This window comes from Lithobates pipiens, unplaced genomic scaffold (assembly GCF_037356315.1).
Source record: "Lithobates pipiens isolate NorthernLeopardFrog02 unplaced genomic scaffold, aLitPip1_a1.2 Scaffold_27, whole genome shotgun sequence".
In the NCBI taxonomy this organism is placed as follows: Eukaryota; Metazoa; Chordata; class Amphibia; order Anura; family Ranidae; genus Lithobates; species Lithobates pipiens.
In genome coordinates this window covers 94,113,236-94,185,324 of record NW_027507788.1, presented here as the reverse complement: position 1 = coordinate 94,185,324, position 72,089 = coordinate 94,113,236, and positions in this window count along the sequence as shown.

The window sequence follows — 72,089 nt, the reverse complement described above, 5'->3', positions numbered from 1 at the left end:
ACCTGATAGTAACAGCTAATGACTAAACTGACTGTCCCTACAGCAGACATACCGTCTTGTCCCTTTCTCTAAACTGACAAAAGACTGAGTGTCTTGTTGGCTGCTGCAATAATCAGTAGCACAGCAAACCTATATCCTGAACTACACCTAACACCTATACCAGTCCTGAAAAGAACTTTTGTGTACCAAATAGCTAGCGATTTGGGTCACTGCAATCTCTCCCTGCTCCACACAGCAACGTCTCCCTATAGTGACAGAAGAAAGAATGTAAAATGCCCGCCGGATCGGGTCTATTTATAAGTTAGGGGGAATGTCCAAGTGTCCATGCACAACATGATCCGCAGCTACCTCCTCCCAGCTACGTACAAGTCCACGGGTTTCTTGGGACTGAATTGTGCCATTGTGCAGCCGACCATCTACCTTGCCAAAATGCACCATAGCCAACACCATCTGCAGCATCAGTATACAATTGTAGAGCAGAAGCTGCACAAAAAGGGGGACTGGCATAGCGAACGACCATTAAAAGAAATTAAAAATCTCTTCCAAATCAGTAAATCATCATAAATATCCGAAGTTATCCGTATAAAATGCAAAGGTGAATCCACTACTGCAATTACCCTATAAAGACGCCTGGAAAAAACACGTCCAACAGGAATAACTCTAGTCGCGAAAGCCAACAAACCCAACAAAGATTGAATAGTTCTCAATTGAATTTTCTTTTTAGACAGAATAAAATCCAACAAAAAACGCAGCTTCACAATCTTCGACAGGAAGGCGAAATTCCATTCGAAAAGAATCAATTTGTATACCTAAAAATTCGAAACAAGTGCAAGGAAAAGCGGATTTCTCTTCCGCTAAAGGTATACCAATAAATGCACAAATCAATCTAAATTCATTGAAAATATGCAAACAATCCAAACTATCCTTCGAATCAATAAATAAGAAATCATCTAAATAATGTAAACAATTATTGGAACCCGTCCTATAACACACAACCCACTCCAAAAAAGAAGAAAAAATCTCAAAGTAATAACACGATATAGAACAGCCCATAGGCAAACATTTATCAAAATAAAACCGATTCTCAAAAACAAAACCTAAAGAATTAAACGCTGAAGGCCTCACTGGTAAAAAAGACGAAAAGCAGATTTTAATGTTAGCTTTCGCTAACAGAGCCGAATCACCAACATATCTAAACCTATCAATAGCATCATCAAATGAAGAATATGAAACCGAACATAACGTAGGATCGATTTCATCAAAGAAAAACCATCAGGGTAGGACAAATGATGAATCAATCTAAAAGAACCAACTTCTTTTTTAGGAATGACCCCCAAAGGAGAAACTCTGAAATTTTCAAATGGCGGACTATTTAATGGGCCAGCAACTCTGCCATCATCAATTTCTTTTTGAATCTTCTTTCGAACCACATCAGCATGTAATGAAACTGAACTCAAATTCTTAAAAATAACACACCCTGAACCATAAAAAGTAGGCAAAAGAAAACCTAAACCAAACCCATTAATTAAAATGTCCGCTTTATTGGGTTCGGGATACAGCAGGAGCCAAGGTAATATTTTTACCAAATTCATCAGAGTTGTTGCTTTTAAGAAATGGATCTTTTGCAACAGCAGAATTCGTGTGCACTTGCCTTTTAAAACAACGAGTAGCTGGGTGTAACCCAGTACAATGAGCGCATTTGTGTTTATACGTAAATTTTGAAGCCATTTGCAATGGCCTTCATTGAAATTAAAGCATAATCCCTTACGAAAAGGCCCACCAATTGGTACAAAAGGTTTAGCAATAGCCTTTTGAGGTAATAAGTTTAACCATAGCCCTACATCTTTCATACCCCATTTCAAAGACTTATGAACCGAAAGCTTCTGTCTAAAGGCCTCATCATAAGAGAGCCAAGCTAAACCTGGAAAATTTTTATAAGCCTCCAAAACTATTTCAACATGATGAAACATAATGCCACATAGCTCAGGATGATGTTCGCCCATTACACTGGCATAAATACAAAAAGATTGTAACCAATTATTAAAATTGCGTGTGCCAAAACGTCTCCGGTAATCATCTGATTTTTCACTATCTTTTTTATCAAACCTATTTTCTTTAAATGACGGTAACAAAGAAAGCAATTCAATATAATCCCCTCTCCAAATTTTTTCTTTAACAGAAACAGATAAATGAAAACCTAAAGGAGACAGTTCACATTTAAGTACTTCTTTAAAATAAGGCTCAGGAACCGTAGAAACAGTAGCACAAGAGGGAATTACAGATAAACCAGAGGAATTCAAATTAACATCACGTAAAACAGAAGAATTAGTAGCAGTATGTACACCATCTTTCAAAATAGACACCAGATCAGTGTCATCTGCATTGTTTTGTGAAATATTTTTAGGCAACATGTTATGCAAAAGTTGCGACATATTTAAAACAAAGTTTTGCGGCAGAGAGGCATCAAATGACTCAACTCTATTTAAATGAGAAACATCTGGAGTTTTAGGTACAGAAAGATTCTGAACAGCATCAGAAATTGAGCAATCTGCAGTCACCGTCGGATCCATGTTAGTCACCATGGCAACGCTGTCAAGCCCCATTGAAGCATCTTCAACACCAGCAATCAAAGCAGTTACTGTATCAGCACTTAGTAAAGCATTTGAGCCTATGTTCCCATCAGTAGCAGCATAACCAGCAACATTCATAGGTTTTGTCTTCCTTTTTTTCTTTAAACTAGCACTGACAGTACCTTTTTCTCTTTTTGTATTGTAGCATCCGACGATTCAAATCTTCGCGGTCTTCTCCTCGTTCTTTTTCGGGCAGCCCGATGGTCCACTGCGCCTGTGCCGTCCTCGGAGAATAGGCCGAACAGCTGCGGACGTCTCCGAAAGGAACTTGCGTCACCGGGTCAAGAGGAGGGACCGACCGGGAGGAAGAGGAAGCCGGCGGAACATCCTGGGGTACCCAAGAAAAGGCACAGACGAAAGCACCGTGCTCCACCGGAGGGGCATCTGCAGAAGGAAAACCACTAGAACCGGCCCCTGGATATGCCGACAGGCATGAACGAAACCACCGCTCTCCATCCACGGCACCGGGCCGTTCGATCACCTGGCGCAGTAAGGACTCCATAACGAAACAGCAGGGATGCGTTCTGATCTTCTGTGTCTGTTATACTGCAGCTACTGATGCACTTTTTTCTCTTTTATAGGGCCTCCGCTTGTGGCGAAAACCGTTACTAAGCCCCTGGAGCAATCAAAGTTAAGTACTCTAAACAACAATTAACTGTAAATTAATTATTTAATTAAATCCCTTCTACCAGCGCCCCATACATAGTGGGCGGGGACAATTCTTGCCCCTCCCACTATTATTATTTACACAATGCGTGATTTCTTTGTATTCTTGGATTTTTTTTGTCACTGTATATGAGCTTTCCATGTTTACATTTCCTGGCATACATCATTGAGTCGTTACCTTTGGGTCTGTGGTTCCACCTTTGATTATTGCCCTTAGGTGCTGCCCTACTTTCCATCTGATCCCCTCTGTGATCTAGCCCTATATCTGTGTATCTCCTCTTATGCATCCCCATTTCGGCATGCCTAACTGTTTTAGGAGGTCATACGGACACCCCGGGCGATTCTTGTGGTACTATTCCACTTAGACGCCAGTTTTAGGTGGCACTAGCGCTATATATACCCCGGGAATTGTTAAATCGCAATGGTTATGAATTGGTGTCTGCACATCCCTTTTTCCAGTAATTCATCTTCCCAAGCATTCAGCGATAGGTTATCGCTGTTTAGCTTAAGGTTTCACCTTAGGGACTATGGCAGCATGGGTAATGTAGTTCCGTTCTTTCCTCTTTCCTCCCGGGAATGCGCGATGTTGCCTGATGTGTCCACACCGAGCCAGTGACGTCAAACGCCGGCTCGGTGGACGGAGGTATAAAAGTTTGGCTCCACTCAGCTGATTTTAGATATGGAGGGATTGTGTGTATACTTGGTGGCAGAGCGGATCTTGGTAAGCTTCCTGCATCTCTTATTGCTCACTTAAATCTCCATAGGATATACTATTACTATACTTATATTGGGTTATATTCCCATATCTCCCTTAGGTGAATGTTGAATGTGCCTCCGGTTCACTGGTGGAGACACAGATTCCCTGAGCAGTACATCTATACAGGGCAGGACTTAAGGTGGTGGGGGCACCTGGGCTTGAGTCACTTTTGGGCACTACCTTCTATACATTACCGTATTTATCTGCGTATAACACGTGTCGGCGTATAACACGCACCCCAAGTTTAGGAGCGAATTTTAAGGAAAAAAAAAAACTTACATTTAAATGCCCATCAATGCAGCCTTATTAGTGTCCACCTGCAGCCTTACCCATCCATCTGCAGCCTTGTCCAGTGTCATGTGCAGCCTTGTCATTGCAGTCTTGAAGTTTAAAAATGGCCTACCAAGATACAGAGTCCTGTGTATCTCAGCGGCTCTCGGGTCCTCTCGGCGGTGTAACGATATATTCGGCGACTCATCGCAGTTTGCTACCTAAGTGACGTTCCGTCACCACCATCTTGCTACACCCCACACTCTTCCACAGTAAGGATACACGTTGAAGGGGTAAAGCGGACATCTTGTTACACCCACCAGAGTTTTGCATTTTACACGTATTTATAACAGTAAAGTCAGTTTATATAGTGAAATAATACTGACTACTTAGATCTTGAATTTTAAAAGCAGCGGCAACCCTGCTCATCTCACAGGTTTGCTAATCTGACTGAAGTTTGCTGCTTTTAAAATTCAACATCTAAGTAGTCAGACAGAGTATGATTTCACTATATTCTAACGTTAATGTTATAAATATGTCTAAAATGCAAAACTCTGCTGGGTATAACAACATGTCCGCTTTACCCCTTCTTAGTGTATCCTTACTGTGGACGAGTGTGGGGTGTAGCAAGATGGCGGCGAGGGAACGTCACTTCCGTAGCAAACTGCGTTGGGTCACAGAATATGTCCTTACAGCGGCTCTCGGGTCGCAGTCCCGAGCGGAACTGAGAGTAGCCGAGTGTACTCAGCTTGGCTCACAGTCACACCCAGTCCCCATGTTATGTCCATCATAGGGTGGGACTGGGCGTAACTGTGAGCGGAGTGGAGCCGAGTACACTCGGCTATGTATCTCGGCGGGGCCCGTGGGGCCCCCTATTGGATGGGGCCCAGTTGATGGCTTGTGTCAACAGCATAATGAATGATCCTGTAATATCAGCAAAAGACTGCAAGACACTTCTGAGTATGCTTACGGCAGAAATGCCTGCAGTACCCTGGGTGAAGTTCCATGCGAGAGCTTTACAGATATCAGGTGTCTTACTACACCAACAAATACTGCGGAAAGTTGACATTGTTACTATCTCCAACAATTTAATAATTTAAAATTATATTGAAGTTTTTTGCTCATCTTGCATTATCTTTGTTAATAGATCTCTTTATATAAATTTTGTTGAGCTATAAATATAAATGACAGTTTTTGCAGGAAGGCATAGGAGGGTCTCAAAGAGAAATGGGAGATTAAGGCTTCATTTACATGGGATGTTTTTACAACCTCTCCTAAATGATTTAACTTGACAGATAGTAACACCACGTTTAAAACGTCCATTTTGCCTTGTTTACATGGTGCGTTTACAGGCATTTTTTAATTTTTGGATATTTAAAAATGCTTATAAATGCAAAATGCTGCTAAACAAAAATGCAGCTAAACATGAGTTACCGCGTTTAGCCATGTTTGGCGCTTGAAATGCCTCTAAACTCAGCTTCTAATCCATTTTTTGCATTCTAAAAAAAGCTTAACTCACAGCCTAGAAACGACTGTAAAACGACCCTGTGTAAATGTACTGATAAGATAACATAGGAGAATTCCGGAGTAGTTGAAGAAAATGCTCAACTGCTCCTAAATGTCCGTTTAGCAGGAGCAGTGTACATGAGGCCTTAAGAGGCATAACTGGATAAATCATTTGTAAGGTTGCAAAGTTTATTGGAAAAAGTGCGTATTTTATCGTACAAGAGATACTTTGAAAAATACAAAATCGACAACAAGGTAATACCATGGAGCTTAAGCATTTAAATCTTGGCCAATTTAAGGAAAATCGATGATACCATGAAGCATACATGGGAACAAAATCTGCAAAATCTGCTCCTTGGAGAGGATTTCAATTCTGTATAAACAATATGAAAGTGAAATTTCCACACTGGATGATCAAATCCAGAAATGATACAATGAGCACATTTCTATTACCACCTCTTCCGTTTTCATTAAGAAAGAACAGGAAATTCAAGAAAAACACACTGTGGATATTATTAACACCAAAGAAAATAAATTCACACAGAATAAATTGTCACATGAAAGTGGTTATGCCTATAAATGAAATCAAAACATGTAGGCCGGACACACTACTCAAATGTTATTTAATAGAGATGATGTTTCTAACATTTCCTCTACCTCTTCTATTTCCTCCAGCCAGTCCACAGATTATCACGACCTATCAAGTGATAGACTCCCTAAAAAGCAGAAGGGGGAAATCAGACACCACTTGAGCGTCGACCACCAATCCGGCCTAAATATACACCTCAAAACGGTTACCTACATCTTTTCACCCTTTACCTAAATTCTCATTAGGCATCCACGCTTCTGCCTCCAATTTGGTAGCCGGCTCTACTTTATTTTTCACTTCTTGCTTCTTTAGCCACAACTAACAAGGTAAGGGATTCTAATACCATTGCCTTCTAATAGTACACACCAGATTGATACCAAAATGGTTCCCATTTTTTCTTAATAAAAAACCCGGACCAACCCAAAAGGCACAAAAAAATAAATAAAAATAAATCACTAAACTCTTTACAAACCAACTCACAGATACCGTATATACTCAAGTATAGGTCGATCCGAATATAAGCCGAGGCCCCTAATTTACCACAAAAAAACTGGGAAAACGTATTGACTCGTGTATAAGCCGAGGGTGAGACATGCAGCAGCTACTGTTACAGCTTAAAAGAGTGGAAAAGAGGGTCAACAATGCCCATCTGCAGCTGCATACCTCCCTGTGTCCATCCCTGTGTCCATCCCTGTGTCCCTCCCTGTGTCCCTCCCTGTGTCCCTCCCTGTGTCCATCCCTATGTCCATCCCTGTGTCCATCGCAGCCTACCTGTGCCAATCTGCAGCCTCTGTGTGCCATTTTGCACCGATCTGCATGTATAAAAAACATACGGCGGCCATGCCAGGTTTCAAAAGCCGCACCTCTCCTCCTCGTCTGTGACAGACGGCGGCCATTCCACTGTTCAAACGCCGCGCCTCTCTGTCTGTGATAGGCGGAACACTCAATTTCCCAGCAGTCAGTGTTCCGCCTATCACGGACATCCTCTCATCCTCGTCTGTAGTATGATGATGAGCGGATGTCCGTGATAGGCGGAACACTGACTGCTGGGAAATTGAGTGTTCCGCCTATCACAGACAGAGAGGCGCTGGGAAATTGAGTGTTCCGCCTATCACAGACAGGGAGGCGCGGCTTTTGAATAGTGGAATGGCCACCGTCTGTCTGCACGACACGCAGATCAGGTAGGCAGACGGCGGTGACTCGAGTATAAGCCGAGGGGGGCACTTTCAGCCTAAAAAAAGGGGCTGAAAATCTCGGCTTATACTTGAGTATATACGGTAATCAAATCCACAGACAAGGGTGGCAACCTTGTCGTTATTAATACAGAGCAACATTAAAAAATGTGTGAGCGGAGGTGCATGCGTGAAGGCATGTGAGCAGGACATGACAGCTTAGAGCTCCACACCTACCGGGACCCAACAGCCTCTTATCAGTCTGTTATCTCTTCATCATTACCGGTCAGCTCAGCCCCTTGCCACAATCCCCCTGGAACGGTTTGCGGGATATACAGCAGCAAGAAAGGCAGGCAAAAGTCAAAAACAATCCAGGAAGCCCTGGCCAGAGCCGCGTCTAGAATGGCAGTCCCGTCATCTTCCTGCACTGCTCTGCCACACACGCTGACACGATCACTGATCCTGCCAGCTACACAACCCAGTGACTAATTCGTAATGGCCCCCATAGCTCTGCAGAACACCCCTCATGGCTCTGACCTGTTCAGCCAATTTGAGCGGGTACTTCTGCAGGGCTTTCTGAATACCTCGGATACCATAACAAGCAAGCTCAGATGGGAGATCCGCGGGGTGGGCCACTGCACCTCTATCCTTGAGGAGAAGGTAGATGAACTACATGTTATATCCACCAACCATGAAGAAGAAATGAAGACCCTTTAGGGAAGAAAACCCTTCTCTCCAAGCCCGCCTGGAGGACTTTGAAAATAGGGCCAGAAGATATAACCTCTGCATCAGGGGAATTACCTATGGTGATAGAGGACCTTCATTCCCCCATTACTACACTCTTTCAGGAATTAGCCCCATTGATCCCCATAGAGCGTTTAGAGATGGACAGAGTTCATAGATCACTGCCACCCCCGCAAAGACAATGGCCCCCCTAGAGACATTATAAAACTGCACTACTCCTGCACCAAGGAACAACTTATGGAAACAGCACACAACAAGGACCCCCTGATATTCCAGGGTCATCGCTACCAAGTCCTCTCCCAGTAGACTCTTGCCAAAAGAAAAGTAATGAAACCTCACCTGAAAATCCCCCAGCAACACCACATCTCGTACCGCTTTGCTATCCTCTTCACATACAAGGCCTCCCCCTATACATGCAAATCTTTTTTTTTTTTATTCTCTCTTCTCCCTCCTTAAGAGGGGTGACCCTACCGCCTGACAACCAGCTGCCATACCTCCTGTCCTCACTCACACTCTCCAATGGCAACACAATGTTTAACTCAATGTTCAGGGCATTAATTCCTCCATAAAAGTGTACTAAAGCCTTCTGCTCCTTCTCCAAATTTCCAGCTCATGTGGTTTGCTTACAGGAGACGTACTTCTCCATCCTCATCCAAATCTTTTGGTTGCCAATACCCCCAGGTCTACACAGCCTCTGCTGTCACTAAACATGGAGTCTTGATCACTTTCCACTCCTCCACACCATTTACTCTTCTGACGGAGATCAGAGACCCAGAAGGCCGTTACCTCATACTCACCGGCCTTCTGCTGGACAGTGAAGTCACCATTGTATCTTATTACGCCCCTAACACCAACCTGTTGGCCTTCCTCTCCCACTTGTTTACAGTTATAGAATCCCACAAACAGGGTACTCTCATCATTGGGGGTGACTAACCAAGTATTATACCCCTTATTGGATAAATCTCCAGCCCCGACTACTGCTCATCACCCCGACTACCTACAACTCCTGAACCAACACTCACTTCTTGGCACATGGCACAAACAGCACCTAGCATGACAGCAATACACCCACTATTCCCACCCTCAAAATGTTTTCCCACATAGACCACCTCCTTGTGAGCATAGGAACCTCCCTGCTCATCCTTGACTCACAGATCATACTTTGTCAGACCACAATGTGGTCATGACTACATTCTCCTCCCAAAACCTAACCATCGCACATGGTTTATAAATGATAGCTTACTGGTCAACCCTACCCACTGGCAAGAGATAGAAACATCTACTGTTCGACTACCTTACGAACACATCCACAGAAATAAACTCCTTGATGCTGTGGGAAGCCCACAAACCATACATCAGCGGGGTTTGTATCAGCCAGGCATCACACCACCATTGGTTGGAACGTTAGGTACAAAGGTGCCTGGAAGATGCCTTCTACAAGGCTTCAGAGGCATTTCAGACCTCACCTTCTCCGACAAACATATCTATGAAAAAACACGACTAGAACTTGATCTCTTCTTGACAACATACCCTTTACATGAAAGCAAATAAGCCAGACACGTTTCTTGCCCTAGCTCTTCACAAGGCTGATTTACCCCCCGCCCCCCGAAACCTATCCATCTCAAATTGACAAAAGATACTTATTCTTGTAACCCACTGAAAATCTTGCATGAATTTCATAGAAAACTTGCTGAACTATACCGAGACCCTAATGAGTTTGACCAAACTTGCTTTGATACACTTCTATCCTCTATTCACTTCCCATCTCTCTCCTCCTCCCACCAAGAAATCCTAGACAAAACTGTCACCACTGCTGAGATCCACTCTGCAATAAAAACATTAAACCTTGTAAACTCCCTGGCCCTGATGGCTTCTCAACCACTTACTACAAATGATTTGCAGACCTGTTATAACCCTCATGGTTGAAGCATTTAACTCCCTCCTCAAAGGCCATTCCTTCCGCCTGGAATCCTTAACAGCCATGATCCCTAAACCAAATACAGATGACATAGCATGGTCCAATTGCAGACCAATTTCCATTGTCAATCTAGATTAGGGATGAGCCGAACACCCCCCTGTTCGGTTCGCACCAGAACCTGCGAACAGACCTAAACTTCGTGTGAACTTTAGAACCCTATTAAAGTCTATGGGACTCGAACGTTCACAATCTAAAGTGCTCATTTTAAAGGGTAATATGCAAGTTACTGTCCTAAAAAGTGTTTGGGGACCCGGGTCCTACCCCAGGGGACATGGATCAATGCAAAAAAAAGTTTTAAAAACGGCCGTTTTTTCAGGAGCAGTGATTTTAATAATGATTAAAGTGAAACAATAAAAGTGTAATATTCCTTTAAATTTCGTAGCTGCGGGGTATCTATAGTATGCCTGTGAAGGGGCGCATGTTTCTGGTGCTTAGAACTGTCGCTGCACAAAGTGTCATTTGTGCAGGAAAAAAAGTCTTTTAAAATCACTTGCGGCTAAATTGTCGGGTCTCCGTAATACAGAGAACACTCAATGAGTGTTCTCTGTATTAGCCGACAATTCATTCATTCATTGATTAAAAAAAAAAAAAAAAAAGCGTGGGGGTTTCCCTAAATTCAATTACCAGGCCCTTCAGGTCTGACATGGATATTAAGGGGAACCCCGTGTCAAATTTTAAAAAAAATTGACGTGGGGGTCCCCCCCAAAATATCCATACCAGACCCTTCAGGTCTGATAGGGATATTAAGGGGAACCCCGCATCAAATTAAAAAAAAAATTGACGTGGGGGTCCCCCTAAAAATCCATATCAGACCCTTTATCCGAGCACGCAACCTGGCAGGCCGCAGGAAAAGAGGGGGGGACGAGAGAGCGGCCCCCCCTCCCTCCTGAACCGTACCAGGCCACATACCCTCAACATTGGGAGGATGCTTTGGGGGTCTGTGACCCCTCAAAGCACCTTGTCCCCATGTTGATAAGGACAAGGGCCTCATCCTCACAACCCTGGCCGTTGGTTGTGAGGGTCTGCGGGCGGGGGGCTTATCAGAATCTGGAAGCCCCCTTTAACAAGGGGGCCCCCAGATCCCGCCCCCCCCCCCTGTTTGAAATGGTAAGGGGGTACAAAAGTACCCCTACCATTTCACAAAGAAAGTGTCAAAATGGTTAAATAAGACAAACACACTTTTGAAAAATTCCTTTATTAAAAATGAAAAAAATAAATAAATAAAAGATTCCAGCGGTGCTAATCCACTCTTGCTATCCAGGGACGGATCTCCGGGGTCCAGCGATGGATGATCATATCCAGCGACGGGGGAATCTCTCAGTCCAGCGCTGTCCATACATCCTTCTTCTGTCTCCTCTCCGGAGACACTGCAGAGAGTTACATCAGAGGGGGCGGGGTCACCCACACGTCACTGGGGAACCCCTGGCTTCCCTCTCCAGCGTCAGAGGGGCGGGGTCAGGTGACGGGTGGCCCCGCCCTCCCAATATAAGAAACGTCAGCGCTGTGCTCTCTGCAGTGTCTCCGGAGAGGAGACAGAAGAAGGATGTATGGACAGCGCTGGACTGAGAGATTCCCCCGTCGCTGGATATGATCATCCATCGCTGGACCCCGGAGATCCGTCGCTGGATAGCAAGAGTGGATTAGCACCGCTGGAATCTTTTTTTTTTTTTTTTTTCATTTTTAATAAAGGAATTTTTCAAAAGTGTGTTTGTCTTATTTAACCATTTTGACACTTTCTTTGTGAAATGGTAGGGGTACTTTTGTACCCCCTTACCATTTCAAACAGGGGGGGGGGCCGGGATCTGGGGGTCCCCTTGTTAAAGGGGGCTTCCAGATTCTGATAAGCCCCCCGCCCGCAGACCCTCACAACCAACGGCCAGGGTTGTGAGGATGAGGCCCTTGTCCTTGTCAACATGGGGACAAGGTGCTTTGAGGGGTCACAGACCCCCAAAGCATCCTCCCAATGTTGAGGGTATGTGGCCTGGTATGGTTCAGGAGGGAGGGGGGGCCGCTCTCTCGTCCCCCCCTCTTTTCCTGCGGCCTGCCAGGTTGCGTGCTCGGATAAAGGGTCTGATATGGATTTTTAGGGGGACCCCCACGTCAATTTTTTTTTTAATTTGATGCGGGGTTCCCCTTAATATCCATGTCAGACCTGAAGGGCCTGGTAATTGAATTTAGGGGAACCCCCACGCTTTTTTTTTTTTTTTTTTTTTTTTTTTTAATCAATGAATGAATGAATTGTCGGCTAATACAGAGAACACTCATTGAGTGTTCTCTGTATTACGGAGACCCGACAATTTAGCCGCAAGTGATTTTAAAGGACTTTTTTTCCTGCACAAATGACACTTTGTGCAGCGACAGTTCTAAGCACCAGAAACATGCGCCCCTTCACAGGCATACTATAGATACCCCCCAGCTACGAAATTTAAAGGAATATTACACTTTTATTGTTTCACTTTAATCATTATTAAAATCACTGCTCCTGAAAAAACGGCCGTTTTTAAAACTTTTTTTTGCATTGATCCATGTCCCCTGGGGCAGGACCCGGGTCCCCAAACACTTTTTAGGACAGTAATCTGCATATTACCCTTTAAAATTAGCACTTTAGATTTCTCCCATAGACTTGTATAGGGTGTTCCGGCTTTTCGAATTTGCTGCGAACAGCCCAAATTGTTCACTGTTCGCTGAACAGGCGAACAGGCAATGTTCGAGTAGAACATGAGTTCGACTCGAACTCGAAGCTCATCCCTAATCTAGATATCAAAATACTTGCAAACATCCTTTCTACCCAACTAAACCCCATTATAGGAACCTTAATCCACAAGGGTCAAAGGAGATTTATACCCTCTAGACAAGCAGGAGACAACAAATGTTGGGCCACACTCCTTTCACACACAGCTTGATCCCACCGCATCCCTACTTGCTTCCTTTCCTTCGATATTTTCAAGGTGGCTATCCTGGACTTACTTAAACTCCATCCTTCACCGCTGGGGCTTTGGAACGCACTTCCTACGCTGGATCGTCACCTTATATCACAACGCGAAAGCTAATGTAACATACTCAGGGTTCCACTCTGACCCCTTCCTTATAAAAAAAAGGTACCCGTCAAGGCTGCCTCCTCTTTGCCCTAGCGACTGAACCCCTGGCTTTGCTTATCCGCTCTAACCCAGAAATAAGAGGACTGGAAATCGGAGGCCAACAGCATGAATTATGCAAGTTTGCTAATGACGTTCTGATATTCCTCACTTCACTCGTAATCTCGGCACCGAATCTTGGACATCTGTCTGGCCTACATATAAACCCACACAAGTCAAAAGCCCTAAACCTTTCCTTATCTCCCAACCTCCAAGCCCAATTACAAGACTTTCTCCTGTTCACCTGGACAACGACCCACATCTCCTACCTTGGTATCAACTTCTTTGCTAATCCAACTGACCTTTATGCTGCAAATTACCCCCACATGTTAACCAAACTCACCAACTTAATGACTAAATGTACATTCTTACCGTTAGCATGGAGGGGCAGGATTGCGGCCGTCAAAATATCCACCCTCCCAAAAATCATATAGCTCTTCAGAGTTCTCTCATATTAACTACGCATCCTACAGCGCAGGGCCTCCCGATTTATTTGGGGTACACACAAACCCTGTTTGTCTACAACCACTTTATAAACCCCCCACATCCGGGGCGGACTACGTATTCCCAACTTTACAAAATATTACTAAGCTGCTCAACTGGCACAACTACCCAAATACCACGCCACAAAGGAAACCCCACTATGGTCGACTGTGACCCGCTCTCCACAGCAAAGCTACTACTATGGCTCACACCAACCCAGAGTCGCTCTATACATAACCTGATCAACAAACAGCCTTACCATATGGGATAAACTTAAGACATGTTTCGGACTCCAATCTTGGCACAACCCCCCTTCTCTCTTTCGTCCACAAACCCTGTTTTTATCCAATTTAGACCTTCCCAACTTCTTTTCACCTTGGTCCAATGCGCGTGTCACTTCTTTAAATCAGATACCATCACACCATTCCTCAAGCTTTGTGAAATGCACAACCTCCCAACCACAGAAACCTTCACATATCTACAAATCAAACATTTCGTGACCAAAACCGCAACCCCAGATTAGAAGACCGCAAGCTTTTCCATCTTTGAACATACTTGTAAATCTGACCCACATAAACGGGGACTCATCTCTGACTTCAAGCCTGTATCTTCTGATCAGAAGTGTTCCAGATCCTCTCCACCATGTTCAATTTGACCCTGCCACCTGACCCGGCCGTAGCTCTCCTGAACAGCAAACCTCAGGCATTAACTCACGGCCAATTTAAACTCCTGCTCTTTATCACCACTGCAGCGAAACAAAAAATTGGTGGTGGGCCACAATCAGTGGAGCGGGCGGATGACAGGTCTGAGTCCGCTCTGTATATGCAGAGCAGACATGGACACAGCCGACTCTACTCTAAGGGCCCTTCGATCCGATCCACCCAGACGGAAGGGGATGGGTCCCCTCTTGTTGGGGTATGTATGTGTGTGTGTGTTTAAGCGGATTGGATTGGGAGGTAGGCGGTGCACCTGTGGATCAGTTTGAAAGCAGCCCAGTACCCACTGCAGAACACATATGACCATATTTGGTATCACTCCGCCTGTGACAGGAGCTGGCGCTATACAGGAAGCTTCGGCTTATGAGGCTCTGCTCCACAGCCGCTTGCTTTCTCTACTGCCGGCTTCTTTCACAACACTGATGCTCTAGGATGCCAACCAGACATCCCAGAGCAGGAAGTTGCGGGCCATGTCAGAAGGCTCTGCGGGCCACATGTGGCCCCCGGGCCACTGGTTGGGCACCCCTGGATTTAAACGAACATTCATGTAAGGCTATACCATAATTTTGATATACATAGGATCAAATTTATGGCCCTAGAGCATGTACCCATACATGCCAGGAGCAGTAGTATAGATCAAATTCTATTGCAATTAGAAGCTCACTGGATAGAACCACTAAAGCGCGAGGCATGGGTGGAGGCAGGACGTGAGTACGGAGCATCCACCCGAGGGGAGGGGCTAGCTGTCACTTACCGTGCCACGCGAGCGGGCAGGGGATGGAGGAAGCAGCGCGGTGTTTGGAGGAGCAGTAGGCACCGACCAAAGCCCCGTCCGGGATTGACGTGAGATCCCCCCTGAGCCACAGCACGATGACACGCGGGCCTGGAACCCCCGACATTAACGCCAACTGTGGGGAGGGAAAGGATTGAAGGTCCCTTGCCGGCCGCATCCCCCCCCCCCCTTCGGCTCTTTCTTCCCCCCCCCCCTCCCTCCTTCATAATGATTGACAGAAACCTCTGCAAGACCACACGCAGCTGCTGAAAACACGGAGGAACACACCAAAGGAGGGTAACAATTAATGGTTAAAGTGCCTGAGTTTTATATATCGGTTTGCTGCACTGGGACTACTCCATCTATGTACATAGAAATCCTCTGGGTGGAAAGTAGTGGCTTAAAGAGAACTTGGACTAGGAGAATATCCTTAATATCCTGAAGAGGAACAAATTTACCCTTGTTAGAGTTGTAATACTGATACCAATATGAATATATCATCTCAGATGAACTCTGAGGGTAATATACAGTATAACATTTATCCCTAAAGGGCCACGCTGAATCGATTGTCCGCTGGGAAAAACACAGGACCTGGAACAGTGTTGAAATCCCTCTAAGTGGTTGCTGTGGAATATACAAGGGAATACTTCCCCTTTGGGAGGTGTGTAATATAGGAATGTAACCTGTCGCAGGGACTGATCAAGATTGTCCTCGCATTGTGAGAGTAATACTCTGGTGATAATATTCAGAAAGCTATCTGTGATAAGATTTGCTTATAATACACACTTATATAGGTTCAAACGCAAAATTAAGGCAAAATCACAGGATCGGTTTAGGGCTATCATGGTCTGAAGTCCCTTCTGGGTTTGCTCGGTGGAAACTGTTCGATTGTATATCTGTGGTGTATTTTTCTATTAAGGAATTGGAGTACCTGAATACAACCTCTAGCAGAGATAGAAAAGGACCATCTTATGGTGGAGGTGCGCACAGGAAAGCCAGTTTTGGGCGGGGCCGTGAGACTCCCAAAGGAAGGGGGGCGTGTGAATCCAAGTCATATACAAATATAAAGGATCTGCTTAGAAATTTAAGAGGCTGCAACTGTTGCATTAAGCGACTCTTAATTTAATTTTAATTTAGGCTTTGCTGTAGTGAAACCATCAAATATCGCGGATAGGTCTGTTTATTGGAATCAGAGTGGTGACTGTTACGTCTCAGACAGCTATTTGCGGGATAAGGTTGCACCACAGGACAGGAAGACACTCCCTCCTTGTTTTGACTGAGGTGAACTGCAAATAGCCCCTGACCTGTAAAGTGATACATCCATCCACAAGTAAAATCTGAATTTATTCCTTATTAGTTTTGGGGAGAGGAATTGCACATTCGGGGTGAAGAGACCTCGACTGTGCGAGTGGGGGTGGGCCTGTGTTATAATCCAGAGAAAGCAAACTATATATATATATATATATATATATATATATATATATATATATATATATATATATATAAAGGTGGTGGGGATATAAAAAAGGGAGCTGGGTAGAGCCCCAAAAACTCAGAAGGAGAAAATAACGGATAGTACGATCCAACAATATATGACACAAGGAGTAAGCCCTAAAAATCCTGGAACAGAGAAGAAACAGCAGCCGGGTTTGGAAAAGAAAAAAGGTTCCGAAAGACATAGAGGGGAGAGCCCACCAATCTAGTGCAGAGGTAACAGATAGTGAGATGGAAAGTAGTAAAGTCGATGAATCAAGATTGGAGGACCTTCCACCTACAAAAGGGGAAATGCTTGTGATGTTGCGGAGACTGGAAAATGCGATTAAAACAGACATTATAGGGGTACGGGAGGATCTGGGTGGTCTACTAGTGAGAGTAGAGCCCCATACACACTATCAGTTTTTCTGCTGAGTTTTTCCTTCAGGTTTACCAAAACCATGTAGTAGAAGGGCCTGCCTGATTGCATGCTAATTGAAACGCCTAAGGTTTGACCTCATATTATATGGTTTTGGTAAATCTGAAGGAAAAACTCAGCAGAAAAACTGATAGTGTATATGGGGCTTTAAGGCCACTGAGAACCGTCTGGAACAACAGGCCCACGAGTTAAGTAAAGTGATGGAACAACTAAAAGCATCCCAGCAAACGCAGAGGGAAATTATGTACAAACTGGAAGATCAGGAGAACCGGAATAGAAGAAAAAATATAAGGATCCGGTCGGTCCCGGAGGCAAAAGGTGAAGATTTTAAAAAAATATTTGCAACTATATTTTCCCAGTGTTGGAGTGATGAGACGGAAGAAGCCCCAAGAATTGACAGGATACATAGAATAGGTAGAGTAAGATCTCTTGGTACTGAAAGACCACGCAATATAATTGTGAGATTTACCTTCTTTGAGGAAAAAGCAGCGCTATGGAAAAAGAGGGAAGTTGAAGTGCAGGTTTTCACGGATATAGCGGCCGAGACATTAGCCAGGAGGCGATTATTGCAACCTCTGTTGGTGGAAATGAGAGCACGGATTGTGAAATACAACTGGGGGTTCAAGGCATGCCTAATCGGAGTTAAAGACGGTAGAACGGCAAGGCTTAGATTCCAGGAAGACTTGGTGGATTTTTGTAGCAAGCTTGATTTGTGTATACCGGATCTCCCGGGCTGGATTAACAAAGAAGGAGAACAACTCAGTTAGCAGCCGCGCGGTCTGGGCTGAGGGGGGAAGGGGGGAGGGGGGTTAGTTGAGAAGAAACTGGAGATCATAGGGGAGTCAGGATAAGTGCCTACTCATTCCCCCCTAAATGGGAGGAATGAGTAGAGGCGCTGGCTAAGTAGCCTAGAACCCCGAAACAAGTAGATTGGGAGGATGGTATGGGAGTATAAAACCATCACCCAATCAAGGGTCGAGAAAAAATAATCGGGATATGGGAGGAAATTGCAGCAGCCGAATAAGAGGGGAAAGGGAAAGGAAAGAAAAAAGAAAAAGGGAAAAAAGAAAACAAAAAAAAAAGTTTTAAATGGTTGGAACTACTTTCATTACTTATAATGTAAAAGGATTGAAAACGCCAACAAAAAGGCACAAGATTATGGCTGAGTTAAAAAGATATGACGCAGATGTTGCCCTGCAAGAGATACATATCTCCCTGGCATCAAACAGACTATATTCCAGGCATTTTCCGACCTGGTACTATAGTGATATGATATCTACGAGAAGTAGAGGAGTGGCAATAGGTTTCTCGAGAAAAACTAGGTTTCAACTAGAATAAAAAATGATTGATGCGGAAGGGAGATATCTGTTTCTAAAAAGGTAAACTAGACAATATGGATTGTACATTAGCTAATATCTACGCTCCTAATAGTAACCCCATTAGATATGTAAATACAATACTAAGGATCTTGATGGAATTTAAAAAGGGCCATGTAATCGTGATGGGAGATATGAATTTCTTCTTGAATCCGGGAGTGGACAGTACGTCTGGGACACAGAGGGTCAGAAACGAACAGTTAAAAAGGTTCGAGAAAAATGTATACATTAACCAACTGGTAGACGGTTGGAGGATCATGAACCCAAAAGGCCCTAGATTACTTGTTCTACTTCCAAGTCCACGGAACATACTCACGTATCGATTACATATTTATTGATCATGGTATATTAGATTGTGTGGTGGTAGCTGATATAGGGGTGATTACCCTCTCGGATCACGCCTCAGTGAAAATTAAATTAAATATCCCGGGAACAGGGTTAGGCCTGCTTCATGGCGGATTAATGAAGATTTGATACGAGATGAAGAAGGCAAGGCTAAAATAAGTAGAGAAATCGATCAGTACTTTGCAATAAACTAAACAACGGAGGTAGGAGGTCAAATACTATGGGAGGCACATAAAGCCTACATCGGGGGAATCTTGATAGCCTTAGGGGCCAAAAGGAAAAAAAAATGCGGGCTGAAAACATTAAAACTTTAATGGAGGAGATTCATAAGTTAGAACAAGAACACAAAAAAGGGCAGAATCAAAAAGAGGTACTATATAAAAAACTAGTGGAGAAGAGGGAAGAACTGAAGGGCCTGTTAGAACAAGAAACTAATAGGGTTGGCCTGGGAACAATACCTCTGGGGGGACAAACCGAGTAAATTCCTAGCCAAGATGCTCCGCAAAAAAAAAAATCTAAAAATTTTATTGGAAAAATGTTAAACAAGGAAGGCACTATGGTGTATACAACAAAAGAAATAGTGGAGACGTTTAGGAAATATTTTGAGGGGATATACTCTGATAGACCCCCAGGGATACAAGATGAAGCTAGAGTAAAGGACATCCAGACTTTTTTTTAAAAAAGGTAGACTTCCTAAAATAAGTACTCAAGATAGGGAGACCCTTGAGAGGCCAATATCGGAAGAGGAAATAAATAGTGCACTGTCAACATCAGCCCCTGGAAAATCTCCTGGACCAGACGGGTTCACAATGTTTTATTACAAAAGATTTAAAGAAAGCTTGATCCCAAAAATATGTTGTTATATGAACGGTCTGGGGGAGGAGTACAAAATGAGTAAGGAAGCCCTATTAGCTACAATCACCCTAATCCAGAAAGAAGGGAAAGATCCAACACAATGTTCTAGTTTTCGGCCAATTTCCCTGCTTAATGTGGATACGAAACTCTATGCAAAGGTTTTAGCCAGGTGAATGAGGGGTCTGATGACTACGCTAATTCATCCATACCAAGTGGGGTTTGTGCCGGGTAGGGAAGGAAGAGTTAATGGGATAAGAACCCTCCTATTGCTTCAAAAGATGCAGGGAAGGGGAACCTCCAGTCTGTTTCTGTCGATGGATGCGGAAAAAGCATTCGACAGTAGACTGGGGTTCATGTTCCAGACGATAGAGAATATGGGAATAGGCCCAAAAATGGTGCAGAAAATGAAAATTTTATATCATCACCCAGGGGCAGGATAAAAGTCAATGGGTTGGACTCGCCCTATTTCGAAATTAAAAGGGGAACAAGGTAGGGGTGTCCGCTGTCACCCCTCCTTTTCGTGTTATCATTAGAACCCCTCCTTGTATCGATCCGGGAAAATCCAGACATACTAGGGGTAAAAACTGGGATGGAAGAACATGAACTTGCAGCATTTGCAGATGATATACTATTGTATATGAGCAACCCAAAGAGTAGTATGCCCAATTTAATAAAAATGCTAAAACAGTACGGCGACCTCTCAAATTTTAAAATAAACCGGGTTAAATCGGAGATATTAAACATTAGTACCAGTAAAGCAGAGGAGCAAAATGTTCCAGAGGGAATGGAAGTTCCCCTGGCGGAAGGAGCTCAAGTATCTGGGTGTTAAACTGGCCAGAAGAAAATGTACAGGATTAACTACATAACATTATTACATGAAATTCAAGTAGAATGTAAAAGATGTGCAAATAGGACATTATGGCTAGGGCGTATAAATACAGTAAAGATGATAATATTCCCGAAAATTCTGTATAGGTTTCAGATGATGCTGATTGCACTTCCACAGGTTTATTTAGCAAAATTGAGATCGGTACTATCTAAATTTATATGGAAGAATAAGAAGCTCACTGGATTCATGACCTAAAAGACACTAGTATCCAGGTCTCAATGTGACTTTAAGCTTCAAGCCCTTCCTCTGACTTAAGACATGTATGCAGCTGTATTGAAGAAGAAGAAGCGTAGAACACGACAGGGTGCAAAGAACGTAGGGGAATAACAGGTTAAGGGTAGAGGGGGTGGTCAGTAACTAGCAGTACTGACCCTATTGGAGGATGGTTGCAGATGGGAGGAGTGTGGCAATTCATTCCATGTGCTGGGGTGGAGCAAAGAGCAGCAGTTGGGGGTCAGCAAGCAGGGAGAAACGTTGGATTCTGCAGACAGGTAGAAAAAAAAAAAAAAAGGAGATGAGTGGGCTAGATCAGCTTTGGGCACAGCTCAGGGATGCAGTGGAGACGCATTGCATGGACTGGCTGCAGAGCCAGATCACTGCTACGCTGCAGGGATATAGGACAGGGTCCTTCCACAGCAAGGCCTGCTTCCACGCATGCTAGGAGGTCTAGACCTCCGGAGCGACTGAGCTCAGACAATACCCCTAGGACTCAATGCCACCTTGGGAGCCCCAGCTGGGCCCCTTCAGGCCCCCTTGCCAAGCAGACCCCTCCGTTGGTGGGCAGGGGGCCTGGGTGGAATCCCCGTCCATGGCAAAGTCCCAGGGGGGAGACAGACATCTTGCCACCAGGCGGATCCCTCCCACAACTACAGAAGCCCAGATTCATTTGGCTGCCACCTCTGGCGATGACACAGTCAAGTGGGTGCCGGCCTCGGTGGAGAAGCAGCCAGCGGCTTACCTAGTGGCGCTGCCATTTTGCAGCATGGAGGAGGCCCAGGGAGTCCTGTTACAGAACGGCGGTCGGGAGGCCCCGCCTCCAGGCTCAGCTTGGGTTCAGGGAGGACTGGCTGGAGGAATGCCTGTGTGCTGGCCGCGCCGGCGGCGCAGGGTAATATCATCGGCTCAGCTCCTGTTGTACACAGCGGAAGGAGCCCTCAGAGGGAAGCCAGCTTCCCACCGGTGACCAGCGCTGCAGTGCCCAGAGCAGGGGGAGCATCAAGAGAGGACCAGCAGTTGCGGAGACATGAAGAACTGGTGGGCAGCAGCAGCGAGGAGGGAGAGCTGTCAGAAGATCCCCAGGAGGCTGCGGGGGTGACAGGAGGGTCTTATAGCCTGGGACAGCCTGGTAAGTGCACTCCTACTGTTACTTCACTTGCACCTGTGTTGCCTGTTGCAGAGGGGGTATCTCCCATGTTACATGGGGGGGAGGGTGGTTTCTGGGAGTCCCTTAGGGAGCTACTGCACTGCCTGGACAATGGGGTCCTGCAGCCCCTGGCTCTGGTTGCACCTTGGGTACCCCCCCCCCCCCATGGGTGTAAGGGACCCAAGGGGCAGCTTGATACACCACAGAAGGTGATGGCGGAAATGCTGACGGAAAAAGATGGCATGAGATCGACTGCAGGAGCCACAATGATGGACAAGAAGGCAGAGAAAGCGAGATTGGCAGATGTGGTACGTTGAGAGGTGTACGTATGCTTCGAGGGACCATTGGGAGTGCATTTGAAGAAGGAAGTGCGTGAAAGAATTTGGAAGGACAAGTTTGTGGAATTTTTTTCCCTGCTCCCGTTGGAAAAGTTTAATTTAGGTAATTTAGGTAATTTGGGTAAAGCCAGATGAGAGTAAGAAAGGAGGAAGAGAAGAGGAGGTACAGATTTATTCCACGCACGTTCGCAAATTGGTTGCAAGCGTTTGTGATTTTTGCTAGCGTGATTGGGCAAAAGGCCCCCGAGAATTGTTCAGCGTTATTTTACCACCTAGAGGCGATTAGTGAGGCTCACAGGGTCTATGGGGGCTTAGCGTGGCTTCGGTATGATGAGCAATTTCGTCAGCAAAAGGCTGTTCGCCCTTCGATCAGGTGTGACCACAAGGACATTAGTCTTTGGATGAAATTGATGACATCATCAATGGCTTGGGGTGGGGTTGGCGGCGCCGGCCCCTAAAAAGAAAGGGTTATGCTGGCAGTTCAATGAAGGGACATGCCGATTTGACACATTATGTCGTTACAAACATGAGTGCTCAGGGTGTAGCAGGACACACCCCTTCATGCGCTGTTTCAGGCAAGGAAAGGGTTGCACAGGTGATGCCGCCGGAAAAAGGATGACGCCGGTGAGACTGGTAAGGATGTTACCTTTTATAGTAGGTATCCCGATAGGGCGGCGGCACATTTGTTAGAAGTTGGTTTTAGGATTCCGAGTACAGTGCGGGAGGTCCCGCCGGTCTCGGAAAATTTGCGGTCAGCATGCCTTTATCAGGAGGTGGCGTCAGCCAAGTTGGCCAAGGAAGTGGCGTTAGGGCGAATGGCGGGCCCGTTTGTTGCTCCGCCGATTCCGGGTTTAGTTGTTTCGCCATTGGGAGTTGTACAAAAAAAGGAGCCGGGTCAATACAGGATGATTCATCATCGGTCTTACCCAAAAGGCGGCTCGGTAAACGATGGTATTGACCTGCAGTTATGTGCGGTTACCTATACATCATTCGATACGGCCGCCTCGTGGGTTAGAAAATACGGACGGGGTCACTTATGGCCAAAATCAAAGTGGAGTCTGCATTCAGGTTGCACCCCCCAAAAGCATGTACTTGTTAGGTTGTTGTTGGCAGGGATCGCATTTTGTAGATTGTTGCCTGCCGATGGGCTGTTAAATTTCTAGCGAGTTTTTTGAGGTTTTTAGCTAATTTTTCGAGTGGGCTGTTAGGGAGGTTGCAGGAGTTAGTTCAATTATCCATTATTTGGATATTTTTGTGTATAGGTCCACCAGATTCTTAATGTTGTGGAATCTTGCTAGGGACAGTGCAGCACTTGGCTGAGAGGTTCGGGATCCCCCTGGCGGCGGACAAGACAGAGGACCCCAAATCTGAGATGGTTTTCCTAGGTATCACTATCGATTCCAAGGCCATGGAGTGTTGATTGCCGGAGGATAAGCTGGTGGCCCTGCGACGGGAGGCGAGTATGGCAAGTGTTAGGTGAAAACTTAGTTTGAAGGAAGTACAATCGTTATTGGGCAAATTAAAATTTTGCGTGCAGAATCATTCCTATGGGACGCATTTTCCACCGAATCACTTCATACGACTGACTAGGGAGTTGCAGGAAGACCTGAAGATTTGGGATTCCTTTTTGGCATCCTTTAATGGGAGGTCAATGTGGCAGGTGGGACCAGTCAGCAATGCGGACCTGGTCTTGTTCACGAACGCGGCAGGATCGGGTGGATACAGAGCGTATTGCCAGGGTAAGTGGAGTGCGGGCCCCTGGCCGGAGTGTTGGAAAGAGGCAGGTTTCCTCCATAATTTAGTTTTGCTGGAACTCTTTCCCATCATTCTAGCAGTGGAGCTATGGGGGAAGAGTTACATTACAATTAGGTGCGGTTTAACTGTGACAATATGGAGGTGGTTGAGGCAATTAACATATCGACCTCTTCTCCTCCCGTAATAAGATTGTTACGAGGACTGGTGCTCGGTTGTTTGCACATTAAATGCGTTTGTGTATGCAGTTCATATCCCTGGGGTCGACAAACTAGCGGATGCTTTGTCTCGTTTCCAGTGGGAAGAATTTCACAGGCTGGCATCGGAAGCAAATTGGGTGGGGGAGCCATGCCAGCAGGAGTTGTGGAAAGTTGCACTGGAGACGCCGCAGGATTGATACGTCAGTCCCTCAGCGCTGGAACGTGGAAGGCCTATCGGAAAGCATGGCAGGAGTGGTTGGCTCTGGTGGAAGAGGGAGGAGGGTTGGAGGACCCGGAAGAGATACAAACATGGGTTTTGTGTTTTATCTATCACAACTATTCCAGGGGAGTTTCTGGGGCTGCGATAGGAAAAAAGATGGCTGCTTTAGCCTTTTTGTTTCAATTGGAAGGTCACAAAATCTTTTATGGTCCGCAGGGCATTAAAGGGTTACAGGAGCGGAGCCCACAAAAAAAGACTCCAGGCGCCCTGTGTCCTTTGCGGTGTTGGGGGTCGATTTTGGCAGTCTTGGGGAAGGTGCGCTCATCCGTTTTTGACCAAATACTGTTTCGGGCTGCATTTGTGGTGGCGTTTTTTCGGGGGCCTTCACAATCAGTGAGCTGGTTTCGCCGTTGAAGCGAGTGGCAGGTGGTTTGCGTTTTAGAGACGTGCAGTGTTCGGATAGGGAAGTAAAAATCTGGATCAAGAAGTCATAAATGGATCAGGAGGGAAAAGGAGTCGGGTGGAATTGTTCCGGGGGATATAGGGGGATGACCAGTTTTGTCTGGTTGAGGTTATGCGGCAGTTTATGGCGATTCCCCCGCCGGGGGAAGGGGTGTTGTTGGTTCACCGGGATGGATCATGCCTTTCTAGATTTTAGTTCTCGGCAGTTTTTCAAAAATGTTTAAAAGCGTCTGCTCTTCCTCCGGGGGAATATGCAGCCCGCTCTTTCAGGATTGGGGCAGCTACAGAAGCGGCTCGGTGGGGACTTCCGATGGAAGTCATAAAGAAGATTGGTAGATGGAAATCAACTAGGTATAAATTGTATGTTAGGCCACATTTACTGTGATTCTTATCTTATCTCATGTACGTTTTATTTGCCGTTTTGGGATAACGGTTGGGTTTTTGAATTTTTTGTTATGTCTTTTCAGTTCCCCCACGATGTCTCATATGGATACTGGAACATTCGTATGTTTTTTGGGTGGCGAGAAGGGCAGATGCCAGGTCAGATGGGAGGCAGCCCAGGGTGGCCAGGGAGGAAGACATGGTTAGATGGATCGAGATTTCGGGCATGATGTGGCACAAGGTAGTCCCTGAGGTCCATCATTTTTCCAGGTTGGACTGGTCCCCGGATATCCTGGTGCTTCATGTTGAGGGCAACGATTTAGGGATTAGGCCCATGTGGAAGGTCACAAAGGACATCCAATGGGATTTTTTGAGGCTGCGGACGGCCTTTCCGGACATGACAGTAGTGTGGTCCGATATAGTGGCCCGTGTGTCCTGGAGGGGGGCTCGTTCATGGGAGAAGCTGAACAAAACCAGGATGAAAGTGAACAAGGAAGTGGGAAGGTTTGTTGCCCGAAATGGAAGTGTCATTATTTGGCATTGGGAATTGGAGGTGGACACTTGGAGGTACTTGAGAGGTGACAGGGTTCATTTGAACCCGGTTGGGCTTGACCTTTGGGCATTAGGGCTGGAGGATGGTATACATAGGGCATTGTTGTCGTGGCGGCAGGCACAAGTGTAAGGTTTCACACTTGTGCCATGGTGGCGTTGGGTCCTTGACGACAGGCACATATATATAGAAAACATGGGGCACTTGAAAAGGTTGGGACCCATCCCAGGTATGGAGTCATTCTGGTTGGTCTGGTGTCAATCCAGATTAATGGCTAATAAGTTGTGGCGGTCTGTGGTCAGTTAGCGAGTCCTCGAGGCGAGTTGGTGGCTGGGGACAGATGCCAACAAAAAGGGATCACAGGATCAAAAATGAAGGGGTCATCAGGGACCAGCAGCCAATTACTTGGTTTTTTTTTGTAGCTGGAATATTTTGAATGTTTGAAAATTGTTGAAAATATTTAAAATAAATTTGATGTTTATCGGTTTTGTTAATAAAGGCCATTAAGGCCATTTACATCCAAGCAGGTGTCCGTGTATTCATTTAATACAACAGTAAGTGCATGCATGTATTGGTGGGGCAGCAAAGCATCTGGCTACCCTAGTCATGTCACGGTTCCATCTAAGGTCCTTCTCACCCCCACAAATGCCATTAAATTATTGCAATTAACCATGAAAGAACTACTGGTCAGGAAAGGTTCCCTCCGCTGGTAATATCAATCATTTGGCGTGTAGTACTGAGATCCACCAGCAGGTGTCTCCTGCTGGAATTATGTAATCTTTGGTCCGCAATACTGGCGTCCACCAGCGGAGGGATCCTGGCAGTGTGGAGCAGGTATTATTACCTTCTGCAGTCAGGCGTCAGATGACTGATAGCAGCCATTGTATAAATACCCGGCAAGTGCACACACACCTTGCCCTGGTATTGTCCTTGTGCCCTGACCTGCAGCCCGTTTACCTAATACCTGATACTTGTTTCCTGCATCCTGCCTCCTGAACCTGTTGCTACCTAATCCCTTTCTCCTTGTCCCCCCCATCTGCTGACCTCCTATTTATGACCCTGGCCTGGCTTGACTACGATTCTGGTATTTTTGCTACGTATGCTGGTTTATTTGTTTATCTTCACTGTCTCATTGTTTGGTTTGTTCACTCAGTCTGTATTGGTGGTGTGTTCACATTTATATGCATTTACTTTAATAAATTTACCTTCACCTATTTATGTCTGGTTCACTCTGTCGCAGTCACACAGTCCTGGTCACATCTAGTTTATGACAACTACTATATAGAATTGACCAATTAAGTCAAAAACATTTTAAATGATATGCATACATAGTATAGGTTCAGATGTATAACCATATACCGTATATACTCGAGTATAGGTCGATCCGAATATAAGCCGAGGTCCCCAATTTACCACAAAAAAAATGGGAAAACTTATTGACTCGTGTATAAGCCGAGGGCGAGACATGCCTGTCCATCCCTGTGTGTCCAGCCTACCTGTGTCCTGAGCCTGTGTCCTTCTGCACATACGGCGGCCATGCCAGGATCGCCGCACCTCTTCTCGTCTGTGACAGACGGCGGCCATTCCACTGTTCAAAAGCCGCGCCTCCGTCTGTGATAGGCGGAACACTCAATTTCCCAGCAGTCTGTGTTCCGCCTATCACGGACATCCTCTCATCCTCATCCGTAGTATGAGGATGAGCGGATGTCCGTGATAGGCGGACCACTGACTGCTGGGAAATTGAGTGTTCCGCCTATCACAGACAGGGAGGCGCGGCTTTTGAATAGTGGAATGGCCGCCGTCTGTCTGTACGACACGCTGATCGGGTAGACAGACGGCGGTGACTCGAGTATAAGCCGAGGGGGGCACTTTCAGCCTAAAAAAAGGGGCTGAAAATCTCGGCTTATACTCGAGTATATACGGTAATGTTTATTGTTTGTCTTTTTTTTATTTGTAATCTAATTGCTTATTCACTCTGTTCAGTATTGCACTTATGACTTGATCTTGGTCCTGGTTTGTGCAGCCTCCCCTGATTGGCTGCTGCCCGTCTGCACTAGGGATGACATGGTGCTTGGTGTGACCTCACGGAAGCCCAGGGCATTTGCAGGATAGATATCCTAGCAATGCCATTTCAACACCACCCTGCGTCTGTCTTGTTGGGCCACCATCCCGGGTGTCACTTCCCCTCGCGATAACACCCAGGATGACATCAGCCAGATCCTTCTATGCTGGGTCTTCATAGACACCAGTGACCCTGAGCTTCTGACCTGGTAGCTTGTAGTTGACGGCTCTTTGCGAGTATCTCACTGATATTGGTGGTTGTGCCAGTCTCCTTGTGAGGCACTCCACCGACCTGAGCAGAGTCATCCCACTGGGCTGGCCCGTGGGGCTTCCTGGGTCCTATAGTCAGGTTGTTGATCCGGACCTCAGGGCATGCTTAGTGGTACACACACATCCACACTTTCCTGGTGACGTTAGAAAAGATATACTAAAATATTTACAAAAATGTGAGGGGTGTACTCACTTTTATGAGATAATGTATATAGTGATACAGCAATATATTACATTATTGCCTATTCACCCTTTTTTCAATTTATCCTTTTTGGATACTGGCTGTTGCTGCAAAATTACGTGCCCTCCCTTTTACTCTTTGTAAATAACCAACCAGGCTATTTTAGCCACTGATTGGACATGCAATATATGTCTGTTCCATAATGAGATTCTTATTTTGGTTATTTGGCTTGGTCTGTATGTGCTTCCTGTGGTCAGATGTCGCCTCCCTCCTCGTAACAATGTGGCCGCTCAAGTTGGCGTTCATTGGTGGTTGATTGGTTAAGCATGGGATGGTGTAGACAGAGTGAACGACAAACTAAAATGTATATGAAAGTACAAACATGCACTGTACTTTGTCATCAGATCATGAATTGAATATTTTGTTTGTATGTACGTTTTTGTTTTGTTATAGTCCGATGACTAGTAGTGGTCCTCACATCCCGTGAAGAAGCCAATCCTGGCAAAACATTTTGGGATCAGACATTGCATCATGACCACCTTTGCAACATACATCTGCGACCATATAACTGGCATGTGTAACAATTTTTCCCCAGTCGCCTTCCAGGACAGCCCTTGAGAGATGGAGTCCCTCCCATCGACCCAGGAAACACATTACCAACAGTTCAAAAACATTTGTGTTTCCTCCGTCAGAGGAACATGTTGCCAGGAACCAGGAGAAGGACTACCTCTCAGGGGCTGCCTGAAGGGTGTGAATCTGCGCAGGGGGACTGGGTTCTATCCGGCAGTCTGTAAACTAGTTTCTCTGCGCTAAAAGCGGAGGGGGTCGGTGACTCCGCGTCATTTCTGGCGCAACTACCTCATCTCTGTGTGCGGAGACTTCCGTTTCTTGGCCTCTGGAGGTACAGGGAGGAAGAGAGAAGCCCACGCTGTGCCTGTATGATCCCACCAGCGTCCAGCTATACCGGACTAGCGACGGGATCTGGATCTCGAGGGGGATTATGGAGGCTAATCCACAGGACGCTCCAGTGGAGGCAGGCATCAGTCAAGTCCAGGTAGGCTGCTGGGCATGTCATTACTCTGGTAGTTTGGTGGTGGTAGTAAGGCTGGGACCTGTAGTACACCATGGTGGTGGTCACCTGACAGGCTGGGAGATTTTTTTTGCGGTGGTGGTGCAGCACAGGTGTTCTTTAGGAATTTAAACACTAAGAATGCCTTTTCTTGTTTCAGGCTAAGGAGGCCCCAAGGGAAGACAAATCAGGCCGCATAAAATTCCCTAATTGTGGAAATAGACTATCCTCAGGCTCTGGTAAAGTCTTTTGCAAACAGTGTATTGCAGGCATTCTTAAAACAGAGGCAGACTCCCCCTTGGCTAAGTTCCTAGGCTCCTTTAAAGAAGAGATGGCTTCAACTTTTAAATCTCTTTGGGATTTAATTAATTATGGATGTAGGTACAGCTGCTTCCACCAGAAGGGTGACTACAATCTCCTCCTCACCATGCCTTACAACACCCAGTTCTGAGGAGCCCCGCATAGTCAGGGGGCATAGCCCTGCGTTAGTTAGTCCTGAATCCTCTGATGTAGATTCAGATCAGGCTGTAGCTAACAAAGGCGCAAGATATAAGCTCTCTTGAAGAGGTAGAAGAGCTATTGAACGCCATTTATAATACGCTGGAAATTGATGAAAAAGAGACTCAATTAACCAGACATGATCTAATGTATGAGGCTCTAGGGAAAAAGGCGGCAAAAGTTTTTCCCTTACATAAATTACTTTATGACCTGGTCCTTAAGGAATGGTCTGAACCAGATAAAAAGGTCTTCTTTCCCAATTCGCTAAAAAGAAGATTCCCTTTTGATGAGAGCCCAGAGGCGGTCTGGAATAAAAATCTTAAACTAGACGCTCCTCTATCCAAGGTCTCAAGACAGTCTGACCTAGCCTTCGAGGACATGGGTCATTTAAAAGTTCCAATGGACAGAAGGACAGATGTAGTCCTAAAGAGGGCCTGGGATGCCTCCATGGCAGGGTTGAAAACAGCTGTAGCCACATCCTGTGTGGCTAGAAATCTGGAGTTTTGGTTATCACAACTGCAGGAGCATCTTAAAGTTTTATTTCTGATGCCTCCACTGATTCCGTGAAATTCCTGGCTAAGACGGCACCTCCCGTAACAATGTGGCCGTTCAAGTTGGCGTTCATTGGTGGTTGGATGGTAAAGCATGGGATGGTGTAGACAGAGTGAATGACAAACTAAAATGTATATAAATGTACTAACTTGCATTGTACTTTGTCATCAGATCATGAATTGAATATTTCCTTTGTGTGTATGTTTTTGTTTTGCTATAGTATGATGACTAGTAGTGGTCCTCAAATCCAGTGAAGATGATAATACTGGCAAAACATGTTGGGATCAGACATTACATCATCAGGACCACCTTTGCAACATACATCTGTGACCATATAACTGGCATGTGTAAACAATTTTTACTGGTCTGATTTTAATTATGTATTAAAAAAACTTTTTATATTCAGTTTGTCTTTCCACTGTTTTTGGCACCGTTATAATACAATCTAATAACTGATAGAATATATATATAGTACAGGATGCCAAGGTTGGGTCCTGGATGGGTGCTATGTGGCGCCTATATTCGGGAGGTGGTCCCTTTAAGGGAATCATGGTAGGCCTCAGGGGGTCACCCAAAATGCGTGACAAATTCCGGGTATAGTTTCGGGAGAAGACTGACTAGCGGTCCTCTCTATATTTTAAGAGAGATAGTTGGGACCCGGAATTTGGGAGGCTCTGAAGTGACATTTGGGTGGGAAAGAGCCTCCCTCCCAGACCACAGGGGGTTAACAGCCTCCAGGAAGACAGACAGCCTATAAGACAGGAAGCAGTAGAGAGGTGGTGGTGATGAGGAGAAGGAGTTGAACACCTGTCTGAGGAGCTGTCTGGCTGTGTTGTATTTGCTGTTTTGGAGGCTGCAAAAAGATCTCTGCAAGGACTCTTTTTGGTGAAGACCTGTCTACAGAACTGTAGGTGCTTTTCTTTTTGTATTATTTTGTGCTGAAGATAAGTGGACTTTGATTTACGGTTTTTATATGCTGAAGAAAAGCTTTATTTTTGATTTCATTATAAATAAATATATTTTGGTTTCACCTGACAACGGTTTATGCACTTAATCCCGTGGAGCTAGTATCCCCAAACTTCACAAAATTTATTTATATATATTTATATATATCCTACGCTAGTGGGACAGCGCATTTCTAGATCAGAAGTGGTGTCAGTGTGGACTGGGAAGGATGTCAGTCAGTAAGGCAGTGGACGTAGTGAGTAGGGTAGGGTCTTGGCTTAATAGGAGGGCCGGCATATAGGAGAACCAATCCTGCTCCCGCAGCCATTGAAACACCTGCAGGAGACAGGATAACAGAGGAGATCGTTTCTCCTATATGCCGCCCCTCTTATCCGGCCTGGTGCTAGCTGCATCCAGAGTGTAAAGTCAAGAGGCAAGCAGTTTTCCTTACCTAGGATTGCCAGCTCCACCCCCTGACTTTGGCTTTGGCTTACACAAGTGTAAACAAAACTGACAGGGGAGCCGCACTCTCTATAGCTATGCCCCTGCCAAGGGATTGGATCTAAATAACTGCAGATGCCAGGCTGGGGGACTCACTGCCTTGGCAGGCAGGTTCAGGACATGCAGCACACAACAAAGTCAAGACACTCCAATCTCCTAGAGTTGCAGGCAGTCTTCTTGGCACTGTGCGCCTTTGAAAACCTGATTTGTGGGGCCCAAGTACAACTAAGGCTGGACAACCAGACAGCAGCTAACTATATAATCTGGACAGGGAGGAACCAAGAGACTGCCTTTACTACAACGGACAACCAGGATTTCTGTTTGGGCCAAGACAGATTTAGAGGCCTTGACAGCAGACTACATTTCCAGGCAGACAAAACAATCTTGCGGATCAGCCGAGTCATAATTTCCCCAGCTACAGCTAATGAGCAGTCAACAGGCATTACATAGAAACTGATATTCCCCGAATGAGGAACACCCTCCGTGAATCTAATGGCAACATCAGATAATGCACAGCTGCTGAAATTTGTGACAAGGTTCAGAGACAGCAAGGAGATAGCACATGATGCATTCCCAGTTCCATGGACATTTCCACTAGTATACATCTTCCCTCCGGTTATGCAGATCTTAAAGACATTATTGAATATTGCGAAGGAAAAGACTCATGCCAGCCTCATACTACCCTGCTTGCCTCGAAGACCATGGTTTCCATCGCTATTACAGATGTCGGTAAGTGTGTCAATGTCTCTGGCCCTAAAAAGAGACCAATTAAGACAGGGACACTGGAACCATCTGCATCCAGAGAGGCTGCAACTAGCGGCTTGGCTTTTGAATCGGCCAGGATACGAGAATACAAGAATTTGGGAAGGATTCATAACCTTTGCTACAAAACTGGACTTCTCTCCAACTCAGGAGATCAAGAGTGTGTTAGACTTCCTGCAATCAGCTCTAGATGGGCTTGGCCTACAATAGGATCAATGTATAGGAGTCTGCATTATCAGCATTCACAGGTCACAAGTGGGCAGAAGAGCCCTTAATAAGACAGTTCCTCAGGGTGACAATAAGAATACGGACACCGCTGAGGAATCTCTTCCCAACCTGGCACTTGGGCTTAGTACTAAAGGCCCTGCTCCAACTTCTGTTCCCACAGAAACATGCCCATTGTGGTTTCTAACATCTAAGATAACAGCCATCACGTCACCCAGAAGGGTGTCAGAACTGGCAGCCCAGGTTATCCCACAGCCCTCACCAACCTTAACCCCCAAGGTAGCCTTGGAATTCCACATAAATTGGGAATCAATCCTACCAAGTATCTCAAAGCCACTGGAACAGACAAATGAGCTAGACCTGAGACCACTGGATATGGTCAGCTTTTTTATAACATACCTACAACATTGCTAACAAATATGAAACGGACAGCATATTTTTCCTATCAGCAGGTCCTAAAAAAGGGGGAGGCAGCATCAGCAAGATTCATATCAACTTGGATCACCAGGACAAATAACCTGGCCTACAAGCAACAGGGCTTAGCTCCTCCACAGGTGTTACAAGATCACTTAACAAGTGGTGTGGAAATCTCATGGGCAGCACTCAAAGTGTTGGTGTAAGAAGAATGCAGAACGGCCACCTGACGCTCCTGCGAGACCTTCACAAGACACTTTAAGCTGGATGTAATATCAACCAGCACAACCAGATTTGGAACAGCAGTAATGACGGTGCAGTTTCAGACAAAATAAAATCTATTCGCGAAGCAGCGAGACGGATTGTTCTTTTATTGCATTATCTTGCCCTAGATAGCCAAGTTAGATCACAAGTGTGCTGACGTGGGGGCTGGCCAGCAAAAACAGAAAATTGTTATCTGATCCGTAATTTTTCTTTCCTGGCCAGTTCTCACATCAGAAAAACTTTGCTACCCTCCCTAAGTGGCCTCTCACTGCTAAATATAGAACAAGAGAGAATGAGAGAGCTCTCTTCTTTTATATGCTAGAGTAAGGGTGGTCCTGAGGGTTTGCAGGAGGTACAAACTCAGGTGAGCTGACGTGAGGACTGGCCGGTAAAGGAAAAGTATGGCAAGTATCTGTAGTACACTGCACTACACTAACACACTACACCAGGGTTGTCAAACTGGTAGCCCTCCAGCTGTTGCAAAATTACAAGTCCCATCATGCCTCTGCCTGTGGTAGTAATGCTTGTAACTGTCAGCCTTGCAATGCCCTCATGGGATTTGTAGTTTTACAACAGCTGGAGGGCCGCCAGTTTGTCACCTGTACACTACACTATACTTACATGTAGCACCCTTGTCCCTAGATTAGGGCTACAGGTAAATTTAGTTGTGCTGAGTGGTAGCCAGCCAGGCTAATTTGTAGTGTTTAGTGATTGCACGACTTCTGTTTAATTCCATTCAATTGTAGCTTCTTTCTTTTTGTCAGTAAGTGGCACTGTTGCCTTTGACATTAGTAGGATGAGCTACAGTATACTTAAGGTATGGATAACCATACCCTTTCTCAGCCAATCATATCTTCTGCGATGCATGCTGGAAAAAGCTATTTAATGGAAGGAATTAAGGTGATCAGGGTCAGTCTTCTCGCCCAGGGCTTCGGCTTGGGAGGATGTGTGTACAGTTCCTGGCTGCTAGGCCTGAAGGATAAGATCTATCCGACGGTGTTCAAGTTCCTGAAAAAGTTGCCGAAAGCCTGCCAAAGATCTAGAAACAATTCTAGAGGGATGGAGTTCTAACGAAGCACCAGAGGTGACTCTTCACGGACCGGGGAACCATGAGGTGGCTGGGAGAGCTTTAAGAGAACTCATCCAAGGGAATCTGTGAGTAAAGTTCAGTTACTAGGGGAGATAGCTTGTCCTACAAAGTACAGATGTGCTGGTTCAGCTGAAAGGGATTCCTGTACTTCTGTCTATCTTATCGCACCTATTTTTGCCCAAGGAGTCTGCCAATCTGCCCGTTTATCGTTAAGGGTGTCCTATGCCCAATCCCCTCTCTTCCACATTTTTCCCGGTCAAGAAATAAACTCCACTATGTTTAAAGCATAAAAGTGACTGGCGCCAAATGTTTTTTGTTCATTGCCCACAAACCCGCACCCCGAGAATGTATGTCAGCCATCCCTATCCCCAGTAGTCACCATCAGACTCCAGGAAAAATCGGGGTAGGCACTACAGACACACTATAACACCACTACACCCAGAGTCACAATAAGTGAACACACTAAGACCCTATTCACACCTGAGCATTTTATAGCTTGAAGCCTGAAGCTACAAAAACGCTGGAGGGGAAAAAATCCATTATTCTCAATGGAGATGGTTCACATCTCCACTCCAAGTCGCCTGAAGCTCAAATAAGTTCTGGACCCTTTTTTTGTCACACAAATCTGGCTGATTTGGGAGTATTTATTCCCATAGAAATGCTTGATTCAATAGTTTAGCACAACAACGAGCATTTCTACAGGCGTTTTGTCGCTGTATCTGCTTAAGAAAAATAGAATTTACATAAGGAAATGACATAAAAACATACACAGGAAGTGCACAGATCACCATATTTGGGTTAACACACATGGAGACCAGCAATATGGAGGGGGAAGTGGATGAGACAGTATGTCTCCTAGATCAGGAGAGCTGCGTTAGAATGGTAAAGGAGCACCCCTGTCTGTATGATAGTAGAGATCCATGCTACAAACTTTCAGCGAGCAAGAGGAGGGCATGGAACCAGATTGCCATCCAAGTTTTTACAAACTGGGCAGACCTAACTGGCCGTGTTAAGGATGAGAAAGGTAAGATAAACCCCTGCAAACATAAACGACAATAGGGACATAATAGGATGATTGTTATTTAGTACATTATAAAGGCCACTTTCACACTGGGGCAATGCGGGTGTCGGCGAGTTTTAAGTGGTGCTTTGCCGTCGTTTTAGCGGCGGTATGCGGCCGCTAGCAGGGCTGTTTTAACCCCTGCTAGCAGCCGAAAAAGAGTTATAACCACCCACAAAGCGCCGCAATGGCGCTTTGGCAGCGTTTTAGCGGCCGCTAGCAGGGCGGTTTTAACCCCCGCTAGCGGCCGTAAAAGGGTTAAAACCGCCCACAAAGCGCCGCTGCAGCGGTGCTTTGCCGGCGGTATAGCCACACTGCCCCAACCAGCACCGCTCCAGCACGCCGGCTTTCACAGTGGAGTGAAAGGAGTTGCTTTTTCAGGTGCTATACAGGCTCCTTTCACACCATTGTGAAAGCCAGAGGACTTTCACACTGGAGCGGCACGCTAGCTAGTGAATACACCGCTCCGCCTGAAAAATGCCTCAGTGTGAAAGGGGCCTATGCATAGGAGTATGAGTATAGTATTAGCAGAATGTCATAAATACATGATGACACACTACGACCCCTAGTGGATATTGTAAGGATACTGCACACAAAGATAAAATATATATTTGTTTTTTTTTGTTTGTTTTTTTTTTTTTACAAACATGGGACTTCTTATCAATACATCAAGCATTTTTATTAATAATTCAGTACAGCATAGTATATGGTCGTATTTACAAAGAACTAAAGATTTTAATTTATTTATTCTATTGCCTCAAGTTGCCATGGGACCTGTCCTGCTGGAGACATGAAGTAGGAGTTAAATTGATCCCTGACATGTGTCCCTTGTCTGCTTCCACGAACACCGGTCCAATGAGCTCTTTCCATGTTCTCATGTACTGGGTCCTCGAAGTCAAATCCATCCCGCTGGCGAACAAAATTATGCAAGGCACATGCAGCTTTATCAACACAGACTGCATTTTGCATGTTCAGAAGAATGGGAATGTGCAGTACCCGCCGTTTGTTTGCCAATATGCCAAATGCACATTCGACAACGCGACATGTTAGTCGATAGTTAAACACACTCCTCTGTACAGTCAGGTTGTGCCCCGAGTAAGGCCGTAGAAGATGCTCACTCAGAGCAAAGGCCTCATCTCCCACAAAAACACTGGGTAGGGGAGGGCCATTTGTGCCGGGGAGTGGACTGTTTTCTGGAAGGTCCAGAGAATTGGTACGCAGCAGGTGTCCAAATGAAGAATTGGAAAAAATAGAGTCAGCGCTGCTGCCATATGATCCAATGTCAATGTAGCGGAAGCAATAATTAGCATCAGCCACTGTCATCAACACAAATATAAAAAAATATTTTTCAATATACTGGCTTCTGCTACCCATGGGCTTTATGATGCAAATATGTTTCCCATTGATGGCTCCAACGCAATTGGGGAAGTTGCAGCATTGCCAGAAAACATCTGAGATCTGGGACCAATCTTCTGCTGTAGGTTTTTTAAAAACAATATCCTTTAAAATATCATAAATAGCAGAGCAAGTGTCATGAACTATATAACTTGCTGTTGATTTTCCAACACGAAAGGCATAGTGTAAACTTGAAATAGATTGTCCGGTTGCTAGGTACCTACAAAGAAATAAACACCCATATATATATATATATATATATATATATATATATATATAATTATTTTTTTTATGTGTTTTTTTTAACATTTAAACTGCTCAAAATAAAGTGGTGATGCCTACACTCGACATCTAAGACTGCAAAGGGAACTTAGGAGTGGATCTGGGGCATGTGCTCCGAGAGAATATCTGCATGCAAAGGAACTGGAGTTCCTTCGGCCATTGCTGACTTTGGGGCGGTAAGCCATCATCTGTACGAATGTCATTATACAAAATGTAAAGAGAAAGTTATAATAATTCAATTCTATTTTCAGTACTGAAAACTGCTACGAGGACAGTACTCCAAATGATGATTTGGACACAGATGCTACTCAGCAAGCAAGCCAAGCATCAAGTGATCAAGCAGGCCGAGATCTGGAGAGCCAATTGTCGACTCCAGCATGGTCTACATCTGAGACACCTGTGGGAGATGAGGAGTCCCACCACCCATTTCTGCTCGTGTACCTGCTAGAGCAACAAGAAGGAGGGCTCCTAAACCTGATTTCAACCGCATGCTGGACAATATGGCCAGTATGTCTGAAAAAATGAACAGCAATAGGTCTCATGTGCAGGTTTCTGCAAGATGTCTGGAAGGTCTGATGTAGAAGGTACCATCAGAACTCCAGGCAGACATGTTGGCAGGTACTATACACTATATTGTGACTTTTATTCCACCAACCGCCACATATAGGTCCTCAGAAACTCCGCCACCTTATGGTCCCTATGCAAATCACCCCCCGCCCCATCTGCCAGCACCACCACCTTCTAATTACCTTCCTCTGCCAACACCACCACCACCTTCTAATTGGCAGCATAATGAGAATCCCTCTACCTCCACCTGGTCACAATATGGGCATGCAATGACTGTGGTGAATACACCTAATGAGGGAGTCAACTCCTACCAAACATTCTATCGCCTCTAATTTGTTTTTTGTTTTTTTGTTTTATGAGCTACGTTAGCTCTATTTCTATTGTTATATTGTTGAGCTGTATATGCGCAAAACGAACAAACGAACAGAAAGTTATATTTCAGTAATATTTTAAATAAAAATAAAGTTTTTGTTTGGCTTTAAAAATGTGTGATTGGTGTTTATTTTATGCATATACAAAATTATTCAAATTAGGTTCTTCATTAATCTCAGTTAAGCCCCGAACCAATTTGCAGCCAAAAGGACCAAGCCCCTTTTTGTGATTCGGCACTGCGTCGATTTAACTGACAATTGCGCGGTCGTGCGACGTGGCTCCCAAACAAAATTTATGTGCTTTTTTTCCCCACAAATAGAGCTTTCTTTTGGTGGTATTTGATCACCTCTGCGGTTTTTATTTTTTTTGCTATAAACAAAAATAGAGCAACAATTTTGAAAAAAAAATCGATATTTTTTACTTTTTGCTATAATAAATATCCCCCAAAAATAAATAAAAATTTTCCTCAGTTTAGGCCGATACGTATTCTTCTACATATTTTTGGTAAGAAAAAAAAAAAAAAAAACACAATTAGAGATTATTGGTTTGTACAAGAGTTAGAGTTTTTACAAAATAGGGGATACTTTTATAGCATTTTTATCTTTTTTCTTTTTTTTACTTGTAATGGCGGCGATCAGCGATTTTTATTTTTTTATTGTGGCTGCGACATTTTGGCAGACACAGCGGACATTTTTAAACACATTTTTGGACACTGGCAGGAAGGTGTTAACCACTGGGGGGCAGTGTAGGTGTTATGTATAACGTTATGTGTTTTTTATTGTAGGGGGCGTGGCCTGGCATGTGACGTCACTGATTGTCTTTCCCTATTAGGGAAGAGACGATCGGTGACAGCCACAGTAGGAAGCACTGGGAGAGGTTTGTTTACACAGATCTCTCCTCGTTCTTCAGCTCTGTGACCCGATCACGGGACACCAGCGGCGATCGGGTCTGCTGGTCCCGGTCACGGAGCTCAGGACCGGGTCCGGAACGCACCGCCGGCGAGGCGCCCCCCGATCCACGGCTGGGCTCTTAGAGCAACATACATGTATGTGCTTGTGACCAGCCATGCCATTCTGCCGATGCACATTGGCGTGAGGCGGTAAGTGGATAAAAAATTTAATAGAAATATGAAAAAATTACCTCAGTGTGATAATTAGTCATCCCACAGGGGGTATAATGTTCCGAAAATATGTGTCCATTCGTTGCAACCGACTACTGAGTAAGCCCAGTAACTCACCAAAGCTGTGAACAAAAATAAGAAATATGGCGCTTATTAGTGGACGTTATAAGACAGGAACAATGTCAAACATCATCAATCCAACTAAGTTTGACTAACCTTTTTATGGACATCCTAGTGTAGTCCAAAAATTTATCATCGTGATCACGTAGGTCACTGTACTTGACCCAAAACTGCCCTCTCTCTTACCGATCGGCAATTAGGGGGTGGATCCAGTATCTGCGTGCCCTCTTCTTCCTCCTCTCTCGTTCATGCAGAAAATATGTGGCAACAGCGGATGCTGCCACAAAACACACCATCTCATCATCACTCCTCTTTGTAGTAGATAGTACAAACAGATGGAGCAGGGAGCACAATGCTAAACCGGAAGTACAATACCCAGGAAGCAGACGAAAAAAATTTAAAAACATAGCAACAAATGATGACAAAGATGATAATTTTTCCTATTGAAAAAAAAAACAGCCAAAGTTAAACGCAGCAAAACACTGTGCGAAAACGCGCCGGTAAAAACGCTCAAAACCGCTACGCTCAGGTGTGAATGCAGCCTAACTCGCTAGCAGCAATCTCCACGTCAACACACAGTAAAGGGTTCCTAAGGAAAGGAACCTTTTATAGGGTGGGGTGGGACTATGAGCATTGATTAGTGATGGGACAAAGTCATCACTTTGTCCAATCAGGGCTCTTACAATGCACTGTGCCCTAATTGGAAAAGCCTTCTACTTGACCAGTGGTCAGGTACAAGGCTAAATTCAATTAGGGCCCTAGAATGCCCTTTGCAGGGCGCAGTGGATTGGGATGCTAGGCAGACAAACATTCCGCCAAGTGCCCTGGAAAATTTGGGTGTTCACCCAACGGCACTTCTGCCTAGCAGCACTGGGGTCATTGGTTCAAACCCCAACCATGGCACTACCTGACTGGAGTTTGCTTGTTCTCCCTGTGCCTGCATGGGTTTCCTCCCACACTCTAAAGACATCCTGGTAGGGTAATTGGCTCCTGTCTAAATTTGAGCCAGTATGTGTGTATAGATTGTAAGCTCATTGGAGGGCAGGCACTGATGTGAATGTATAATATATGTGTGAAGCACTGTGAAAATTGATGGCACTGTATAAGTACCTGAAATAAAACAAATACATTACTGCCACTGCTCCATCAATTACTTCATGACAGCAGCAAAATCTTGTTTGTCTATTAATCTTTTTTAGTCCTTTTTTGCAGAACTAAAAATCTAAGCTGTCTTATCAGAGGTCAGGCTGTTAATCATGGAGGCACTACTAAGTCTGAGGCCCCTTTCACACTGTTGGACCATTCAGGTCCGCCTGTCAATTTTTGGACCTGAACGGGCGCTCCATGTTAGTCTATGGAGCGACGGATGTCAGCGGTGATATGTCCGCTGACATCCAACCCAGTCCGATCTGCTAAAATCAGACGGATGGCCCTACATTCGCATCTGTCCCCGGCCGACAGATCGGATGAGATCTGATGAAAAACGGACATGCTGCTGTTTTCGTCTGATTTCTCCATTGCCAGCAACCACATCATCCCTTTAATCCAGGACACATGAATTACACAGGTTCCGAGGCTGATTTAATGCAGATAAGTGTCATGGTTATGCAGTGATCTTCCTCTGTTTCCTTACCTCCCCTCATGTGTTCTGACTGAGAGGCTAGCCACTTCCACCTGGTTTTTATAACCTCTCCTCCAAGCATGGCTCCACTCCAGGCCCTATCAGGGAACCCTATATTAACCTGTGCACTGCAAGCCAGCGGTGCTAATCAACCATTGTGTGTTTGGCTTCCTGTTCCCTGCTTGCCATGTGTTCTACGTTTGACTCCGTTACCAACCTTAGCGTGTTCTCTACGATTCCTGTCTGCTTGCGACCTTGACCTTTTGCATGTCTCCGACCATCTCTGTCTGCCTGTGACCCTGAACCTTTGGCGTGTACTCTGTTGTTCCTGGCTGCTAGTTGCACTGACCTCTGCCTTATCCCCTTACTATCCTTGTCATTCCAGCCTCCTGCTTCCTTCTCCTGTAGTCTACTGTGAGCGTGAGCTGTGAGACCCTAGGGGTCGCGACCTGGAGCCAGACTGCAGCAAAGTCCATCCTCACCACTGGAGGTTCTGGCGAACACCTGCTGGCTCTTAGACTCCGCGCCCTGGGGAATCTATGCTCCAGCTCCTATTGGGATCTGTGTTAGTGATCCTGTAGACCCGTGTCCTGAATCTCCCTGGGTACAATCCGCAGCAGTCAGTCCTAATGTCCACTACCTAGCGGTGCACTTCCGACTCCTACGGAGTGCATCTGTCACCTGGTCTCAGGTGACCTGACAATAAGGCACAGAGTTTAATTACCACCTTAATCAGCCACAGAACCTGTGTAATTAATGTGTGTCCTGGATTAAAGGGATGATGTGGCAACCCTACTCGCCACTCAGTGAGCAGAGAGGGACCTGTCATCTGCCGGGTCAGCAGAGAATAATGGAGAGATCTCCCACTGAGCTGGCGGACTCTGGTGGACTCCGTGGCAGTGGATCTGCCTGGTGTGAATGAGGCTTAAAAGTCAAGCATTTTTTAGATAACTATGGGGCGTGGTTATCAGATGACATCACCTGAGGCCCAGCCCCCTTGTGACTTCACTGCCCGGGGCATAATTGGTCCGTGATGTCACGAGGGGGAAGAAGACGACATTTTTAATAAAGGACTCGTCAAAAACCTCTATTGTCTTGCGTCACACCACACTACTTTTTTTGGTGAATGGGTAGGGGTACAATGTACCCCATACTCATTCACATAGGGGGGAGGAATTTAACAGGGGCATACAGATTTCGATAAGCCCCCCCGCCCGCAGACCTGGGGGGCAAAGCACCCACCCCCTATGTTGAGGGCATGCAGTCTGTTATGGTTCGGGAGGGGGGGCAATCACTTGTCCCCTCCCTTTCCTAGCCTGCATGCTAAGATAGGGGTCTGGTATGAATTTTGGGGGTATCCCATGTCATTTACTATAAATTTTGGCATGGGGTCCACTCCGAATCCATACTAGACCCGAAGAGCCTGGTATGGACCTGGGGAGGAACCCACGCTGTTTTTTTTTTTTTTTTTTTTTTTTCCACAATTTTTTTTTTTTTTTTAGCCAGCAATTTTTTTTTTTTTTTTTACATTCAACTGTCAGCAGTTAAGCCCGCTGACAGCTGATGACTCTTCAGTTGCTGAGCACGCGGTGGCCGGCTTATCGGCCATCTCCTTAGCAACCAGCTATATACAGTGTAAAAAAATTAATAAACGCAAATTGCGGTAAAAACTACTTGCGTTAAAGATCTGGGTCCATTGAAATCTATTAGATGGAAAACACTGACTTTTGCAGGAAAAAAAGTCCGACACTTTACAAAAGTGCAAAGGCACAAAAATGCATTGATGTGAACATGTTCCATAGGAATACATGTTAACAAATTCCCTGCATTTCTGCAAAATGCAAAACACATCAAAAAACTCATTAGTGTGAATCGAGTCTAAGTGACTGATTCTACCAGGTTCCATTAATAAAGATACTAAATGATTACTTTTGGGTAGGCTATACTTTACACCAGCCTCAAATTGAAAATGCATTACATCACACTGACATCTTGTGACAATTTCTAAGTACTACAAGCAAGAGAAAGTAAGGTGAACTTCTGTTTATGCAAGGTTTTGGTACTTATGATTTCACCAGTAGCGGCCCGTCCATTAGGGGCACCCGGGTGCTGTCCCCTCTCACACCCCTCTCCTATATGCATAATGGATAGATTCATGCATAGCGTGAATCTATCCAAGGCCGCCGCGGCTACCCCTATTCATGCATCTGGCCCCTTTCGGGGCACAGGGTGCATGAACTACAGTGGCAGGGTCGTCTTTTTGAAGCACCTGATTAGAGCCATAGGCTTCAAATTAGGGTGGGCTTGGGTCGCAGAGCATGCGACCTCTAGTCCACCCAAGTGTGTTACAACAGCGAATACATATTCGCTATTGAAACACTGATTACCTTTTTATTCTTAATAAACAAGTGTGATTTTACTGTACTTCTGTCTCGGTCTGGTTCACGGTTTCTGACAGTGTTCCAATCAGTGCTAAGTAGTTATAGGTATTCAAATCAACAAAATGACAAGGGTGCACAAATTTTATGCACCTGTCTAATTTTGTTTTGATGCATGTTGCGCATTTTCTGTTAATCCAATGAACCTAATTTCACTACTGAAATATTACTGTGTCCTTCAGTTATTTGATAAATCAAAATGAAATTGCGGATCCAAACACCCAAATATTTATAAGTGACAATCAGAAATTGTCAGGGGTTCCTAAACTTTTGCATACAACTGTACATATGTTCCCATGCATGTATTGCTTAAGAATCTCTATGATGTGGCTAGAATCCCCAAAATATGAGCAAGTTGGCACACCTTAGACTGCAGAAAAAAAAAAAAAAAATCTATGTACATAGAAAGGCCACTGGTAAAACTATTTGTGCTTGCTATTATGGGTCTTCCAGGGGGATTGGTGGTCGCCTTATAGATTTCTGGCAGGTTATAGAAATGTGGGGTGCTGCAGACAGGTTTAAGCAAAAACGTCTTTCGATAGAATTCAGCGCCCCTTCTTTTCAGGCTCCATCAAACAGAGCTTTTAGTTCAATTAGATATCCTGGCAAAGGGTCCCAAAGAGAGTTTTAAAATATGTTTTAGTATCTGCCAGAAGCAGATGGGCTTCCTTAATGTACTCTAAGCTATTCTGGACGACTAAGCTGCCTCCTTTGCTTGATTTATTATATCTTTGTTGGATGTTAATTGTTTGAGTGCCTGGCGTTACGATGTTGCCAAATTGTGAGTACCTTTTTTTTAGTGGGAGCATCGCAAAGCTGCATGAGCTCCTTGTATACTGCTTAATAAAAAGGTCTCAATATAGAGGGACCTTTGGAGTGTGTAGGGTTAAAAATGAATACGGGCCTAAAAGATGTGTGTATTATTTCTGGATCTAGAACAGGGCCTGATGTTTGACTATATTGCTCTAACCCCACAGATCTTCTAAAATCATTAAGATATCATTAAGTTGGGACTGGGCATTATCCATTAGCTCAGTGTCCACCAGATTTTTACCATAATTTAACTTGGAGATGGAGTCTCCAGCATAATGGAATTTTAAAGTAAGTTGACTAAGAAATGTATTAAGATACTTTAAAAAGGCCAAATTTGTTAGGACCAGTGGAGTGCGAAAAACCAAGACCCTTATTAGGTAAAAAGGAGTTCAGAGGGTGTAACGCGTACACGCCACCGGACTTTGACAGCAAAGGTCTGACGGAATGAATGTGTCCAACAAGTCGATCATGTGTGGGCTCCAACGGGCCTTTGCTGTCCAAAAATCTGATGGACTTTAAAAATAGAACAAATTTTTCCGCCAGAACTCCGCTGGACCCAGTTCCTATGGAGAAATCCGCTTGTCTTAGTGCTAGTCCAGACGAAAACCGATGCTAGGGCAGCTATTGGCTACTGGCTATGAACCTCCTTCCTTATTCTAGTCTGGTCGTAAGTCATCACGTTCAAGTCCTTCAGACTTTCGTATGTGGCCAAGTACATTCATTCGGAAAGTCTGTCGGAACTCTGCCGAAAATCCAATCGGGAAGATCGTCGGACCTAGTCTGCTGTAAAGTCTGGTCGTGTGTACGCGGCCTTAGAGTATGAGAGAAGAGGTTGTAAATCTTGATCGTACTTTCTTCTAAGTTGGTTCCATTCTCTTTTTGTTTAATCTTACATCGTGTTCCTGCTCTTCAACCTCTTCTAGTTTTATTTTCTTCTTGTGTTGTATTCCCTTTGGAGGATGTAATAAAAAAATCAACGTCTTCATTTAAGATGGCTTCATTGATGTTACTTTCCATTATTAATTGATCAGTATTATCCTGGGTCTGGCACCTTCTTTAATGTATTATTATCATACAGGTTTTATATAGCGCCAACAGTTTGTGCAGTGCTTTACAACATGAGGGCAGACATTACAGTTACATTATAATTTGGTACAAGAGGAATCAGAGGGCCCTGCTCGTTAGAGCTTACAATCTAAAAAGTAAGGGTCAATTGCTACAAAAAGTTAATAGCTGTGTGGGAGGGGGGGGGGGGGGGGTGAGCTGATGGAGGAAGTGAAACAGTGTTATGCCGCGTACACACGATCGGAATTCCGGCCAGAAAAAGACAGATGAGAGCTTTTCATCGGAAAATGCGACTGTGTGTATGCTCCATCGGAAATTAGCTGTCCGAATTCCTGCCAGCCAAAAATCGATAGCATGTTCTCAATTTTCCCGATGGAAAAACTTTCTATCGCAAATTCCAATTGTGTGTATGCAATTCCGACACACCAAAAATCACGCATGCTCAGATTCAACTACAAGACGAAAGCTATTGAACTTCCTTTTTCTAGTCCCGTCGTAAGTGTTGTACGTCACTACATTATAAATGATTGGAATTTGATGTGACCATGTGAAGTCAAGACAGCTTGAGTCGAATTCCATCGGAATTTCATCGGGAAAACCATCAGAGCTTTTTCCGATGAGAATTCCAATCGTGTGTACGTGGCATTAGAAGCAGGATAGGCTTCTTTGAAGAGAAGGGTTTTCAGGGATCGCTTAAAGATGGATAGATTAGGGTAGGTATTTCCAACACATCCCATGAGGCATTCACAGAAATGACTAGACATGATGGGAATTGTAGTTCCTGAACAATCGGAGGGCCATAGTTTGGAGACTCCTGGATTAGGGGATAGTCGGACAGACTAATGTAGACCTCTAAATCCCTTGACAGAGTGCTATATCTGTTATGGACATGGGATAAAGCGTAGATTTCTTAAAATATGTATAAATGTCTATACATATGTGAGGTCTATTCCCACAAACCTGGTTTATACATCAGACCAATTACTTGTTTCTCCTTTTCTCCCCGCAGCGATATCTGTCACTTTAGGACATACAAGGCAGGGGGCGTGGCCAGCGCATGAGCTGAATGGAAGCTCTGTGAGAGAGCTCCGTGACACGAACGGTCATATTAGCGACAATTTACAGAGAATATCTGTAAAAAAGATACGAATAGACGACGGAAGAGTTCCTGAATCCGAAGGTGATGTCAAAAAAGCGGAAAGACGAACGGAAAATGAAAAAACTAACGACATTCTCCTCTCAGTCAGTGGGAGGGAGAAAAAAAGATGGCACAGATCCTCTCACAGCTGCTGTACCAGCAACAGCCTCCTCAGGGAGAGCGCAATACACTGACAGGCCTGATGCTGCTCTAGAAGAATCACCTCAGAAAACACATCTGGAATCTCCTCATGAGGAAGATTACCACAGCCCTACATGTCGCAGCCCGGCTAAAACTCGTATCAAACTGGATTTCACAGGCCAGGAGGTAAGCTATAAAATACCTCATATTAGTCAAGATAACACAGTCATAACTCCTATAGCTTCACCTATAGCCGCATTCCCCACTAATAACCAGCCTATTCTGGACACCCAATTAAAAGAAATGCTATTAACTTTACATACTTCGCTTCATACGGATATTTTACAACTCACAAATCAATTCTCCAAAGCAGTGAACTCCTTAGGTGAAAGAGTACACACTATTGAGAACTCTATGGGAGACATGACCAATACTATTAGTGATTTAATAGATGCTCATGAAGAAAATAAAGCTGAAAAAGAGTGGCTTAAATTTAAAATCGCAGATTTAGAAGACCGCTCAAGGAAGAACAATCTCAAAATCAGGGGTATCCCTGAAAATATACAGCAGTCTGATCTTAAAAAATATGCCACTGACTTATTCTCCAACTTGCTGCCAGCTATACCAGCCTTAGAGCTCACAATTGATCGTATCCATCGGATTCCGAAACCGTCACTTCTCCCTCCACAGATACCACGTGATGTACTACTTAGAGTACACTTCTACCATGTTAAAGAACAAATCCTATATAAAGTGCGACATCTAGGACAACTTCCACAACCATATAATACAATCCAGATTTATGCTGACTTGTCTAAACATACTCTAGATATGAGAAGACAACTTTCCACGATTACAAAAGCTCTGCGTAATCATAAAATTGAATACCGTTGGAAACAACCATCTAAACTACTGATACAGAAGAACGACACCTACCATACAATCACTTCTGTGGAACAAGGCATTAAGTTACTTCACGCATGGGGTATTATCCCCGAACCAACTCCACCTATCGGAGCTAAGAAGAATCTGGAGAAACTTACGCCACAATGGCATTAGCTTTCATTGACTAGATCCGGTCAAAATACAATCCTATCTATAGGAAACCGATCTATCAGCTTGCCCGCCGTGCCGTGCGATACTAAATCTTTGGAACAGCTGACCTTTGAACTAATTCCCCATTCTAATGTTGCAGTATACATTGAAATGTTTACCACTGCAAGTTAAGTTTAATGTTTGGTTATATTTTTGTTTGTGCTTTTACTTTTATTTTTTTCTTCACAGTATCCTATACACAACTCATAGCATTCAAAGGGACAGGTATGTTGTGAACCTACAAAATTTGAATCAAAACTTTTCAGTCACTAAATTTTTGGACATTCATAGTCATTTCAGACTACAGATTGTTCACATGGAAGTAGAATTTAAAGCTATTATCAGGGTAGTATGTCCTTTTTCCATCTTATTAATGTCCTTTTATGAGTATAAAGTTAATATCTTTAAATACTAATGGTCTTAACCATCCAGCAAAAAGAGTGTCGATGTGGCAAATGGCTAACACCCAGCGATGTCAAATATTATGTATACAAGAAACCCATTTCAAAACAGGCGCTATTCCCACTTGCACCCATAAGAACTTTCCTCACATATTTACAGCATCAGGCCAACAGAAAAAAAGAGGAGTACTTATTGCCATACATCATTCAGTTAATTTTCAATTGCATGAATCTATTGTAGATACCAATGGACGATACCTCATATTAATATGTACCATTGATAATACACTTACTACATTGGTAAATGTGTATGCGCCTAATAAAAGGCAATCCCATTTTCTGAATGGCCTGATGAGAAAAATAGGTAAATGCCGAAAAGGTGCCTTAATAATTTGTGGAGACTTCAACACAATACATGAACAAGAATTAGACACTTCTAATCCCAAAACCAGAACCAACTGTGCACTTACATTTTTTTTGAATAAAAGCGATCTATGATGTATGGAGATGCCATCATCCTGGAGATCGTGAATACACATATCATTCCCTGGTACATAATACCTATACTCGTATTGATTATATTTTTATGGATAAGTGGTTATTGCAGCGGCTGAGGGAGTCTGACATTGCACCCATCACTTGGACCGACCCATTTTCTATGGAGAACAAATGCATATCTTATCAAAATGCCTACCTATGCTACAGCTATACAAAACCAGATAACTGAATTCTTTAAATATAATGTGGGATTGGTGTCAGACTCCGCCACCCTATGGGGTGCTCATAAAGCATTTAGTAGGGGAATCCTAATGCAACTGAATGCTCAATTCAGGAAAAATAAAACGAAACTCATTGAGAAACTTACTGCTGACATTAAAACATTAGATTCCCAAAACCAATCTCACCCATCACAACAACTGAAAACTAAACTACAAATATTACGACAGGAACTCAGAATGACTTTATTGGATACATTTGAAAAACATACTAGAAAACTTAAAGCTAAATATTACCATACTAGCAACAAAGCAGGAAAAAACATGGCACTTCGGATCAAAGGCAGATATTCCAAATCAAAGATTCCATATCTATACCACCCTATTACTAGAGAAAAATTGCAAGACCCCCAAGACATAGCGAATGCATTTAGCTGTTATTATAGCTCCCTTTACAATCTTAAAGATGATTCTCAAACTCCCACACCTACCCCAAAGATAATAAGTGCTTTCTTAGATACTATTAGTCTCCCATCATTAACTACTGATCAAATCTCTGATCTTAACGTCCCATTTTCAGTGGAAGAAATTGCTAGAACTATAGACTCCCTGCCCAACAATAAATCTCCGGGCCCAGACGGAATGATAGGAGAATACTATAAATTACTTCGAGATATACTGGCTCCCCACTTATGCTCACTTTTTAATGAAGCGGCATCCAAATCAGAATTTCCGGCTGAGATGCTTCAGGCCTTGATCATAACACTGCCGAAACCAGGCAAAGATCCCAATGCTCCCCAAAATTTCAGACCGATTTCATTATTGAACATTGACATCAAAATATGCGCCAAAGCAATAGCGAATCGACTGATGAACTACATACCAGACCTCATTCACAAAGATCAATCTGGCTTTACTAAAGGTCGACAATCTTCAGATGCAACAAGACGTCTGATTGATATTATACACTTCACTGAGAGACATCAAACGCCTTCTCTGTTCCTTTCTTTGGATGCAGAGAAGGCGTTTGATAGGGTCCATTGGGGCTATTTACAGTCAGTGCTTTTAAAATTCGGCTTTCATGGAAATATTTTATCGGCAATTTTTGCACTGTATAAGGGCCCCTCAGCGAGAGTATACACAAATGATATGATGTCTAGGCCCTTTGGCATCTCGAATGGAACACGACAAGGTTGCCCCTTATCTCCTTTAATATTTAATTTAGCCATCGAACCTCTAGCAGAACGTATACGATCTGACACAAAACTATCTGGTATAAAAATTGGGCAAATAGATAATAAAATATTAAGTCTGTTCGCAGATGACATAGTGCTTGTAGTGTCTGATCCTATTTCATCTCTCCCGAATCTCCAAAATATACTAACGACATTTGGAGCAGCATTATATTATAAAATCAATGAAACTAAGTCCAATATTTTAGACCTAGGATTAGATAACACAACCAGGCAGTTATTGTCTAATAAATACCCCTACCACTGGAAAGATGAGGGGATTTCTTACTTAGGAATCACTCTCACTAACAAAACAAAACAGTTATTTAAAACAAACTTTTTACCATTTAAGAAACATTTTGAAACAGATCTGACAACACTTAGTAAATTCGAATTTACATGGGCTGGTCGCCTGGCAGCTTTCAAAATGATGACCTTACCAAAATTATTATATCAACTCAGGTCCCTTCCAATATGTATCCCTAAATACTACTTTAAATCCTTACAAAGCAGTTTGGGAAAATATCTATGGAATGGCAAAAAATCACGTTGCGCATACCATATACTAATTAAACATAGAAATATAGGTGGTGCGACCGTACCTGATCTACAGGATTATTATGACGCAACTCTTTTGACCCAATTGCAAGAATGGTTCTTGCCTACTCCTGAAACTTTATGGGGACAAATTGAGAAAGACATCACACGACAGCCTAATATGCAATTCTGGTTACTTAGTAGGAAAATTAAGTCCACAATTACAGCTCAATACCCACCAACGGTGAAAGCCATGCTACACTCTTGGCAGAGAATCATCACATACAAATGGGATAAAACTCCAATAACGGTGTTAAACCCTCCTCTAACAATTATACCAACATTAATTCCTGGCGTACAAATACACAACTAGAATTGGGGTCGGGATATCAAACTTGGTTCCTTCTTCCAACAGGGCTCATTAAAGTCTTTTTCTCAGTTAAGTAATGAATTACAGCTTCTGAATTCTGAGCGATCTACATATATTCAAATAGAAAAGTGTCTGCTACACAATCCACAACTCAGAGCTTCAATCCCGGTTAAAATATGGTCTTTCCTCAATAACCATGCCACCTCACAGAAAGGAGTAGCTACAATATACCCAATTCTAGGGGAAAAAAACATACCCAGCAAACTACCTTCCTTCCTTAAATGGGAACAAGATTTGGGGCAAGACTTTAAAATTAAACAATGGATGGCTTCCCAACGAAGCATATATAGGGCCACTGCATGTGTTAGGCCGCGTACACACGCGCGGACTGTTCGCCCAACTTTGTCCGCTGAACAGTGTTTGGGCGGACAGTCCGCTCGTGTGTGGGCTTTCAGCGGACAGTTTCAGCGGACAGTTTGACGAACAAGGTTTTACGGAATTTCCGAAAAACTGTCCGCTGTCGTTTCAGCGAACAGTCCGCTCGTGTGTAGGCTTGTTCGTCAAACTAAGTTCCGCGCATGCTCAGAAAGGATTTACACGCCGAAAGTTATAATGCAGTGTATAGGACGTTGTATTTTTCGTCCCGTCGTACGTGCCGTTCACGTCATCGCGCACGGTTTCAGCAAACTGTTCGTTCGTCGTGTGTGGCCATGTCCGTCCATGCTAATTTTGAGCGGACTGTTTGCCGAAACTGTTTGACGGACAAAGTTGGGCGAACAGTCCGCGCGTGTGTACGCGGCCTTACACTATGGGAACTGGCACAAAAAATTTTCAAAGACAATACCTGACTCCACATATCCTAGCAAAATTCAAGGGAAACTCGTCACCTAATTGCTGGAGAAATTGTACCCAATTGGGGACCCTATTTCATATTATGTGGGACTGCCCAAGCTTACATAACTACTGGCAGGCAATCTCCCATTTACTCACTTCCGTAACAGGTATTGTTCTTCAACTTTCACCAGAACCAGCCATTCTGAATATGAATTTACATACGATACCCAAACAATATCGTAAAGTAGTAACACATATACTTTTATCCATAACTAGAAAATGGAAAACTGACTCTCTTCCTACTATGACAGAAGTTATAGAATTAACCCAACTCCACCACTCCTACGAATTGTTATTTCCTAATGACAAATCCCTATATATTAAGGAACAACAACTATGGGAACCTTGGAGTACATGGTACAAAAATTATACTTCCACAATTTAGATAATGCTGATTCTTTAATCATATAGAAGAAAGAACTCCTGTGCGTTTTAATATTTTTTTTTGGATGGCTTTAAAAATAATTTCATAACAAAGTGACAAATATACCACATGTTTGTTTATCTGAATTGAGCTGCGGAGTAAGAATAGATATTTATTTTCCTTCATAAAAGATAACTACTGTGTTTGAATTTCCTTTAGGATGTTGGACTAGGTACTCCAAGACACAGATAGATCCCTGTGAGGGGTGTCTTGGGGTCCAGAAGTGGCCATTATCCATATCGCTATTTATAAATCTTACAATAATTATATTACGGACTTTATTATACAAATTCTAAAACACTTACTCTTGTTCGAGTCCCTTTATGACTATGAATATTAGATACTTGGGAATACTACTTTATTCTTTATTGTGGATTATTTGTTTATATGCTATATTGTGCTGAGAAAACCCTGTCACTACATTATACTGTGTTATGTTACTTTTATTACTATATATTTTTTTTTTTGTTTTGTAACCCTTGTTGTAACTAACTCTGCTAAAAATCTCAATAAAAACATTTGAAAAGAAAAGGACATACAAGGCAAACAAGTTGGTCATTTCAGGGCTCCCTTAGTGATGGACTCCTTTATTGGGCTTTGATGTGCCTTGAGGAACAGTCTTGAGTCTTTGGACCAGAATGGGTGGACCTGTAACCGCAGCATGTGCCTAGCATTTTTTAACCAAACGCAAGTTATCTGCACATTCATTTGAGAAATGTACCAAAAATCTATTTTTTTGATTTATGCTCGTTTATCACAATGTTGCATTATATAACTATTTTTTTTACATCAATTGTAGACATATTTGCGTCCTGTTGTAACTGCATACCCCTGAAGAAAAGAACCGATATCGCAGACTCTAAATGCATTGGGTGTTTCTGTTGTCCTCAATTTTTCAACAGATCAATATTGGTTGTCAACTGTTGTATAAATTACCTAATTCTGTATCAGCATCCAGCATATCCTATGTTTTGTATATGTGACCACTTCTTTTAACTTTAATCTATTAACCACTTCAGCCCTGGACCATTTGGCAGGCCAAAAGCCAGAGCACTTTTTGCAATTCGGCACTGCATCGTTTTAACTGACAATTGTGCAGTTGTGCGACGTGGCTCCCAAACAAAATCAACGTCCTTTTTCCCCCACAAATAAAGCTTTGGTGGTATTTTATCAACTCTGCGTTTTTGCGTTAACATTTTTTTAAAAAAAACGCTATTTTACTTTTTGCTATAATAAATATCCCCCCAAAAATATATATAAAAAAAAAAACTTTTCCCTCAGTTTGGGCCGATACGCATTCTTGTACTTTTTTTTTACCAAAATCGCAATAAGCGTATATTGATTCTTTTGCGCAAACGTTATAGCGTCTACAAAACTACAAAATAGTGCATAGTTTTATGGCATTTTTTTATTTTTTTACTAGTAATGGCAGCGATCAGCGATTTTCATTGGGACTGCGACTTTATGGCGTACATATCGGACAATTTTGACACATTTTTTGACCATTGGCATTAATGCAGCGATCAGTGCGATTAAAAATGCATTGATTACTGTAAAAATGTCCCTGGCAGTGAAGTGTTCTAACTGAAGGGGGATGTGGACTGTGCAGGGAACTATGATTGGACACGGCCGTAATGTGATCAGGAGGGCCAATCACAGAGCCCCTCCTGCCGATCCGAGATGCGCCGTGTGCGGGTGACATGAGCACATCGGGATCGCGCCGCTGCGCGGGCACGCGCGCGATCCCCCTCCTTCTGAAGGACGTTCCTGAACGTCCTCTCAGAAGTAGAGAGCTCCCAGCCGGCCGTATATGTACATTGGCCGGGTGGGAAGTGGTTAACAGGCATTTTCTGCATTACAGAGTATTTTCAGTCTGTACAATTAAAGCCAGATATTTTCAGTGTTCTTGTGTGTGGAGATATGTTTTTAATTGATCTATTGTAGTAGTCATTGATAAAGGATGAGGGTAGTGGTGTGTGTGTTGGGGGAGGGGAGTTGGTGTGTGTGTGGGGGGGGGGGGGGGGGGGTAGCATTGAAGGACCCGGCCTTGGGGCGGCAAAGGTAGTAAATCTGGACCTGGCTAAGATTCAAATATTTCTGCAGGAATGCCAAATCCCACCACTGTGCATTCTCATGTTTGGAATCTTGCAGTTGCAAAAAGGTTTTTCTCATCTGGATCTCAAAGACCTCAGAATGAGGTTTGCTTGCCTAATGCTGTTAAAATGTATGGTATTTGGATTAGAGACGTCATATGACTTGATATTATCAAAGATGGACTGAAGGCGATCTGTCCTATCATTAGCCATATTCAAAAAATGGTAAACAATTGCTATTGCAATAAATAAATAAATATAAAAACGCTATTGCATAGAGAAAAAAAAAAAAAAAAAAAATTAAAAAAAACACACACGACATGTATAACACTACAAAAGAAAAAAAAAGGTATAACACACAATGACAAAATAGAATTGTGTATATATAAATCAAATCCAGTTCAATTAGTTATACTTAGTTCAATTAGTTATTAGATCAAGCTTAAGTCTGTAAAAAAAAAAAAAAGCAATGTATCAATAGACTTGTGATGAGCAGAGTTCATAGATTAAAAACCATAGCGATCACTGTTCATCCAGGTATGGTGTCGCCCATGAAGTAAAAACCCTGACAAGCTGCTGTACAGGAACAATCCAGAAATTGGAACAAATTAAATTAAATTAAAATAAAAAACACCACAGAAAACCTGGAGTGCTGCAAGACTAGGTGCCAAGTAAAGTGTTCTGATGAAGAGTAAATCAGATAAGTGGATCAGACCCAGTGCAGCCAGTACAGCATGGAAAGAGATGCGAGAAAGAATAAAAGAAAAGAAAAAACCAACACAACACAAAATGCAGCGCTGTGAAAGAATGATCAAATAAATTCCAATGTAGTACTGTATGCATAAACAGTGCTATTTATTCCATAAAGTTATATCGGGTCGAGGACAGGACTCTGTGCAGGCCAGTCCTTCACCCCAAACTCATTCATCCATGTCTTTATGGACCTGGGGCAAATTAAAAAAACACTTTATGCTCCTAAAACGCTGGGCACAGTTAGCACTTCATTGATGTGAATTCAGAATAAATTAATATTTTGGCAAGTTAAATTAATGAGCGCCTGAAGGCCTCATAACATTTTTGAAAAATGCAGCTTAAGGCAGAAAAATGCAGTCATTAGAAAGGCTTTCAGAAGAGCCTAGCGTGCATGAAGACGTAAAAGCTGGTTGGTATATATACTCTGATGTTTGGTGGAAAATAAATATTTAGCTGGACTTTTTGGACAGCAGAGGGCACTATTGCCATGTACTCAGCCAGTTCTCCTCTGCAGTTATAGTTGTGTAACTTAGTCATTATTTTTATCTTTCTGAAAAAAGCCCCCCAGTTAGAGATCTGCCTGTTTCTCAAACCTCTGAACATGCTGCAATATTTTCCTTGAATTGGTCAGAAAACCAACATGGAGCATGTCGGGTGGAGCTTAATTGTACAGGGACTTTCCAACCAATCAGGAAGTGTCTGTGTGCTTCCAATACTATTATTTTTATTTTTTTATTTTTTTACAGGTATTTATATAGCGCTGTCAATTTACACAGCACTTCACACATATATTAGTCATTTACAGCAGCCCCTGCCCTCAAGCATCTAAGGTTCCTAACTCACAATTCATAGATACACTAGGGCCAATTAACCTATCAGCATATCTTTGGAGTGTGGGAGGAAATCAGAGCACCCGGAGGAAACCCACACAGGCACAGGGAGAACATACAAATTTCATGCAGGTAGTGCCATGGTTGGGATTTGATCTTATGACCATAGTGCTGCTAGGTGGTAAGTGCTAACCACTGTGCTACTTAAATCTTCAGATCAGATAAAAGTGAACTGCTCCACGCTACCATCCTCAAAGTAAATAGGAGACAGCCAAAAAAAAAAAAAAATACAATAATGCAAATAAAAATAAGTTCATGTGTGGCATTTAGGACATTATTATGAACTATAAAGTGACTAAGTAGAAGTCCCATACATACAGTCTTGTATAAATCTTTGAACAATCTTGATTTGGCAAATAGCCATTGAACTTCAGAAATTCTTCAGTGTATACAAACGTGTGCAGAAACACCCTGGACGAAAGTCAGGGCAGACTGACAACTCAGGGGACCCCCAGGCAATAGGAGATCAGAGACCCCCTGTGTCCCTGCCCACACTCAAGCCACAAGACACCACCTACTTATTTTTATTTTTTTTTCCCCACACAATTAGAGCTTCTTTTGATGGTATTTAATCACTGATGGGGTTTTTCTTTTTGGCTAAACAAAAAAAAGACTGAAAATTTTGAAAATAAAAATAAAAAGTTAGTGTGTTTTGAAATATTTGCAAACGGGTAATTTTTCTCCTTCATTGATGGGTGCTGATGAGGTGGCACTGATGGGCACTGCTTAGCAGTGGGTCTGTAGTGTGCGGGACCGACGTCCCATTTACTCCAGGCAGTAATCCACTTTTTCTTTTCTCCTCACAAAGAGCAGATAGCAGGCTGCTGATGGAGGCATGTAAACTGACCACAGTGTCAGGATCAGCAGCCATGATAAATTGTGGTAAGTTTACAGGAGGAGGGCAGAAACTGGCAGGATCAGCCAGGTTTGTTTAGGTGTTACAGGGGGCCAAATGACACAGGACAAGCACTGTGTCAGGTTTTTCTTTTTGGGTTAACAAACACTTTAAGATAAAAAAATAAAAATAAAAAATTCTGCCTTTACAACTTCTTTAACCACTTGCCGCCCGCCCTATAGGCAATTGACGGCTGCAAAGTGGTTTCATAATCCTGACCGGACGTCATATGACGTGATCAGGATTATGAGCCGCTGCGCGCCCCCGGGGGCTCGCATCGCGGTGATCGTTGTTGCAGGGTGTCAGTCTGACACCCGGCAGCTACGATCTCGGTAAAGAGTCTCCGACGGAGACTCTTTACCACGTGATCAGCCGTGTCCAATCACGGCTGATCACAGTGTAAATGGGAAGAGCCGGTGATCGGCTTTCCCTCACTCGCGTCTGTCAGACGCGAGTAGAGGAGAGCCGATCGGCTGCTCCTCTGACAGGGGGGGTCTGTGCTGATCGATTATCAGCACAGCCCCCCCCCCCCCCCCCGAGGATGCCCACACTGGACCACCAGGGACGCCACCAGACCACCAGGGAAAAGGTAATCCTCCCTAGACCACCAGGGATGCCAGTCAGCACAATGGATGCCAATCAGTGCCCATAATGGATGCCAATCAGTGCCCACAATGGGCATCACTGATTGGCATGCATTATTGTTTGGCACTGATTGGCATCCATTACTATAGTATCACACCAATGCCGCCTATGAGTGCCCACCTGTGCCGCCTATAAGTGCCCACCTGTGCCGCCTATCAGTGCCCACCTGTGCCGTCTATCAGTGCCCACCCGTGCCCATCTGTGCCGCCTATCCATGCCCATCTGTGCCGCCCATCTATGCCAATCCGTGCCAGCTATCAGTGCCAATTTGTGCCACCTACCAGTGTCCATCCGTGTCGCCCATCAGTGCCGCCTATCAGTGTCCATCAATGCCACCTCATCAGTGCCACTTCATTGGTGCCACGTTGGTGCCCATCAGTGCCGCCTTATCAGTGCCCATCAGTGTAGCCCCATCAGTGAAGGAGAAAACGTACTTATTTACAAAGTTTTGAAACTGAAACAAAAAAAAACTTTTTTTTCAAATTTTTTTTATTTGTAGCGCAAAAAATAAAAACCGTAGAGGTGATCAAATACCACCAAAAGAAAGCTCTATTTGTGGGAAAAAAATGATAAAAATTTAATTTGGGTACAGTGTAGCATGACCGCGCAATTGTCAAAGTGCGACAGCGCTGAAAGCTCAAAATTGGTCTGGGCAGGAAGGTGTTTAAGTGTCCTGTATTGAAGTGGTTAATAATAAAAAAAATAATACTTGTATGGTGTCTATTTTTCTAATAATTTCAACAGTATAAATTTCAACAGTATAAATTTCAAGTCCATGACACTAGTGAAAGGGGCAGCTACAGCCAGGCAGGTTGGCAGTGCCTTTAGAGGTGCTACTGGGATCAGTAGCCACAGAAGGAGTAATTAAATCTGCACACTGACGTTTTGTTACACATCTAAGGGGCTTCAGGTTCCTGCATATAACAGGCCTTTCACTTTGGCCTGAGTGCAGATATGCTAACAGTGTGCCAGCGGCGTTCTGCAAGCAAGAGTGTGGAGGAAGCAGTGGTTTGTATATAGAACGTATATTAAAAAAGTTGTTTAAAATCAAGTGGGCATACCATAATACCCATCAAAGTTCTAATCCCTCAATAAAACAAAGTACTGTACTGTTTTCTGAGCCTGGGGATGACTGTGAAAATGTGTTATACCTGTCTGTGCACCCTGTGGGGACCCTTAATGGAGTGTGCCACACACACACACACACACACACACACACACACACACACACGAGGATATGTGCTAGGGGGAATGCTTGAGGAGGGAAGAGGACTTGTGCTAGTAAGGAGAAGGGGGCTGATTTGATTTGCAATCCCCCACCCTACCTACCAGCACTCCCCTCCAAAAGTATTCCCCCAGCACATATCTGCTTACCCCCCTCTACCTTTGTGTGTGCATCCTTGTTACCTTTTCAGTTACTGTGTCCCCTTCCTCCACCCATAAACTATATACAGACATCAGATAATGAGCGTGGGTCTTGCAATGTAATTTCTCTCCTCCTGGTCCTGTCTGTATACATAAGATAAGGGCATTGGTGCCAAGGAGGAGGGTCCTCAGTGAGCTCTGTGTGGTGTCAGTGGGTAGAGATGCTGGTGTTGGCTGCCACAGAGGGGCGATCACTGCAAGTTGGAGCCTGGGCACCCCAAAAGAGATGCAGGGAAGATGTCCCATGCTAGTGCAACTCTGAGGCCAGGTACCAGGGCTCCGAGTTCAGCACAAATTTGCCAGAAAGGGAGGTACCAGGAGCCTCTTATGGGGTCCCCTACTGGCCCTGGGTCATCAGGCAGTTCCAGAGAGCCCCCAGGCTCAGTCCACCCCTGCATGAATGTACAACCCATCACTAAAGGTCTCAGATAAGCTTTAACAAGTCTCTACAAGACTGGTCTTGCTGCACCTAGAATATGCTGTCCAGTTCTGGCCACCAGTCCTCAGGAAGGATGTACTGGAAATGGAGCGAGTACAAAGAAGGGCAACAAAGCTAATAAAGGGTCTGGAGGATATTAGTTATGAGGAAAGGTTGTGAGCACTGAACTTATTCTCTATGGAGAAGAGACGGTTGAGAGGGGGACATGATTTCAATATACAAATACCGTACTGGTGACCCCTACAATAGGGATAAAACTTTTTTGCGGAAGGGAGTTTAACAAGACTCGTGGCCACTCATTAAAATTAGAAGAAAAGGGGTTTAACCTTAAACTATGTAGAGGGTTCTTTACTTTAAGTGGCAAGGTTGTGGAATTCCCTTCCACAGGCGGTGGTCTCAGCTGGGATCATCGATAGTTTCAAAAAACTATTAAATAAACACCTGAACAGCAGCAACATACAGGGATTATACAATGTAATACTGACATATAATCACACACACATAGGTTGGGCTTGATGGACTTGTGTCTTTTTTCAACCTCACATACTATGTCATTATGTGAGTTAATGTCACTAGGAAAGGTTTTCACTAGCTATCAAACAATAACTGATAGTATTGATTTAAAAATGTTCTTGTTTGAGCACTTTGTTATAGGGTGACAACGCTCTGCTGTTGCTTTATCTCACAATTATGCACTTGTAAAATCACCCTGTCACATGCTCTCCCCATAGAAATTACAAACTTCTATGCGGTTACACGCTCCTTAGGCATATTTAACTATTGGCACAATTTGTAAACATGTCCTATGAAAAGACACATGCAGCCTGTAGTGAAAAAAAAAAAAAAAGACAAGCCCATCAAGTTCTAGGTTTCTCAACCAGAGGTTGCTAGGAGTTCCTTCAGCAAGGAGCAATTTATGCCACTCAGATAAGTTCCCTCTGACACCAATGATCTTTTTAGCGATCTGTAAGGCTGGCCATACATGGATAGAAAAAAAAAAAAAAAAAATTATATTATATATATATATATATATATATATATATATATATATATATATATATATATATATACATACATACATACATACACGCATACACACACACACACACACACACACACGCACACACACACGCACACACGTAAAAATAGTTTTTTCCTAAAGATCCGTCGAATGACCACGTGATAACGCCATCATTGTATCGAAACGTTTTCCACAGTTGAAAAAATTTAGATTACTTAAGGCCTGTACACACGGTCGGACTTGTACAAACTTTTCCGTGGACTTTTGTACAAAGGGCGTGGTCCACAAGTTTGTATTGCATACACACGGTCGGACTTTTTGACAACAAACACGAACGTGGTGACGTCACAACGTACGGACGCCACTTCAAAAGAGGACGTTCAGTGACTCCAGCGCCACCTTTGGTCAACTTCTGTATTGTAGTCTGATCGTTTGCATAGGTTCTGAGCATGCGTGTTTGTACCTTGTACAAAAGTCCGATGCTTTTGCGTACACACGGTCGGCCTTTGCTCCATCAGACTTTTGTTACCAGAAAGTTTGTCCGTTCGCACAGCCAACAAAAGTCCGATGAAAACAGAAAAAGTTTGTCCGATGGAGCGTACACACAGTCGGATGTTGCTCCAAAACAGCTAATTTGCATGTTTGTTGTCAAAAAGTCCGACCATGTGTACGGGCCTTAAGATTACTTAGCATATTTTTTATGACAGTTTTAAACATTCAGTTTTGCACAGTGTGTTAAAAATTGTTACCAAGTCAAATTTTTGTAATTTGTACAACATGGCGGTATACATTGCCATATATAGCTCAATGACAATATTTTCAGTCTGATAGCTGTTACAATTACTAGTTTCCATTCCACTACACATAAGGGGGGAGATTTACTAAAACTGGAGCACTCAGAATCTGAAGCAGCTGTGCACGGTAGCCAATCAGCTTTTAACTTCAAACTTGTTTAATTAGGCCTGGTTCATACCAATGTTTTTTGCAAAACGCACTAGAGTTCATTTAACATGGTTTCCTATGGGAACCATTCACATCTATCCTTTCCTCAGCCACTGCGTTTTTTGAAAAGAGCCAGGGACTTTGCTTTAAAAAAAAAAAAAAACAAACAAAAAAGAAACACACACACACACACACACACACACACACACACACACACACACGTTTGTTTGGTTCAATAGACTTCAAAGTCTATACATGCAGAAAGCATGTAGTGTGCTTTTGCCATGATTTGCATGTTCCTAATCTGCCCAACAAATTGGCAAAAAAAAAATTCAAATGAATAAATGCGTACCATAAAAAAAAAAATAATAAAAACAAAAACACAAAAAAAAAAAAAAAAAAAAGCGTGTGTAAAAATGCAAGACACTGCAAAAAGCACTGCAGAAACAGATCAAAAGCAAACTTCATAGGTGTAAACCGAGCCTAAAGTCAGACTTCTGTCTGAAGGTCATGTGCTGTGAACTTGTCTTGCATACAAACGTTACACAAGTGTCGGCCAACAAACACGAATGTAGTGACGTACTACGTGGAATTTCAGCTATTGGGCAACACCCTTTGGGCACCTCCTGCTAATGTCGTGTTTGGTGAGCACTGATGCCAAGCATGCGTGTTTATACTTTGGACTTGTGTGACAGACTTGTGTACACAATACGAAAATCCGACAACAGACCGTTGCCCGCCAAATATTTACTAGCTTGCCAGCCAACATTTGTTGGCGGAAAGTTAGACAACAATAGTCTGATGGAGCATATCAACAGTTGGGTTTTAGGAAAACAATCTGTCATCACTCAATTCCCTGCTGAAAATCCCATTATGTGTACGAGGCTTTAAGCTTTGGCACTAGAAACTGATTGGGATTTATGCAGAGCTGCACCAGATTTTGCACTCTCCAGTTTTAGTAAAATAACCCGCAAGGTGTTCAGCACCAAGTATACAGAGTTTGTCCTTTCCATTACAAGTTGCATCTTTTTTACAGAATCAGGAGATGACGAATGTTTTCATATGCACTGTGTGTTTACAATCAATTTCACCACAAATGTTTATAAAAATCGTTTAATTGCGCAAGAAGATGCTGATAGGACGGATCGTTCATTTGGCATAAAACTTAGGTGTTTGTTTTCGATTCTCGAAATGCTAACATTTCTAAAGTCGAATGATTGGGCGTATCACTTGTTCGGAAAAAAAATAAAAATTTCTATCCATGTATATGGCCAGCTTGAGACATAATGACTTTTTAGCAGGAGCTCCCTGAGACTGGAAACTTTAAGGGCTCTTCTGTGTTGGGAAAGTTGAGAAAGTCTGATCTAGTTTGAATAATAATACCTCCATGTACAAACTTCTCTCCCCCCCAAAAAGGAATTCAGAGGGGAAACCTCCTCCCCCCCCCCCCCACTATAAAGCACCATCCAATTTGCTAAAGTATAGAAAAATAATTCCAGCCTGATCCCACTGAAGACTATCAGATATTCCCTGAATCAACAATCCCTGGGGGTATTACTTATATATGTTAATATGTAAAGAGGTTGTAGGGCAAGTACCACAAAGATGTTAAAAAAAAAACCCAGGCGGCGTACACACGCGGGGACTGTCTGCCGAAACTAAGTTCGTCAAACAGTCCGCTCAAACTTTTGAATGAACGAACACGGCCACACACGGCACTTTTTGAGCGGACAAATACGGCAAACTTTGTTCGTCGTACTAAGTCCGCGCAACTTTTGAAATGAGCGGACTCGCCCACACATGAGGCAACAGTCCGCTCATTTCGAGCGCGTGTGCAGGTAGGCGGGGCCCGCGACGGAGACGTCGCGGGCTCCGCCGCCTGGAATGGACTTAAAGGGGAACCCCAATGCCGAAAAAAAATCGGCGTGGGGGTCCCCCCAAAGTCCACAACAGACCCTTGTCCGAGCACGCTACCCGGCCGGCCAGGAAAGGGGGGAGAGCGAGCGCGCCCCCCCTCCTGAGCCGTACCAGGCCGCGTGCCCTCAACATGGGGGGTGCCTTGGGGAAGGGGGGGCCGCGCGGCCCCTCCACCCCAAAGCACCTTGTCCCCATGTTGAGGAGGACAAGGGCCTCTTCCCGACAACCCTGGCCGTTGGTTGTCGGGGTCTGCGGGCGGGGGGCTTATCGGAATCCGGGAGCCCCCTTTAATAAGGGGGCCCCCGGATACCGGCCCCCCACCCTATGTGAATGAGTATGGGGTACAATGTACCCCTACCCATTCACCTGTAAAATAAAAGTACCCAAAAAAAAACAACACACGAGATAAAATATTTTATTGCACAGCTCCGGGGGTCTTCCGTCTTCGGGGGTCTTCTCGCCGGACTCCTCCGCTATCTTCTTGTAGCTCTTTTGCTAGCGGAGGAGTCCGGCTTTCTTCCTCCCCGCCGCCGGCCTCTTCTCCCGACTTCGGGGGTCTTGTCCCCCTCTTCGGTTCTTCTGCCGGGCCACCGCGCCTTCTTATAGCTCTTTTGCAGGCGGTGGCCCGGTCTTCTGTCGCCGCTGTCGCCGCCGCCTTCCGTTCTTGTTCTTCTTCTTGTTCTTCTCCAGGAGATGTTGACACGTCGCTCTCTCCGGCCGGAATGGCAGAGCCGCGCTGAGCGGCCACTTATATAGTGACAATGGGGCGGTGTCACATGGTATATGTCACATGGGTTGGTCACATGGGTTTATGTCACATGGGGACTATGACATCGTAAGGGGGTGGGGTCACCATGTGACCAACCCATGTGACATATACCATGTGACACCGCCCCATTGTCACTATATAAGTGGCCGCTCAGCGCGGCTCTGCCATTCCGGCCGGAGAGAGCGACGTGTCAACATCTCCTGGAGAAGAACAAGAAGAAGAACAAGAACGGAAGGCGGCGGCGACAGCGGCGACAGAAGACCAGGCCACCGCCTGCAAAAGAGCTATAAGAAGGCGCGGTGGCCCGGCAGAAGAACGGAAGGCGGCGACAGAAGAACGGAAGGCGGCGACAGAAGAACCGAAGAGGGGGACAAGACCCCCGAAGTCGGGAGAAGAGGCCGGCGGCGGGGAGAAAGAAAGCCGGACTCCTCCGCTAGCAAAAGAGCTACAAGAAGATAGCGGAGGAGTCCGGCGAGAAGACCCCCGAAGACGGAAGACCCCCGGAGCTGTGCAATAAAATATTTTATCTCGTGTGTTGTTTTTTTTTTGGGTACTTTTATTTTACAGGTGAATGGGTAGGGGTACATTGTACCCCATACTCATTCACATAGGGTGGGGGGGCGGTATCCGGGGGCCCCCTTATTAAAGGGGGCTCCCGGATTCCGATAAGCCCCCCCGCCCGCAGACCCCGACAACCAACGGCCAGGGTTGTCGGGAAGAGGCCTTTGTCCTCATCAACATGGGGACAAGGTGCTTTGGGGTGGAGGGGCCGCGCGGCCCCCCCTTCCCCAAGGCACCCCCCATGTTGAGGGCACGCGGCCTGGTACGGCTCAGGAGGGGGGGCGCGCTCGCTCGTCCCCCTTTCCTGGCCGGCCGGGTAGCGTGCTCGGACAAGGGTCTGTTGTGGACTTTGGGGGGACCCCCACGCCGTTTTTTTTCGGCGTTGGGGTTCCCCTTTAAGTCCATTCCAGGCGGCGGAGCCCGCGACGTCTCCATCGCGGGCCCCGCCTACCTGCACACGCGCTCGAAATGAGCAGACTTCCCTCCGAGCGGGAACAGTTTGCTCATTTCGAAAGTAGCCTACACACGGGCGGACTGTTCGCTGAAACCAAGTTTCAGCGGACAGTTTTTCGGAATTTCCGAAAAACTTTGTTCGTCAAACTGTCCGCTGAAACTGTCCGCTGAAGCCCCACACACGAGCGGACTGTCCGCTGAAACACTGTTCAGCGGACAAAGTTGAGCCAACAGTCCGCCCGTGTGTACGCGGCCCCAGTCTTTCAATCTTTATGGCATTCAGGAAGACTTTCCACTAATCTCTGCCTATGCCATCTGCCAGCAGCAATCCCTCTACTTTCCCTATCACAGATAAAATACATTGTCAATGTGGTTGCTGTGACCTCACCCTTTTATAATGAGAAGGGGGGCGGGCTTAGCTAAATGCCCCCTTATTGGCCCTTCTAAGTCACCTGACCAAAGGCCCATCACAGTGCATGGTGGTTCCTAGGTATTCCTTTCAGGAAATTTCTATATAAGACCCCATACACACTATACAACTTTTGTTGTCTGATTTCCTTCAGATTTACCAAAATAAAATGTATGTCCTTTTTTCTACACAAATAGAAATTTCTTTTGGTGGTATTAGATCACCTCTGTGGTTTTTATTTTTGTGCTATAAACAAAAAAAAAAAAAAAACACCTACAATTTTGAAAAAAAATATATATATATTTATTTATTTATTTATTTTTTACTTTCTGCTATAAAACATAACCAACAAAAAAACATCTTCATAAATTTAGGTCAATATGTATGTTGCTACATGTTTTTGTTAAAAAAAAAAAAAATCCCAATAACCGTATATTGATTGGTTTGCGCATAAGTTATAGCGTCTACAAACTGTAGGATATTTTTATTTATTTATATATTTTTTTACTAGTAATGACAACAATCATTGCCTTATAGTGGGACTACGATATTTTGGCAGACAGTCGGGACACCAACTGACACTTTTTTGGGGACCAGTGACGCAGTGATCAGTGCTAGAAAATATTCACTGTAACTGCATAAATCTCCCCGAAGTGTGATATCATGCATTGCAGTGCACTGTAATGCACACTCATTGGTAAGGTGCGTCACGGCTCCATTAAGAATGAATGGCACCATTTCACACCAATGATTATAACGTGCGTTCCTGTGCATTGCGGTTTGCATGCAGTAAAGCATGCTTTTTATCATGTGTTACCCCAACACATAGCTACATGCAGTGATAATCCAATACCCTAAATGAGTAGCAGACAATACACCTGCACTGCTGTGTACCATAACGCACATGACGTGTCCAGTGGTTTGCTGATTGAGCAAAAATGGGTCCTGTCCACATGGCTGCGTTGTGGTGCACTGGCAGCAAGTGTGTTAATGCATCAAGTACATTAACGCACATTAATTAAAGCACCCCTATAGTGTGAATTGAGTCTAAAGAGGCGGATTATAAAGCACTAAGGCAGGTCATACATGGGTCGAATTTTCAAAAATCTTATCTAAGAATTTTCATTTGTATTTCGCACCATTAGTGGGCTGCAGCAACAGCCAATTTTCATGCGGCAATTAAATCTGAGTAATCAAACATGTTGGACATTTTTTGAAGAACAAACGATTATCTAATCTAATTTTCTGATTTTCAAAAGAAAATTCTTTCGAAATTCAACCATGTATGGCCAGCCTAAGGCCCCATACACACTATTAGATTTTCTTCAGATTTACCAAAATCTGTAGTGCAAGGGCCTGCCTGATTGCATACAAATTGAAACTCTTAAGCCTCATACACACGATCAGACTTTGTACAAACCTTCCCGTGGACTTTTCTACAAAGGACGTTGGCCGTAAGTTTGTATTGCATACACACGATCAGACTTTTAAGACAACAAATATGAACGTAGTGACGTTTCAACATACTGACGAAACTTCAAAAGACATTCCAGCGCCACCTTTGGTCAACTTCTGTATTGTTGTCTGATCTTTTGCGATGGTTCTGAGCATGCGTGTTTGTACTTTGTACAAAAGTTCGATGGTTTTGTGTACACACGATCGGACTTTGCTCCATCGGACTTATGTTGTCAAAAAGTTTGTCCATTCACACAGCCAACAAAAGTCTGATGAAAACCAAAAAAGTTTGTCCGATGGAGCGTACACATGGTCGGATGTTGCTCCAAAACAGCTAATTTGCATGTTTGTTGTCAAAAAGTCTGATTGTGTGTACGGGCCTTTAAGGTTTGACCTCATATTATATGGTTTTGGTAAATCTGAAGAAGACAAAAATCTTCAGAAAATCTAATAGTGTGTATGAGGTCTAACGCTGACATTCTTCAAATATAAACTGCAGGTGAATCTTCCTGGTGCATGTTTGGTGAAAGGCACAGTCACTGCTTTATAAATATGCCCCTCAGAAGAGAAAGATCCAAAATCCGCTGCACTTCTTCAACCTTTATTGCATGTTCCATAAAATCATCACAGACAGTGTGGGATACAACTGAAAGTTGCCTTGTTTCGTGCTACAGCTAGCGCTTAGTCATAATGTAGTGCAAAACATGTTAACATTCAGCTGTACCCCACACTGTCTGATGATTTTATGGAACATGCAATAAAGGATGAAGTGCAGCGGTGTTCTTGAAATTTTTCTTCTCTGCTCCTTCACTTGTGCACTCCTCTTAAAAGGGATTCACGCTTGGATCACTTTTCAGAGGTGTTTGGCAGGCGTTGAGGAGGGGTTGTGTTGCCTGTTTATTGCCTCCTTTAACCTCTCCCGTCCCATATCCTCCATCCCATGTCCTCTTCTTCCAGTCCCATCTCCTCCATCCCATGTTCTCCTCCTTCAGTCCCATCTCCTCCATCCCATTCGTTTTCCAGTCCCATCTCCTCCATCCCATGTTCTCCTCCATCCCATTCCTTTTCCAGTCCCATCTCCTCCATCCCATGTCCTCCTCCCCCAGTCCCATCTCTTCCATCCCATGGCCTCCTCCTCCAGTCCTATCTCTTCCATCCCATGTCTCACTCCTCCAGTCACATCTCCTTCATTCCATGTCCTCTTCTTCCTCCAGTCCCATCTCCTCCATCCCATTCCTCCTCCAGTCCCATCTCCCCCATGCCATGTCCTCCTCCTCCAGTCCCATCTCCTCCATCCCATTCCTCCTCCAGTCCCATCTCCCCCATGCCATGTCCTCCTCCTCCAGTCTCATCTCTTCCATCCCATGGCCTCCTCCTCCAGTCCCATCTCTTCCATCCCATGTCCCACTCCTCCAGTACCATCTCCTTCATTCCATGTCCTCTTCTTCCTCCAGTCCCATCTCCTCCATCCCATGTCCTCCTCCCCCAGTCCAATGTCCTCCTCCAGTCCCATCCCCTCCATCCCATATCCTTCACCTCCAATCCCATCTTCTCCATCCCATGTCCTTTTCCTCCAGTCATATCTCCTCCATCCCATGTCCTCCTCCTCCTCCAGCCCCATCTCCTCCATGCCATGTCCTCCTCCTCCTCCATTCCCATCTCCTCTATCCAATGTCCTCCTCCAGTTCCATCTCTTCTATCCCATGTCCTCCTCCTTCAGTCCACGCTCCTCCATTCCGTGTCCTATTCCTCCTCCAGTCCCATCTCCTTCATCCCATATCCTCCTCCTCCAATCCCATCTTCTCCATCCCATTTCCTCCTCCAGTTTTATCTCCTCCATCCAATGTCCTCTTCCTCCAGTCCCATCTATTCCACCCCATGTCCTCCTCAAGTCCCATCTCCTCCTTCAGTCCAATCTCCTCCAGTCCCATCTCCTCCATTCCATGTCTTCTTCCTACAGTCCCATCTCCTCCATCCCATTCCTCCTCCAGTCCCATGTCCTTCATTCCATGTCCTCCTCCTCCAGTCCCATCTCCTTCATTCCATGTCCTCTTCCTCCTCCAGTCCCATCGCCTCCATCCAATGTCCTCCTCCTCCAGTCCCATCTCTTCCATCCCTTGTCCTCCTCCTACAGTCCCATCTCCCCCATTCCAAGTCCTCCTCCTCTAGTCCCATCTCCCCCATCCCATGTCTTCTTCCTACAGTCCCATCTCCTCCATCCCATGTCCTCCTCTAGTCCCATCTCCTCCATCCCATTCCTCCTCCAGTCCCATGTCCTTCATTCCATGTCCTCCTCCTCCAGTCCCATCTCCTTCATTCCATGTCCTCTTCCTCCTCCAGTCCCATCGCCTCCATCCAATGTCCTCCTCCTCCAGTCCCATCTCTTCCATCCCATGTCCTCCTCCTACAGTCCCATCTTCTCCATCACATGTCCTCCTCCAGTGTCATCTTCTCCATCCTTTGTCCTCTTCTAGTCTCATCTCCTCCATCTTATGTCCTCCTCCAGTCTCATCTCCTCTATCCCATGTCCTCCTCCTCCTCCAGGCCTAATGCCCTCCTAGCATGCCACAACTGCCTGCATTGCTTGCAGTTGTGAGACACTTTCAGAGTGACCTCATTCACTTGCGACAAGAGGTATAGTTCCTGTTGCAGCCACTGCATGTATACATCCCTCACTGCAGCTATAGCGGGAGCGGCTAGGGGGTGGTAAAACCTATAATTGCAATGTAGCACACTGATGTAGGCTTTAAGAGGTTCACATTTCTTTGATTTCTTGGTCCTGTAAACCTGAAACTCACCATCACTGAAATAGGAAGAGAAATCTCTACACAGAGACCTGGACAGCAGAAAAAAAGCTGGCAGAGGTTCTAGCCCCTTCCCGCTCTGTGCAGAATAAAATCAATTGTCTAGAGCTGGTCATACACAGATAAGCCTTGTACACACGATCCAATTGTTGGCAGAGCGTCAGACTTTTGTCCGAAGGGAGTGTGCCTGTATTTTGCGTTGCATACTAATGGCACACAATTGTCGCCTAACAAACACAAACGTAGTGACGTACTATGTGGAATTTCAGCTCTTGAGCAACACCCTTTGGGCACCTTCTGCTAATGTTGTGTTTGGTGAGCTTTGATTCCGAGCGTGTGTGTGCTTTGGACTTTTGTGTGATGGACTTGTGTACACACACGATACAAAAATCTGACAACAGACCGGTGTCCTCTGAAAATTCTACTACTAGCTTGCCATCCAACATTTGTTGGCGGAAAATTGGACAATTGTCTGATGGAGCATACTAACAGTTGGATTTTAGGCAGTGTGTCATCGTGTATATGAGGCTTTAGATTCTTCCATCCACACAAACCAGATGGATGGATTAATCTCCCCTTCCCCCACCCAGACATTGTATACTTACAGCTGCACCTGCCGCTGTCACAACACACTGATCAGTGATTGCTGCTGATTGTTTGAAGCTGCTAATCTACAGAATTTTTTTTCACATATCCCTGCAAGAGAATTTAAATAATCCATTACTGTTGAGTAGGAAAGGCACTGATCAAAAAGTGCTGGAGAAGTTTAGGCTTTTCATATGTAAAGTTTAAAGGGAAGTTAAGTGTTAAGATTGCCATACACTATACAATCTCTATAAAATCTTCTTTCAATTTACCAAACCTATGTAACAAGAGAACAAAACTTACCAATCCATTCAGCATGTTTCAGATCAGACAGGCCCGTGCTCTACATAACTGATGGTAGATCGAATGGTGACCATAAACAGTTTGATTTTTTTATCCGACTGATATGGGATTCGATCAAACCAATTGCATGTATGAACGATCGAATAGGCATAACTATTTCGTTTGAGACTGAGTTTAAATTGGATTTGATCAAACTGAATTGATTGGCCAGGGCTGAAAAATATTGATTGATCAGCAACATGGAGATACTTTGTTAATGAATACGATTGTATTTTTATTGACCAGATTATGAGATTAGATGGTGGTAAACAGAGATACGATCAATAATTTACTATTGTATGTTACAGTCGCATCTTAAAGCACAGAGCGACCCCATATCTCCTATTCTGGGGTCCCCCACCAGCACTTCAGAATCCCCCTCTTCTTCACTCCATCTTATGGCGGCATTTGTGTGTGCTCACTCCAAAGTCGGGCTGTATGCATCCATTGACACACACAGCACAGCTCAGTCATGCCCACTACTCCCTCCTCACAGGATTTGACTGACAGTAACAGGGGCAAGTTGCTCTCAAAGAAGGTTTTTGTACCATTCTTTATTCATGGCTGTGTTCTTAGGCAAAATTATGAGTGAGCTCACTACACCCCACACATGAATGGTCTCAGGATGCTTTACTGTTGGCATGACACAGGACTGTTGGCATGACACAGGACTGATGGTAGCGCTCACCTTTTCTTCTCTGGACAAGGTTGTTTCCGGATGCCCCAAACCAGTGGCGGCTGGTGCTCAAAATTTGTTGGGGCGCAAAAAATTGTTGAAAAAAAATCAATTGCAGCCACTGTGCCATCAAGCACTGCCACTGTGCCATCAAGCACTGCCACTGTGCCATCAAAATCTGTCATTGTGCCAAACGCTGCCAGTGTGCCAAACACACTGTGGCCAAACACTGCCACTGTGCCCATCAAACGCTACCACTGTGCCCTCAAATGCAGCCACTGTGCCATCAATTGCAGGCAGCCAATGTGCCAAAAACCGCTGC